This window comes from Canis aureus, chromosome 26, assembly GCF_053574225.1.
Source record: "Canis aureus isolate CA01 chromosome 26, VMU_Caureus_v.1.0, whole genome shotgun sequence".
Taxonomy (NCBI): Eukaryota; Metazoa; Chordata; class Mammalia; order Carnivora; family Canidae; genus Canis; species Canis aureus.
This window is the reverse complement of record NC_135636.1, coordinates 33,970,726-34,042,814: the sequence shown is the minus strand read 5'-3', so window position 1 is coordinate 34,042,814 and position 72,089 is coordinate 33,970,726.

The following is a 72,089-nucleotide window of genomic DNA, read 5'->3' as shown; positions in this document are numbered from 1 at the left end:
TCTTTGTTCTTGAAAACACTAAAGTCTGATATCTTCCACATGGGAGGTATAGACCCAGGACAATAAGAATATGAAAATAGGGAAATCAAGAAAGAACTCTGTGAAGCAGTGAGAAGTGACATATTACTAGGTTGGATACTCCTTCATGATGGGTCAGGTCACTCTGTAGGAAGGACCTCTGCGGATTGGCTAGGGGAGAAATGGAGTCATTCATGGGATGCAGAGAAGGGAATTTATTCACTTGGGTCCCTTCCATTTTTTTTTCCCCATTAGTCAAGATTCATTCCATGGACAGTTAATTCTCCAACTTCTGGATCATGTCCTCTGGCTTCTTTGGTGGTTGCTCAGGTCGCCAGCTACCACCATGTGGGGAAGGGGCAGGGGTGTTCCTTCTAACTCTGGAAGTGGAGGAGGAACCAGAAAGCCTGGGCCTGTGGCTGGGTGGTACAGACATAGCCAAGGCTGAGGACTCAGCATTCCGAGGAAAGTAAATAATCAGAACATCAGAGGGAGTCCAGGAGACAAGAGCCTCCATGGAGGGATGAGGAGGCATTTAAGACTTGTAATGGGTGTTCTCAGAGACGGGAAAGGATTTGTCTTGGTTATTCATGAGTCAGAATATAGAGTAGAATCCAGATTTCTTCATTCTTATCCTAGCCTTTCCTGCCCAGCACCCAGGCTCTTTTCAGGTATTAATGCTTACTCTGATCCTATCAGTTGTCTACACTCTCATAACCTGTGTGAGAAGAGGGGCCTGGTGTGGTTGGGGACAGAGAAAAGGGGACAGCAGGGACCTGAGCCAAGATGGAGGTAGTTCAACCAGAAAGGCATCAGAAACTTCCCTTAACAATGTCTTCTGTGAGATCTTCCATGTTACTCCCTTACCTCTGGTCCTGATTTGGTTTCTCTTGGCCATTCTGTGGGGCTGTGTGAATGCTGATCTTCAGTCCCCTTTCCTGTTCTGGTTGAGATGTTCATTACCCCTCATTTCCCATGTCACAGAGAAAACATTTTAAGTCAAACTATTCCAGACATATCATCTACCTCCCAGATTTTATGACAATGAGATTAGCCACTATTATCTGAATCTATAAAAAATAGGCAGAAGATGAACTTTATAAAATAGAGGACTGATTATTATTTAGTGAAAAAACAAAATATTTCTTCTAACTGCACCTCCCTATGTGACTATCCTTTTTGGTCACAATAATTTATATTTTTTGCAATATTTTTGATTGCAAATGAGGATGTTAATGTGGGCTGGTGCCACTCTTAAAAAATGAAGTTTCTGATGCATTATTACAATCTGTATCAACATTAAGTAAAATTATTCATTTCTTTAGAACATTTCTGCTTATTGATGTCAGTGAGAGAGGCTCCAAAGAGTTGGCCAGGGGATCAGCCTCAGGGATCAAGATTCCTAGATCTGTAATCTTGGACAAATACGATTTATCTTTAGAATCCTATTTCTTTGCTTGAAAAATGGTGCTCAAAGCTTTAAATGATATAAAAAATTAAACTTTTAGTTTACTTTTGATTCCTAGATTCCAATTCTTTCTTTCTTTCTTTCTTTCTTTCTTTCTTTCTTTCTTTCTTTCTTTCTTTCTTTCCTTTGCTCCTTCCTTCCTTCCTTCCTTCCTTCCTTCCTTCCTTCCTTCCTTCCTTCCTTCTTTCCTTCTTCCCTTGAGGTGTGTTGCATTTCTTTTGCCTCTGTATGGAGAAAAAGATCCCCAATTAATTTATGGGGTTATAGCTTTACTCATATATATTCTTGCCTGTTTATGTATTGTCATGCATGCAAGTTGTGTCCATCAGCATACATACCAGGAAGATCCAAGTGGCTAATTAAGAGGTTTACTCACATATTTATGATAAAAACATATGGGAAACAATGTCTATGTCATATATAATTCAGGATTACATGCTAAAAAGTTAATTCAATATAGATATCTATAAACATTAGATCAAAAACATTCTATAAAAAATAGTAAGTTGTTTTAGAATGGTAAGACGATGAGTGATTTATTTAGTTTTCTTCTTGTAAAAATATTTCTAAAGTTCATTTATATGACAAATATTTATTGAGTAACTACTGTGCAGCAAATGAGAAATAAAGCAGTGGAAAAAGAGGACTGCTTTTCATGGACTTCATGGATTAATTATTAATATGTTGGTTTTGGCAATAAATGCAAGGGAGAATGTAATCCAAAATGATAAAAGTTTTTAGTAAGGATTACTCATCCATGAGTTTGACCTTTAATGAAGCGGAAACTCAGTATTTTGAGCCCACTCTGCAGAGAGGAAGATGCTGGCATCAAGGGTGGTGATTTTCTTGCCCTCCAGGCAGAGAGAAGCTGGGTATGCTGAAAGTTCCTTGGCACCAGAAGCCAAGATAAGGAAGGTGACGAAATCATGGCGCGCTCAAGTCATCACCAACAGGGCAGCAGAGATTAGAGGCATTCAATTATAGGGAGCCCCTGACTCATGCTGCTTCCTGGTTCCCTGTCTCAAAGCCAGCTGAGAGATTGGTCTTGGAAGTAGATCTATGAAGATGGTTGATATCCAATTAGCAGAAAACCCAATAACATCTTCCTGAAAGTGCAAATTTTATCATATCATCTTCCAACCACTGACATCACTTCAGTGGCTTCTCATTGCTATCGGGCAGAAGACCAAAATCTGTGAGAGGTCCTACAAAGTCTTACATAATACGGATGTTGCCTTCTTGTCTCATGAGTCTCACTCTCATTTCCCGGGGGATTCAGTTGCATACGCCATAGCTTCAGGCCTCCAAATATATATTTCCTCTACTTGAAATAACCTCTTACCTCCACTTCTGCCTTCACTTCATCTAGTTAATGTCCCTCATCTTTCAGGTTGAAGCTAGGATCACTGCCTTAGACAATCCTTCCTTGATGTCCTGGGCCAAGTCAATTCCCCTTATTATTTCCTTTAATAGTACCAGGTACTACTGCACAGCACATGAACACAATTGTAATGTTATTTATTTGATGAATGTCTGCCTTTCTCATGAGGATAGAGATGGCATCTTTTATTTCCCTCTCATCATTGATTCCTTTAGAGCCTTCCTTTAGAGTAATGGGTCATTGAATCAATGCATAAATAAGAATGGAGAATTTAAGGCTTTCACTTAGGAATGTGTAACAGAACAGGACAGTCTATGCAGAGTTCCATCTGGAACAGGAGAGGAACAGGAGGACTTTGAGAGAGTGGCTGATCTTCTAGACATAGGAAGCAAGACTGAAGAACGGATAGAATAAAGACCTCTCCTGCCTGAATATGCAGAGTATTTGCTCCTCTATCATAAAAGTTAGGGCTGAGTTCCCTGGGTTGTGTTCTGAATGGAGAGAGGGATGTATGTAGTACACAGTTGCATCTCCTAAACATCTTCTAGTACTATCCTAGGTGATAACATGATGCACTCAAATTGTCATCAACAAGGCTAGAAGTATGAGAGCTATAAGCAAGTTGAGTGAGGCCAGGCCTTTGAAAACTAGTAAGAGAGGGCTAAGACCAATGACGAGAGACCATCTCCACTGTGACTTTGCTAGTGACATTGGCGTCATGGTTGTGTGGATCTCTTCCAGGCTGCCACAAGCAGGGAAGCTGGGCTGACAGGTTGAGTGTGTAAAACCTTGGATTTCATGAAGAAGTGGTTGAGGGAAAAGACCCATTGTATCTTATATGGGGAGAGGAGAATCCCCAGGCATATGTAATAATATTAATAATAATTATTATTATAATAATAAAAGTACACTTTACTGAGTATGTTACATGATAGGAAGTTTAAAACTTTACTTTTAATCTTTACAACTGTTCCAGAAGATTAGTTTTATTATTTCTATCTTATAAATAAGGATGTAGAGGTGCAGAGAGGTAGGCAACTTGTCCAGGACTCCACAGAATCAGTCCTGATTGATGGAACCGGGCTCAAAGTCTCCTGTGGTTGGAGCTATGCTCCTTCTTCACTACAGAACTGGTTCTGATGGCTGCCCACGAAGGCAGATGAACTCTTCCATCAGGTCCTTTAGTAGAAATAAACTACATGGACATTGCAACCTTCTCACCAGGTAGCAAAAGCCTGGGGTGCATTCCCAAGGCACTGTACTTTCTTCCTCTTCAATTCCCTTTGAAGTTAGCAGGAAGTCTGTACCTGGGGGCTGCAGAGAATCACAATGGGGCTTTGTGATCATCTGGATTTCATGGCATCCACATTTTTCATTAAAAAAAATCCAGATTCATTCTATCTATCTATCTATCTATCTATCTATCTATCTATCTATCTATCATCTATCTGGTATTTTCTCTCTAATAAGGAACCTTTAGATAATTTTCTAATTCAATAATGGAATTTAAACTTCCTATATGTAAAGTAGGTCAAAAATAGCTGCTTTAATTATTTAAGTAATATCCAAAGAGGCAAACATCAAAAGAAGCTCAAGTTGCAACACAAAGAGAAAAAAAAATCTTTAGGATCAGCAACTTTTCTCAGGCATGCAAGATGGTCTCAGACACATGTGCGAGCTAAACCTAAGGCTTTATTTTTTAAAAATTGCAATTTTATCAATGATAAGATCATTAATAATGCCATTCCTGTCCATGGCATACTCTTATCCACCCAGCATACCTGCCATACCTGCTACTTATTACTTTGGGATTTTGATGATGAAAAACCAATTAATTGAAAGCCTGGAAATTAATATGGGAAATTGAGAGATGGTGGCTCATGAGCTCACTCTCCAGTTACATTTTTTTTTCTCTGAGACAGAAGGAGAGAGAAATGCTTTTGGACATTTGACTTGGTAGGAGAGATTTTGAGAGAGAGGAATTCTATCTAACAGGTGTTTAATGGCAATATTACTCAACAAACTCTTTTTTTACCGGTATGCAATAAGGTAAACACAGAAATTTATAGTAAGAATTTAAATGTTGCTCCAACATCTAAAGTTTCAATGGATTGTCTTCTTGAAGCAAATATAGTCATTGCAGATACTGTCAAACACATGTGGTGAATGGCGTGTAGCATGGGCTATACTCTAGTCATGCAAAGTAAGGCCATGCAAATTGGAAATAAAAATAAACCTAAATTTGCTCTATGTCACAAATGGTTTGAGAAGTACTACTCTACAAGACAGTGATTAAATATACTGGTAATCCCTACCCAAAAGAAATCACTTGGTTACTAATTTGGGGGAAAAAATGAATCCTCTATCCTTATCATACTGATTTATATCTTGCATTATATTCAGCTTCTAAGAAATTCCTCATTAAAGAAACTTCCTTTCTTCTATTTAGGCCGGTATTTCTTCAATTGATTTTGGCATGAAATACTTTTTTTCGCCTGAATGCCTCATGCTGTGGAAAAGGCAGAGAGAAAGAAGTCGCTAACCGTGGGGCACCCTACTGCTCTCAACACCACCAAGAGTAGAAGATCTGGTTTTCCTAGTTGAATTTTGAGGTTGCATCATCCCCTTCAGGCTTCTTCTGCCAGCCACTCCCTTGACCTCCCAGAATCTGGGGTTGGAGAAGGCAGGCAGAGACAATACTTCATCATCAACAAAATTTGCAGGATTAGAAAAGAGAGAGTGCCAAGTTCAACTCAAGAACTCTATGATGAGGCTGGTGGAACTGAAAAGAGGATCAACAAGACATTTTTCCTCTGGGTGCCTGTGTACATATTCCTTTCCTTCCTTCCCTTTCTTCTGTGATAATTATTGAACCCCTAATGTGGGCCAGATACTATAGTGGATATAGTTAAGGATATAGAGTTTAAGAATATAGTTGAAAATAGACTGTATTCCTACCCTTTAGGCATCTATAATCTAGTGGGGGTCAGAGGTAAGTCATCAAGCCATTTGGCTAACATGGGTGAAGTATACGGTGGAGATAAAAAGGGTGACGAGTGTGGCAAGCATCAAAAGGGGAACCTATACAATCTGTGAGGTTGAGGGAAGAGACTACAAGATTTCCTGGAGGAACAGTCAAGCTAGGTGAGTACTGAGGGATGAAGAGGAGTCAGCCAAGGGAAGGGAGGCAGCGATGGGGGGATGTTCTGGGCAGATGCTTGTTTCCTTATGGATTCCTGGAAAACTTTAGTGGCACAGGGATGATTCTGAACCAGGGAGGTCACTCTGGCTCAGGTGGGATCTGATTTCCATTTCTTTCCCAGGTGCTCCATGAAACCCAACTTACTCACCTTTAGTGCCAGGTTCTAAAGTCCTCATAGCTAGTTTCCAATCAGGTCCCTGCTGAGAGAGGCAAGATGGCCTTCTTAATGGGAACATCTTCAACAGCAGGGATCAGAGGCACCCAGAATTTTTCTTGTGAAAAATTAGTTGAGTTCCAAGGTCAGGGCGTGATGAGTGGGGCTCATCAGAACAAATAATTTCTGTTTGAGTAGAAAGACCTATGGGGTACTTTTGGATCTTGCCTAAATTTAGTAATTATGTCTGCCTCAGGCTTTAAGCAAACAAAGCAGTAAAATGAGGGTGTTCAGAGGTAGGGAAAGGGATGAGAAAGCTTCAAATGAACCGGGTTGAGTTTCTGCTTCAGAAGGGCTAGGCTCAAGCTTCTCTGGCTGGATTTCTTGGAGATATGCTATAAACCCATTCTAGGTAGTGTTCACCAGCTCTTATCAAGGCCTCATGCAGAGAAGCATTTAGTAAATGTTTGCTGGCATCATCATAATAATCATAGTGGAAATTGTGTTTACAGCCCTAGTATCTATTTTTAGGAAAACCCCAATTTTTATTCAGATATAAGCACCCCTCCCATGCAAACCTATATGCTTTGTGGGAAGAAGATCAAACACTTGTACATGATTCAGGACTGTTTTAGTTAGTAAAATCCACATTCCCTGGACATGGTGATTGGTTCAGGGCTGGGCTTATGGTCCCACTGGAACCAATGAAATCAGAAGAATAGTTTCTGAGGAGTTTCTGGAATTGCACTTCCTCATTCTTTTCAGAGAGTTCCTACTTGTAATGCCTCCCCTCTCTCTTGATATGGTCCATGAAAGTGTGGTAGTTGTTGGCAGCCACCTTATAACCAAGAAGCACAACCTGTGTGAGCATGAAGCTGGTACTATGGCAAACAGAAGAGAGATAGATGTGATGACATTGTTGAGCTGCTGAATCACACCAATACTTCCTTACATCAAGGCTTTCATTATTCACCCATACATCCTCTTTCTAGTGAAAACCACTGAGTTAAATTTTTTTATTATTCACGACTCAAGGCATCTCAAATTATAGAGATCTTGGTAGCAGAAAGTGGTCATTGTTCATAATACTCTCAAGTATGGAGGTGATTGAGATGGGATGAAAGGCACAGTAGATGATTTCACTTGGTTCATCAGCTGCCTCTTACACCTTGGAAAAGAGATTATCAAGACTGTGGTATTAGTGGGCTTGGTAGAAAAAAATAGAGATATTGGTGCATAGATATGGAGGTCCTGTCAAGAGAAATGTTTAGGTCACAGATGCCCTTTCTGAACACAGAAAGAGAGGAAAATACAACTATGCTATCAAAGCATTTATGGGAAGCAATAACCACCCTATTTAAGCCAATTTGAGTTTGTTTTTATGTTTCTTGCAACAGACACATACTAACCATAGCAATCATCTAAGTGCCTTGTGTATTCCGCCATCAGAGCACTTAGAAAAATAAATATTTGTTCATATTTGTGATGACTATTTGTCTCTTGCAGGCAGGAACCATGAATACCAGCATCCCCAGTACCCAGTATAATGTTTGGTATGTAGTAGATGCATGTATCTATTTGATGAATGAATGGCCTCAAATGGGAGACATTAAAGCATAGGTTAGTAGCTTAAATGTGGAGATGGTTTATTCATTCCATCAACTTAAGTATCTTTCATATGGAGAACTTTGTGGCAGATGATGATTCTCCACAGACCTATCCTTTTGGTGGATGGTTTTCTTCCCTCTCTCCACTTCTTTCTTCTTTTCATTGGTGTCAGACCTGCATTACAGTCTGAAGATTCTCTCCAATCTACTCCCATTCTCTCTTTCTTTTATCTTTATAGGTCTTTTACCCAACCAATCTCTTGTGCATCTACTTCCATTTGGTGCTTGCTTCTCAGAGGTTATAAACCAATGTACACTGCGTTGGCTCTTGAATGGCTGGTGTAACAAGCTGTGGAATGTAAGTGTGATTTTCAGCACACCTTATCCTACACTCAAAGGAACCCAAAGTTGCCCTTCTCAGTGTTTATATCCAGTGGAGGCATTTTCTTGAGCAAATGTGAAAAAGCAAGCAAGGTAGCAGCAAACAGGCATGGAAAGGAAATAACATAGGTTCCTTTCTTTTTAAGTAAGTTATTCAAAGAGTTTACATGCTGTGTTTTTAACGGAGGATGAATATGCTGTGAAAACTTTGATGTAATATAATCTTTTGATTTTCTGGGCTTTGTCTTCAGAATGTTTACCTTATTATTAACTCATTTCTTCTTTTGCCTCCTCTACTCTACTACATACTGTCAAAGCCAGCTATGTAAAGAGTGAAAAGGCCATTAAATGTAGAATAATATTCTCAACTAGCTTTTGCTGGGGGGACCTTTGGCAAATAACTTAACTTCTGAGTCTGTTTTCTTATCCATGAAAGTAGGATGATTGTCTTCACAGTATTGCTAAGAAGGTGAAGTAAGGCAATAGATAGGAAGAGTCTAGTACAATTCTGGGCACAAGGTAGTGCCCAGCGATATTAAATATTGCTCACCAACAAGGAAAGTTTCAGAGTATGGGAGGGGGCTGCAGGGAGTGATGTGAGTGTTATCGCTCTGATACTCAAGAAGAATGATGGGTTACGCATGAAAGACTCTACATCCCTATGGGTTCTGTGGCCACTGGCCATTGATCTCTAGGTTCTTTTGCCAAAATTTAAAATAACTGCATCTACTTTAAATTCTATTCTTTCTTCTTATTTTTGGAGAACTATTATGAATATTTTATTACATATTTGGAATCTAATATAGAATGGGCTGAGGCTTTGGAGCTAAAGATAGTCTGTTGATTTCAGCCTACTCCATAGAGCACCTGCAGATGGAGGATACCAAAACACAGGGTTAGGGTATGGCTTGCCTAAGGCTTTGGTAGAGCTGGGTGGGCTCCCTGGTCTCTTTGTCTTGGGGCAATGAGGTGTTGCCTCAAATGCACCAGCATCATTCAGAATTTGACTACTTATTTTGGAATGAATTCACTTTGGCTGGTTTGAACAGGGACCTTGCTTTCTGGGAGCCTGGTGTCCTCCTCTGGGGTCATTTGTGATTTTCTTAACAGCATGAGATGCTATATCCTATTCCATACTCTCATATACTTTGTATATTTTCCTCTTATAGTCTATGATGTTTGTGTTTTCTCTTTTTAGCCATGGTAGGGGCCACACTCTGCCCCAATGTCTAGTACAGATTAGGGCACTACATGTTCATGTGCTGAATTTATTGAATTCGTAGATTTTATGACAGTGGATGGGTCTTTGGGGAAGCAGCGGGCAGTAGGGCTGAGGTTGGGGGCAAATCACAAGCAGTTCATTTCACTTATTTTGGGAGACTTTTTTGTTGTATACATGCTCCTATGAAAGAATTCAGCCAGGAGGAATGAGACACAGGGGAGCATATTGGTGAAGAACATGGAGCTAATTCACCTGGGCTTAAATTCTAATTCTGTTACATACTAGCTGTGTGATATTGAGTAAGTAATTGAATCTCTGTGATCTGCCCAGGATGAGGATCCAGAACCAATATTCAGGAAACTAGGATGCAGGCAGATGTGTAGGTACAATGTATACGTACATTATAAGTGCAAATATATACATAGGCTTGCACATGTGTATGTAGACTTGCATATACACACACATATACAGAGCTGTGCATTTACATGCAGCCTGGCACCTAGAGTTCTCACACGGTGTCACCTAAAGGTTTCTGGGTGAGATTGTTAACATTGATCATTCATTCAGTGAATAATGTATATTAAGCAATTACAAGTTGGCATACCCCATTAGGAGCTGAGGAGAGAGCCATGAATTAAACACGTTTCCTCACTTAAACATAAGCAGTCTATCACCAGTGAATAACGGATACTGTGTTAAGGGCACGGACAGAGTCCTCAGGAAGCATGGAGGAAAGCATGAGCAATTCTCACGGCAAAGTGGGGAGGCTGAAGCAGGGGAGGGTGTGACAGGCGGGTAGGGTAATACTTAAGTGTGTTGTGAAGATAGAAACTGTGTGTAGGGAGAGAACTGGGCAGGGGGATGCTTCAGGTAGGGAGGAGTGGTGGAACAAAGATAGGGTGATTGAGGCTGCAGATAGTGGAGGTGGTTGGGAACTTCATTTATGTGCATTATTTTCCTCAAATGGCTGCTAAGTTATTAGGACTTAATTACTTATTAAGCTCTTTGGGCCTAACAACTTAATACAGGGAACAGGTTTTTCTTTCGGCCCAGATTTGCCATGCAAATGAAATATTATTGAGATACCCAGTATGTCATGAACTGAGCAAGTGTGCGAAATTCCATCCTAGACACAGCATGAAGACATTTTCCAGTTGTTTTTTTCTTGTACCGATGGGTTGTTCTCAGCTCTCATCACACATGTAGTATCAAGATTGCAACAATTATCTTTGACCAAGAAGGACAATCACAGATGATTGTAAATTCATGTACCTGCTTAAGCCCACAAACCACACGCCCATACACACCCATCACACACGCACACAGACAGGCAGAGTGATTTGGCCATCATGATAACTTTGGAGGGTAATTAACTTTGAGAAATGAAAATAATTAAAAATCAATTAAGATATCATTTCTTAGGGAAATGGGGGGAATCGGGATCAGGAATTTTCAGGGGGGTATGACTTCCTGGGCAATATGGCTTCCCCTTGAGACAAATAGGACTTGAAGCTCTCTTGATCAGCCAGTAACTTGTGCCTGCCAAGTGGGTGATCAGCACAACAGGAACGCCATGGACCCTGTTATCTTCCCAGCATTCCTCACCTCTGCCATCTTATCAGCTTCTCTTATAGATCCACAACATTTTCCCAGAATTAGCCTATATCATCCCAGGTCTGATCACTGCCAGTACACTCAACTGTCTTCCATTCTACAAAACTGCCCTGCAGCTCTTGAAAACTCTGAGCACTTGTCTGTCTTGCTACTTGTGTTTTTTTGTTTTGTTTTTCTTTTTGTGAAATGTCTTTATTATTTTAGTTTTTATTTTAAAAGATTTTATTTATTTATTCATAAGAGACACACAGAAAGAGGCAAAGACATAGGCAGAGGGAGAAGCAGGCTTCCTGTGTCGATGCGGGAATTGATCCCAGGATCCCAGGATCACAACCTGAGTCAAAGGCAGACGTTCAACCACTAAGCCACCCAGGTGACCCTGTGAATTGTCTTTAAAATTGCTGCCATGGTTAGCATCAGAGTCAGATCTGGATCTCTCCTTGTGTGGTCTTCAAAAATTTCACCCAGGGAAAACATGGTTATGGACAACACTCACAAAATCACCTGTTGGGGTATATTTTCCTTTGCTTTTGGAGTAATGCACACTCTACCCTGCTCACCTTGTCTACTCACTCTGTATTTATGAACGTGGGGGCTCAACTCTTTAATGGAAGACTTGATAAAAAAAAATCTACCTCTTATTCTACAGCATTTCTGGTCCTAATCCAGTTGCTGTTCTGACAACAGTTCATCTTTGTTTCCACCTTCATTCTTTGGAGGTAATTACCTACCATTTCTTGAAACGTCACTGTGTTAGCCAGAGTTCTCCAGAGACACAGAATCAATAGGATATATACAAAGAGATTTGTTATGAAGAATTGGTTCACATGATTATGGAGGCTGACAAGTCCCATGACCTGTTGTCAGCAAGCTAGAGACCTAGGAAAGCCAGGGGTGTAATTCAGTCCAAGCTGAAGGCCTGAGAATAATTCAGCTTGTCCAGGCTGAACTACATTTCCCAAAAATCTCTTCTCTTCTGAGTCTAGCCACAGCGAGCCAGAGCCACAAAGAGGGCTCTTGTGAGACCTGGAGGGTGGAAGAAAAGTGGCTGCCATTTTGTAGCGCACATACATCATTAGTGGTCTGTTGGCTCACCTTGTTGGCGTTAAGCAGCACCTGGGCCTGGATTACTTCACCTTCCCCTGGGTCCTCCTTTAGTTTTTTTGACTTCTAAGTCCAGCATACAAGGGGAGGTCCATGATGAAGACACCAGCTTCTGCAGGATTTCCTTGTTTTGAAGGTCAGAAATAAGAAGAATGGACAACGGTTTTAGCCATTCTTATTGGATTCCAGCTCATGCATGTTTTTTTTTTTAACAACTCTACTGAGATATAATTCATTTACCATACATTTCACACATTTAATTGTACAATTCATTGGTTTTTATTATATTCCCAGAGACACACAACCATCACTATGATTAATTGTAGAATATTCATCAACCCCCAAAGAGACTCCATATCCAATAGTCATTCCCTATTTCCATACACCTGCCTCTCACCTCTACCCTACTTTCTGTGTCTGTAGATTTGCTTATTCTGGACATTATATATATATATGGAAACATACAATATGTGTCTTAGTTCTTCCCTGTTAGCATATGTTTTCAAGGTTTATCCATGTTGTAAGATATTTTAGTGCTTGATTCTTTTTTACTGGTCAATAATATTCCGACATATGGATGTTCCACATTTTGTTTATTTTTTCCTTTACATTGGTACCACCTTTTGGCTATCATGGATAATGCTGCTATGAACATCTGTGTTCAAGTTTTTTGTGGACATATGTTTCCATTTCTCTTTGGTACACACTTAAGAGTAGAATCACTGGGTCATATGGTAAGTCATTTGGAGGAACTGCCAAACTAGCCATTTTACATTCCCAGCAGCAATTTACGAGGATTCTTGTTTCTCTACGGCTTTGTCAACACTTATTATTACTTGTCTCTTTGATTGAGCCATCATTGTGTTTGTGAAGTGGGATCTCAATGTGGTCTTGATTTGCATCCCCTAATGGCTACTGCTGTTGAGCATCACTTCATGTGCTTATTGACTATTTACATAACTTATCTGAAGAAATTTCTATGCAGATACTTCACTCATTTTTAAATTGGCTTAGTTATCTTTATATTATTGAGTTGTGAAAATTCCCGCCTGTTCTGGATCTTATCTTCTTAACTGCCTGCCCTGTTAATTTTAAGAAGCAGCTTTAGATGCAAAGATAATAGCCTTACAGAGACTATTTAACTGGCTTCCACAATTGCATGAGAATTTCCCTTTAGTGAATCCATATATATTGTGCTGGCTCTGCTGTTCTGACTGAACACTTGTTGATGGAAAGTCTCAGCCCCATGTTCTAGTCTCATCTTCCCATACTATGTATACACAGCTATGCTCCAGCCAAACTACACCTCCAGGAGAATCTTCTTTTCTTAGTTGTACATCATGCTGTTTCTTTTTTAGCCATTTTGCCTAACTTTTTTTTTTGACTTAAAATTTTATTTGTTCTTCGAAACCATGACATATTCTCTATCATCTGTAGAAACTTTCCTAGTCTTATCATCTTCCTCCTTTGCACCTTATAATATTGCTTATCTCCTTGAAAATCAGTTTCTTTTTCTGTAATCTCCTGGGATGGTTGAAAGGAATAATAAAAGGTACACATAGAAAATATCCTCATAGAGTACCAGGCCTATGGCAGGTGATGAGTGATGGTTTATTCTCTTCATTTTCTACCCCAGAACATTTCAAGAACTTGGTAAATAGTGCTCTAAGTTTTCCAATTTTGTAGATCTGGAAATGAGGCCAGGCGGTTCAGATGATTCATGTTACTATGCATTTTCCTCTTTTTCTGTGGCTTAGGGATCCTTCTGGGACACTTTGCTCTTTGTGCTCTGGGTTTCAATGCTGGACACGCCTTTTTGTAAAAGCATGCATTTGTGAGATGATGGCAGTGATGACTTCCAGCCATAAAATATTTCCTTTTATCCCATCAAATAATTTGAGGGGGCTGTGGATTCAATAAATGGCGATGGATCTAATTAATAGCATGGAATCTCATTTATAGAAATGTCTCATGTTTGCATCATGCTTCAGAGTCTCCAGAGTGGTTTTCTCTTTGGATCCTCACAGACTCCCTTGCTGTGAAATAGGCAGGGCGGTTGAGGACATTCTGCTGGTGATGACACTGAAGCGCAGGTGGCTTAAGCGATACATCTAAAGGTCACAGTGAGTAATTAGAACCCACAGATCCTGACACCCAGGCTTGTGTCCCTCTCTGTACACTCGTCAACAAGCAAAGTGAAAGGGAAGCTTGAGTTTGTTCCAGTGCAAAACGCAGTGGATCAGCATCAGTTGGTTAATCCTCAACCTGTCCCTGCTTGATCTCCTTGGGTAGTTGCTGCTCTGCTATATCCTCCCCCCTCTATCTTCCTACCTCTGTTGGTGCTATTACCTTTCAGAATCTAAGATGCTGATCACACAGGTCCAACAGGAGGAACGGACCATGTTAGCTATTTGTTTTATTTATCTATTCCTATATAACAAACCACCATTAAACTTAGTGACTTAAAACAAGAAGAATTATTTTTTTTCTTATAATTCTGAGTGTCAGCTGGGAGGTTCCTGTGTTGGCTTCAAACCAGGTGTGTACAAATGGCTGCCTTCAGCTGAGGGCTCAGGGGGGATGAGGTATACAAGACAGCCTTGTTCTAAGTCTGGCAGTTAGTGTTGACTATTGTCTAGTATGACCTGGTCGACTTGCATGTGGACTTTCACCTTTAGTAGGCTAGACTGGTGGTCCACATGGTGGTCTCAAGGGCATAAAGACAGACAATGGAAGGTCTAGGGAGGCTTGGGCTGGGCTCCCTCACAGTATCACTTCCATTGACATTCTATCAATCAAAGCTATCACAAGGCCAGCCTGATTCAGGGGTCAGGGAAATAAACTCCACCTCTTGATGGGAGGAAATTCACCTTCATTTTGCAAAGGAGCAAGACTTATCTTTGGAAATAATGGTGCATGGAGTCATGCAGAGCTTCCATGAAGCAGGACTTGTTTTGGACACCTTTTTCGGTATTCCAGTGATGTGGTTAAGTGTGAAACCAATGAGAACTAATCATCTCTAAAAAAGTATCCTCCATCTGACCCAGCATGGGTTAATATGACTCTGGTTTGTGGTTGAAGGCAAAGAAATGTGCTTACCACCTACTGTTACGATCCTGGGCACTCTGTTCTTTAGTGAACCCAAAGGAAGGGATATTTAATTGGTTAAGTATCCAGATACTTGAAGGCTCCCTTGACATAATACCATTGAAGAGCTCATCTATTTCATTAATATTTCTAACATCCTACTTCGGTTTTTAAATTACTCATTTCTTATCTTATATGAATGTAACTACCTTTACAACTCTCTGTAACTGAACTCTCCTGCTTTCAAATCATCAGGACTTCTTGTGATGAAAAATACTTGGACTTGCCAATCAAAGATGTATCATCCGTTTGAAACCTGATGTCTCTGTCGTTAGGTTAATGACTCAGTCATTTTCTTTACCCCTTGCAGTAAGTGTTCTACTATTCACCCTGCACTAGCCCCCACTGCCCCCTCCCCCACCCTGCTCCCTGCACCGGTTGCCTCTGCATCCTTGTGGCATTAGAAGAATGACATCTGGCATTCTGATCTGAATGTTTTAGCTCCTGCCCACTGGGGTTTATCCCTCCTCCAAGTCATGGGGAGGGAGCTGCTAGTCTTTTATTTACCTTGTGCTCTTGAGTTTCTTGTGCCCTCCTCCAGCAAGGGATGGCTGAACCCTTCTGGCACGGAGAACGGAAATACTTCTCTTCACCATTTTATACCTGGTCTGCCCAAGATTTACCACGTGTTATTTCTTCCCAGTTTTTATTCCTAATATGGAAACATCTAGTTTGGGGAAATCTAAGAAAATCCTTTTCTCTTTCTAGAAATGTATCTCTCAAGACTATCTGTCCTGGACTCTGAGATTGAAACCCAGAGCTGAGCAGTGAAAACTGTCTTCCCTTTCTTTTCTTCTTTTTAAACAATTCTGTATATTACTCAATGCTCATCATGGTAAATGTCCTCTTCAATTGCTATCACCTATTTTACCCATCCTCTCACTCACCTCCCCACTGGTAACCATCAGTCTGTTTTCTATAGTTAAGGTTTCTTTATTTGTTTCTCTCTCCCCACTTTCCCCCATTGCTCATTTGTTTTGTTTCTTAAATTTCACATATGAGTGAAATTATATAGTATTTGTCTTTCTCTGCCTTAGTTTACTTAGCATTATACTCTCTAGCTCCATCCATATTGCTGCAAATGGCAAGATTTCATTATTTTTATGGTTGAATAATATTCTATTGTATATATATATACCACATCTTCTTAATACATTCACTTATTGTTGGACGCTTGGGCTGCTTCTGTAATTTGGCTGTTGTCAATAATGCTGCAACAAACCTAGGAAAGCATAGATCCTTTCAAATTAGTGTTTTTGTATTCTTTGGATAAATACCCAGAGTGTGATTACTGGATTGTAAGGTAGCTCTATTTTTAATTTCCTGAGTAACCACACTGTTTTCCATAGTGGCTGCACCAGTTTGCATTCCCACCAACAGTGCATGAGAGTTCCCTTTTCTCCACATCCTCACCAACACCTGTTGTTTCTTGTGGTTTTGATTTTAGCCATTCTGACAGGTGTGAGGTGCTATCTCACTGTAGTTTTGATTCGCATTTCCCTGATAACAAGGGATGTTGAGTATCTTTTCATATATTTGGTGACCACCTTTTGTTTTCTTTGGAGAAATGTCTGTTCATGTCTTCTGCCCATTTTTTAATTTTTAATTGGTTATTTGGTTTTTGGGGTGTTGAGTTATATTAATTCTTTATATATTTTGGCTACTAACCCTTTATCAAATATGTCATTTGAAATATCTATTCAGTGGTTGTCTTTTAATTTTGTTGATTGTTCTGCCTTCCATTTCTGGGACGTTTTAAACCAGCCATGTGGATGAAGGGCTGCAGAGACACAAAATCCCCAAATCAGTTGGTATTTCCCCACTTTTCATAACTATTGGGAATTATCCCATTCAAACAGCATCTCCCTTTTCTGTAAGTCATTGCACATTTACTCTGACAGAGCCAGTTTCCCCCATTCTTTTTGTGTACTTTGTTAGTGACACATTTGTTTGTTTATTTATTTAAAGATTTGTTTATTTTAGAGAGAGCACAATAATGACAGCCAGAGGGAGAAGGAGAGAGAATCGCAAGCCATGCTGAGGGTGGAGCCCAAAGCAGGGCTTGATCTCACAACTCTGAGATCACAACCTCAGTCGAAACCAATGGTTGGGCACTTAACCGACTGCACCACTCAGGTGCCCCAGCGACACTTCCATTTAGTTGTAATTGTTATTTTACATGTGTGCATTCTCATGAAATCTCAAGACTGATAGGAGGAGAAACATACCGACTGCTGCTTCAAACACATTGAAGTCACTCACTTCGTGTTTAAAGAAACCACGGCGGGCTGCTCAAAACTATAGAGCAGTTATGTTTTCTAGTGTCCAGTGCATAACAGATGGCCCACACTTAAATGGTACTGTTCTGTTAGCATTTATCAAGAGATGGATGCACAAATGTCTAAGTCCTGCTTGCCATCAGTGTAATGATCAGGGTTAGCTTGTTTTGTAAAAACATGGACTTTTAAGGGAGTTGATCAGGTAGCCTGACTGTGGTGTGATCAACTCTATCCCTATTCTATTTTGGGCTCTCTCTCTTCCAGGAGACAGCCTGCCTGCCTGCATACTTGCCTGATGGAGTTAGTCTGTCTCACGGCTTCACTCTGGAGCCCGGGGGATTGCTTCCCACTACAGTGGGCTCTCTTTGGGAGACTTCAATTGCTTTTGAATTAGTTATAGGCTCAAAAGTGAACGACTCCCATTATTAGAATGCAGGTTTTAAAATTACTTCATTTCAAGTTGCCAGCTTGGCAGCATTAACCTGTCATCAGAGAATTCAGTATGGTCACGAAGAAGATAGACCTTTGAAAAAATAAAGCAGAAATGAACTGATATGGTCAAGGAGGGAAGGAAATGGACTCTGAAATGCCTTTCACCTATGCCTCATCTGTTTTACCATCTATAAAATGGTGGCAAACTTTGGATCCTCCTTTTAAGAATAAGTTAAAGAGTAGTCAATGAATCTATGTAAAACAATTCACTGAGTATAATACTCCATTGGATTCTCTAGATTTGTGTAGCTGTGTTGAAATATTTCTAGGAAAGCTTGTGTTCTCATGAACACATACTATAGCTTTAAGCCAGATATCAAAGGAATATTTCTGGTATAAATGGCATTATTTTCCACCTTTATTGGGATATGATTGACAAATAACAAGATGGTGTTACACTCTTACATTTTCTTAGAAAATGGAAGTTATTAATTAACTGTTTCGGAGATGGGGAAATTTTTTCTAAATATAAAATAACAGAAAAATCATAAAAGAAGGAGGAAATGCTCAAATCACATTAACATGATCACATATATTGTATCATTTTTTAAAAATCTCATTTCATAGGTTAGAAGCAAATTGCTGCTCTCACTTAACTTACACACAAAAAGAATTAGACAAGTGTATAAATACAAGGGAATGGTGATTATGGGAACCACCTGAAGGTCTGGTCACCAAAATTTTGTGTCATTTAAAAAAAATTGTGTCATTTATGTAAATGTTTCAAAATGCAAAAACACAAAACAATTTGGTTGACTGTCAGGAAATAATGTGTGAAAAAAATCAACCCCCAAAAGTCATGTAAAATATGATCTCATTTATATAGCATTCTTATTATGACAGAATTATAGAAATGCAGAACAGATTAATGGTTGCCAGGGGCTGGGAAAAAGGGAGGCAGAGAGAGGGTGACAGTGGTATGTGTGAATATAAAAGAACAAGAAGGATACAGAGCAGTTCTGTATCTTGACTGCATCAATGTCAGTATCCTGATTGGGATATTAGACTATAGTTTTACAGATGTTACCATTGGGAGAACCTGGAAAGGGTACATGAGATCTCTGTATTATTTCCTAAAACTTCATGTGAACTACAATTATCAAAAATAAAAAAATCCAATTAAACAACAACAACAAACCAGAGAAAATTAAAAAAAAAAAAAAGCCCTCATATAAATCCTGAATAATGGGCAGAAAACCACAAGACAAAAATCAGTGGAAAAAGAAAAGTGACAAGCTGGTTGACACAGGAAGAGACTTTGCAAAAAGATAATTAAAATTATCATTGGAGGGAATAGAGCATAGAACTGCTCTGCAGAAAATCAAGTCACTAACTTGGAGGACAAAGCTGAGAACTCTCAAAATACAGAAGAAAATAAATATTAAGCGACTTGATTAGTTTATACTAATTATTAAGCTTATAATTTATGCAGAAAACCTGTGAATATGGCCTTATATGTATCACATATATGATTTATAAGTATATTCTTTTGTTACTTTCAAAGAACACATGTGAATATTATTCTATGAGGTAATATGCAAAGTTAATGGTGATTTTCTTGAATGGTACCATTATTCATGATTTTAATTTTCTATTTTATGCATTTGGATACACACTTTTCTATCATGAGTATGTATTAATTTTAGATGAAAAAACAATTAAAATCAGTGCAATTTTGTGCATATTGCACATCTGCAATTGTGTGAAAATATATACAACAACAAACTGGAAGGAAATATTGTATACTAAATGTTAACAGTGGTTCTGCCTGAGGGATCAGATTTACTTGTTTTCATTTTCTGCAAGTAACACTGTGTAGTCTCTAGATTTTATACAGAGATCAGATGTTCATTTTATAATCATTTAGATAAATTTTAAATTAGCATATAAAATTTTATAGGTACTATATGATAACAAATATGTAAAAATATACACTGAAAATTGATAGGAAGAAAAACAATAAAAGGTCAGAGTATTAGTATTAGTGATGACTTTTTAAATTCTTTTAACTCATTTATTTTCAAAATTTGTATCATGAGCATATATTGGCTTGGTAATGGCATTGTCCCCAAAGAAAATGGAAGTTATTAATTAACTGTTTCGGAGATGGGGAAATTTTTTCTAAATATAAAATAACAGAAAAATCATAAAAGAAGGAGGAAATGCTCAAATAGCCAATTAAAATCACAGAGGCACAAAAAAAGAATTGCAGAGGGAGAGCCAATGAAAACATAGGAAAATACATTGCTTCCCTAAATGCAATTTCAAAAATTGAAGTTTTTTTAATATGTAAATTTATTTCATTTTTTCTGTTATATTTGTTTTTAGATGATTAAACAATATTCCATTCTCACGTAGAATAATATGCATACCTGACAGATTCTATTTGAGAAAATATGTAATAAGATAGGAAAATATACTACAATCTTCTGTGAAAAGAAGAAAAAAACATTGCATCTACAGTTTGTCTTAAACTTATATATATGTATATATTTAAATTTAAATTCAATTAGCCAACTTAAAGTACGTATTTAGTTTCAGATGTAGCATTCAATGATTTATCAGTTGTGTATAACACCCTGTACTCATCATATCAAGCAACCTCCTTAATGCCCGTCACCAAATTACCCCATCCCCTCTACCTACCTCTATTCCAGCAACCCTCAACTTGTTTCCCATAGTTAAGAGTCTCTCATGGTTTTTCTCCCTCTTTGATGACTTCCCATTCAGCTTTCCCTTCTTCCCCTATAAATCCTCTGCACTGTTTCTTATATTCCATGTGTGTATATATTTTTATGAATGACAAAAGTGAGCCAGATGATCACGATAGTTACATCTTAGGGTTACGATTCCAGAGGACTTTAGTTTCTCTTTTAATGCCTATATTTCCCACATTTTCTAAAATCAAACCCCAAAAATGTTATATGCTATAATGAATGTAATAGAATTATATATCAAGGGCCCACATATATGATTAAAAGGCACCATGCTTGGCTTTGAAATTCCAGTTAACAGAGAGCTCTTGAGAAAGTCTAATAAGACTCATTATTCATTCAACATTTATTTATAGAATGCCTACTCTCCATCGAGGACTATGGCAGATGTTTGGAATCCCCTAGTGAATGAGTCAAAGATCTCGCCACCACCCAGGTTACATTCAAAGATGGAAGTTGGAAAACCATCTACTCTCAGCTTGTTTGAGTTGACCTGACAAAAAAACCCAGACTGGGGGGCTTAGATAACTGAAACTTGTTTTCTCACAGCTCTGGAGGCTAGAAGTCCAAGATCAAAGTGCCAACAGGGTTGATTTTCTCTGAGACCCTTCTCCTTGATGTGCACATGGTGGCCCTCTTGTGAGTTCTTCATTGATCATCTGTTTGCATATGGCCCTGGTGTCTCTCCCTTTTCATGTAAGGATACCAGTGGTATTGGACTAGAACACTACTCTAACATCACTTAATGTAATTACTTCTTTAAAGATTATTCCCAAATATGGTCATGTTCTGAAGGATTGGGGGTTGGCAATTCAACATATGCATAGGAGGAGGACATAATTCAGCCCATAAAACCTCTTTATCCTTTCATTGTCTTTAATGATCTCTCATGTTCGGTCCAGTGTCAGTCTGACTACCTCCAGTGATGGGAACCCACTGCCCCACCTTGTATCAGTGGGTGGAATTCAAATCTGTCTCTGAGTAGAAGGTCACCTGACCCAGACTTCCTGACAAGAGGGCTGGAATACCCAGCATCATAGCTGTTTGATTCTGCAACTCCCTGGCTGGGGACACTCTGTAGTTGAAGAGGGAGGTGTTCCGCTGTGACTTATCTCCCACATCCTGCAGTCAGGAGGTGACACAAAGTCACAGACTTTTCCAGCCAAGCAGGATTGACCTCGTCACCTTCCTATCTTCCTTTACAGGGGGTGGGGATGGGGGTGGGGGAGCCTGTGACATTTTTGGGTTTTATTTGTGTTTTTTAAAAGATTTATTTATTTATTTGAAAGACCAAGAGAGAGCACAAGTAGAGGGTGGGAGGGACAGAGGGAGAGGGAGAAGCAGACTCCCTGTCCAGCAAGGAGCCAAATGCAGGGCTCAATCCCATGATACCAGGATCATGACCTGAGCTGAAGGCAGATGCGTAACGGACTGAACCAACCAGGAGCCCCATTTTTTTGTTTTTAAAAGACATTCCTTATCTCCATCTCACTTTCTCTCTCTCTCTCTTTGATCAGACTGAGAAGTCTCTGGACCTTTCACAGACGGAATTACAAAGGCTGTTTTTCTGAATCTGACCAACTCAAAAGAAACAGCTCGCTCGTTTCTCTGGCAGCCAGCTTTTAAATCCTGGGTCACATGTCACTTCTAATTGTGGGCATGATGTTCGAGTTCCCCTCGGGCCTACATTTCACCCCAGTAAATGCTCTTCTTCAGCAGCTGCAGAAATGTGTCAGGGAGAGTGATCTTCAGACACCGCTTCTACAGGACAGAGCAGCTTAGCCCGGCTTGAACCTTGGGAGGCAGGTGCCTCTAATCAACTTTTTCTGGAGGCTGATGTGGTTTCCCTCAGCCAGACACTAAGGGGCTAACGGTCGAAGACCAAGAGGCTGGGTGCAGGAGGAAGGGAAGCCCTGGATGGGCTTCTTCCTATTTTGAAACAAATGGGCAGTGTTTCCAGGGGAGAAAGTGCACAATGGACAGGGTGATGAAAAATAACCAGAGTAGAATTCTTACCAGTTGTACCCAGTTTGGCCACGTGGTATTTGTGGATCTCATTAGAGAGGCCAGTTCCCCAGAATGCCTCAGGGGTAACTGCTCCTCCTAAGAAAGTTTCTCCAATATCCTGAGAACTTCAGAGTTGTTTTAGTGTGAAGTGCTCGACCATTATGTGAAGGAGAAGTTTCTTTTTATGACAACATCCTATCATGAAAAATTTCAAACATATAGCAAAATTGGCAGAATTTTCTGGTGAACACCTCCACGCTTGCTTCTTGGGTTCTGCCATTAACATTTTCCTTCACCTGCTTCCTTTTCTGTCTTCTGTGTATTCCTCAATCCAGCCATCAGTCCGTTTTGCTTTTTGGATGCCTTCCAAAGCAAATTGCCGCTATGACTATATTCCTCCTAAATGCTTTTGCGTGTAACCAGATTTCAAGATCTGTTTACAGTTATTTCTTCTTCTTATAAGGTAAAAATTTACTTGCAATTAAACACACAAATCTCAAATGTATTTATCGAGATTTGATGAATGTTTTGACAAATGCTTATGCCTGTAGGCAATCTGAATAACTATCAAGTCACAGAACAGTCTCATCACCCAGAAAGTTCTCATGACCCTTCCCAGTTGATCCCTATTCCTTCCACCTCCCAAACTTTGTTCCTGTATTTTCCTGCCCTAAGTGGGTTTTGTCCGTTTAGATCTTCTCAAAAATGGAATCATATATCAGGTAGTCTGTTGTACATTTTCTATCACTCAGCATAATATTTTTGAAGTTTATTCCTATTGTGTGCATTAGGGTTCATTACTTGCTATTGCCAAGTAGGATTCCATGGGGTTAATATACCAGTGGGGACATTGTGGCTTTTTTCAGTTTCTTGGCTGATAGGAATAAAATGCCTATGTATAGTCTCATACAGGGAGAAGAGCTAATACTTTCCTCCCCCAAAACTCAATGGAATATATTCAACTGTATCATCATCCATCCATTCCATCTATCCAACCTCTCTTCCATCCATTCAAACATGTATTATGTGCTTACTGCCCACTAGATAGTATTCAACCCCTGCGAAAATAAAGTTAAAAGATAACATTCCCTGTCCTTTACAGAATCTAGTGAGAGGGATCCCTGGGTGGCGCAGCGGTTTAGCGCCTGCCTTTAGCCCAGGGCGCGATCCTGGAGACCCGGGATCGAATCCCACGTCGGGCTCTCGGTGCATGGAGCCTGCTTCTCCCTCTGCCTATGTCTCTGCCTCTCTCTCTCTCTCTCTGTGTGACTATTATAAATGAATAAAAAAAATTTAAAAAAAAAAAAAAAAAAAAGAATCTAGTGAGAGAAATTTTTGGGTTCCTGAATCCAATTCTGTGTGTGTGTGTGTGTGTGTGTGTGTGTACAGCTTCCCACACCACCAAGCAATTCCTGGACCCCAGCAGAGTGTTCGCAAAATCAACTCAATTTTGACATTATCTACCTGAGATAAAATCAGGTCCCACAGGTTGAGGGCTCGGTCCTACAGGACTGCTACTCCTCCACTTCAGATGCCAGACACTTCTGTCCGACTGGCTATAAATCAGAGGTTCCCTTGACCCCTCCTCAGGTTTGATTAATTTGCTAGAGCAGCTCCCAGAAACTCAGAGGAACATTCCTTACCGGGTTACCAGTTAATTATAAAAGGAGGAGTCAGGAGCAGCCAGATGGAAGAGATGCACATGGCAGGGGAGGGTATGGGGAAGGGGCATCAAGCTTCTGTATCCTCTCCAGGAGCGCCACTGTTCCCAGCACCTCCATGTGTTCATCAGCCCAGAAGCTCTCCAGACCTTGTCCTTTGGGTTTTTGGGGATGCTTCATTATGTAGGCACAGTGCATTAAATCATTGGTCATTAGTGATTGATTCAACCTGCAGCTCCCCTCCCTTCCCCTCCCAGGAGGTCTGGGGGTGGGATTGAACATTACATCCCTCTAGTCACCTCCTTGGTTCTCCTGATGAAGCAGCCCTCATCCTTAAGTGAGGTCCAAAAGTCACCTCATTAACATAAGACACCTTCATCGCTCTCACCATTTAGGAAATTCCAAGAGTCTTAGGAGCTCTGTGCACAAATGGGGATGAAGACCAAATATATATTTATTCATGAGAGACACAAAGGGATAGAGGAGACATAGGCAGAGGGAGAAGCAGGCTCCCTGTGGAGATCCCAAAGCGGGACTCCATCCCAGGAACTTGGGGTCACGACCTGAGTTGAAGGCAGATGCTCAACCACTGAGCCACCCAGGTATCCCCAAATATAGGTCTTTTACTATAAATCACAATATTGCAGAGAACAGCACAGACCATTACAGAAAAGCAAAAATAGGGCTAAAATGGAAACTCCCAGAGAAGGGAGAAGTGTGAGAGAGGTAGGCAAGACTTCTCTTGAGAGATCAGGCCTGAAGATGGGAAGCAGAGTACTGAGGATTCTCAACATTCTGTAGTGGCTTTAGTAATGGGGTCACGATGCCCTTTCCTGCAGCTTCCTTCAATACAACCCAAGGGCTTCACCACAGAACTCCATTCCATGGAGGTGATTTTAGCGAGGGGCCTTATTGACAATGTTAACTGACTCCTTACAACCTACTTCTCTAGAACATCTATTTGCATACCTCCTGCAGGTATCAAGCCTTGATCTCACTTGACCTGAGACTTTCAGAGGGAGTTCATTATCCTAAGAAGTTATTTTGTCCTAAAGTACAGATTTCTTCTGAAAAGCTCTATGGAATTGACTCATAGAATCAGCCAAGCTTTCTCAAGTGCAAGAATTCCAGAATGTACTAACTCTGAGATGCAACACCAGGTTCCCTTTGAGTCATTGGTAGGGTTGCCAGATAAAATACAGGACACTCAATTAAATTTAAATTTCAAGTAAACAACAAAGTTTTTTTTTTATAAGTGTGTCCCAGATATTGCATGGAACATAAGTATGTCCCCGATATTGGAAGCAATTAAATTTATACCAAAAAGTGATTTGTTGTTTATCTGAAATTCAAATGTAACTGCACATCCTGTACTTTTATTTGCTAAATCTGGCAACTCTAGTCATTGGAGAAAGAAGTTTTCTGGCCAAGTGAATTTTACCCATCATGGAAGCCAAACCCATAAAATACCAAAACTTTAAAAAGTAACCATGAAGGAAATGTTAATTGTTTCAGATATCTCTCCATCTTTTGAGTTGGATGCTTTCCAAAACCTTCTTGATAACCTGAAGTCATTGGTATGAATATTAATTATGACACTGTATTGTGCTTTGAAAACTACTGGAGGATATTCAGGGCTGCTGGTCTCTATGCAAAATGCCACCAGAAATCTATGATTTTAGATTTTTAAATCTGAGGGTTTTTTTTTTCATTTTTCCCTCATTTTTGGGCTATCAGTTAAACCTCTTTGTGGCAATTAATATTTAATTTTCCCAGAATCTAAAAACACTAAGCTTTTCCTTTGTCTAACCTGGTATCAGTAAAAACCAAGACACTAAACCTTGCTGGTAATATGTATAAACAAAGATAATAGGCTAGCATGGAAAAAGGTATTGAGTTTGTGATAATCATTTTAACATTTCAGAGATTTTAAAAATGAATTGCCAGCCTTTTAATTTTATTTTCTCAAACATTCATTTACTCATTCATTGAAATAATTAATGTTATTATGTAATAGAGGTTTACGCAGACCCCTATGGCTTCAGCATTTTATAAAATAATATTTGTACTTAGTTTTTAGAAAATCATACCTTTAAAGGGCTGAAGGGTGATTAAAGATTGAATGTTGCCATCTGAATATTATATATCTTCCAAATAGTGTATTCATTCAATTTACATAATTGCATGAATACTGTGAGTGGATTCCCACCTGGTCTCATGTCACTATCCTAGGCAGTGTCATTTAAATGTGGAAATCACAGCTTCCTCTCACCTAGACCTTTCTTTCTTTCTTTTCTTTTTTTGTATATTTTTTTATTGGAGTTCGATTTGCCAACATATAGTATAACACCCAGTGCTCATCCCGTCAAGTGCCCCCCTCAGTGCCCATCACCTAGACCTTTCTTCACATGGTCTCAGGATATATGTTGTGTATTAACCTCTCCTGCACATTTAGTGTAGATCTGAAACTTTTAGCCAAATAGTGAAGGGAAAAGAAATCTTTTAGCTGTATAGTTCAAGAAGGATACTCAGTTTTTAGCAGAAAGTTGACTCTCCTCCTTAGCCATTCACCGTTTCTTCCTCTGGGAATATTTGTCTAAAGATTCTAAGTCCTCATGACATTTGTCAGGGAACAAAGAAGTCACGGCTGGCAGATATTCTATAGAAATTGGGGTTAACATTCCTGCATCAAAATTCTTGAAAATGTGTCCACCAGATTACCCAAAGGATGTAACCTGCCTTAAACATCTGCCATAGCCCATTACCTGCAAAAAGGCTGCTTTTGGTGAAAAAAAAAAGTCCCCCCCTCCCATTTCAGTGGTAACTCTATCTGCCTGTAAGTTAGGTGAGACCCATAATTTCACCAGGGGTTTGTCCAAAATGGTAGCTCCATCAGCCTGGCTCATTGCCTTCTCTTGATATAGGTTACTGTCTTGGGCCAGTCATATGTACTTGCCATGCCTTTTTGGGTAATGCTCTACTAGCAGAATGGGTTTTTTTTTAAACTTAATTAATTAATGATTTTATTTATTTACTCATGAGAGACACAGAAAGGCAGAGACATAGGCAGAGGGAGAAGCACGCTCCCTGTGGAGAGCCCGATTTGGGACTCCATCCCAGGACCCTGGGACCACTCCCTGAGCCAAAGGCAGATGTTCAGTTACTGAGCCACCCAGGCATTCCAGGAGAATGGTTTTAAACTGCAGTGTGCATCCATATCAGCTGGACAGCAGCTGAAAATGCAGGTTCCTGGACCTCACACTATACCATGAAGCCAGGTGCCCTAAGATGTTAAACCATACTCCAATGAACACTCTTCTGCACCTTAAGTTCCATGGGGATGGGGACAGTATTGATCTTGCTCACTGCTTATTCCCTACATTGGCCTAATGCCTGACTCATGATAGGTCCTCAGTAAATATTTGGTCAATCAAGAAATTAAGAAAGGCTGAAGAATGATGGGTGACACAGTGGCTTCAGTGGCTAAGGAGATTTCTTAGGTGAAGGAATTTCTATTACCATGAGGGATGAGTTGAAAACAGTTTCTATGAGTGTGTGTGTGTGTGTGTGTGTGTGTGTGTGTATGTCTTTTGAATTTCAATAAATAGCATTGCTTTTTTTAAAGTATAAAAGCATGACACCAGGATGTATAGTTCCATTATGAGATGGACTATCCTTGATAGTTGTTAGATCGAGTCCTGAGTTGGGTTCTGTGCTTGGTGAGGAGTCTGCTTGAGATTCTTTCCACCCCACCCTCTCCTTCTGCTCCTGCCCCCCTCTCAAGCTCTCTCTCTCAAATAAATAAATAAATATTAAAAGAGAGCGAGAGTGAAGGAAAGAAGGTCTAGGAAAATGTTCATTTTGATGCTCAATTTTTAAGTGGTGAGATTTTAGGTAACTTAAAATTTTTTTGTATTACATGAAATTTTGTGGATTTTGTAATCATTTATCAAGGTAAATTAAAATCGAAACTCATTTTAACTTAAAAAAAACCCCGCGTTCTCTTTGACAAATTATTTGGAAATCAGGGTCAGTTTGCACATCTGGTCTCAAAGCCTGACAAAGATGGGTGAGAAGCCAGTAGTAGAAGGCATTGGCTCTGATTGCCAAAGTCTGCATCTTCTTCCAGAGTTCTCCTGTGCAGGCCCCTGACCTATATCTCAGACTGTACCTCCATTGTTCTTCAAAGTTATCTTCTTTGAACCCAACGTTCCGGACCTACTTGGAAACTATCTATACTTTTGACTCATGGGCTGGCTACTTTAGGCCACAATAGTGTGGGAAGTTTGCCTGGGATTCAGGGCAGGGGTGAAACCCTCGGCACTAGAGGGTGTGCCCTGAGCCCCCTTGAAGGTCTTTGGGTCTCTGGCATTGGGATCTATCTGTATGTATGAAAGGAAAAGGGAGGAAAAAAGGTCATGTTTTTAAATAGGCCAAATCATCCTTGTCGAAGAGCAGACCCCAGTTGGGTATCTCAGTTTGTGTCCCATCTGACCCCAAACCAACTTTTTATTTTATTCTTTTCAACCCATATAATCTCAAGCTCTGCCTTTAATTTTCCTGATTCGTTTCCAAACATACTTTTCTTGAAAAAAAGTTCTGCTTGTGTTCTCATTGAGTGACCACTCACCTGATGCTGCCAGAGCTAGATCCCCACTCCTTTCCCATGAAACATCCCTTCCTTCTCCTACTCTGGCACAGTCAGTACTATGAATTAATTAAACCCATTTCACCACTCCCCTGGGCATACAGGTGAACTAAATTTCCCAGCTTCTTTCGTAGTTAGGTGGAGCCATGACTTTCTGGCTAGTGTAATGTGGATAGCAGTGGTGTAAGGCAATTTTTGACTGGGCCCTAAAGCCTCTTGAGAGGTCTATGTCTTCATTGTACAGAGCTTTTCAAATTCCGTGTCTTCACTGTACAGAGAGAGAGGATCCAGTGAAAATGCAGAAGAAGAGTTCTGAGGTCCTAGGGACCTAGGGAAACCAATTAAATCAGCCTGGGAACCTAGGTCACTCTGTGAAGAAGTAAACTGTGTAGGAAATAAAACTTTTATTATGTTTTCCATTTATATTTAGAGAATTTTTGTTCTTAGAGAAAAATATAGCCAACTCTATCTATTAAAACCCTACCTGTATTTCAAATCCACTTAAAACATTCCCATCTCTGTCTAGATCTCTGCAGTATCACAGATGAAGTTAATCTAGATTGGTGTATTCCTCAGAAATATTTTTATCATAGTTACTATAAAACATTTTCTCACATCCCTTCCTTTCCCACTAGACTGGAAGCATTTTGAGATCAGAGCTTTGTCTTACTCATCTTTGTAAATTTATTGCTGATCATTGTATCTGGAACATTCTAGGATCTCCTGGGAAATTCTGGAACATGCATTGAATTTAGGTCTGTTTGGCCAGATTTTGTGTTCTTGTTTATTCTGCTTCTTAGAGCTAGAGGGGAAAGAACCCAATGTTAGCTGGATATAAAGTGCAGGTCCAAGTCTCAATAGTCCTCATCTGGGTAGTAAGCAAGTCCAAGGTCCTCAGGGAAATATCTATATTTTCTTCCTCCTACAAACTCCCATGCACAGGGCTACAGACAGTTGGCCAAAGATGGCCAAGGATAGGAACTGCCATTAGAAGGCATGGCTCAGCTTCCCAGAGAAGATGGTAAGAACCCGCTGGAAAAGATGATAAGAACCAGCTAGAAAATATGTCTCCAGACATCTGTTTGGTGAAGTGATAGTGATCCCCATTTCTGCCTCAAGACCAGACACCAAACTTCTAATACACAGGTCAGAGAGTCCCTGTCCTGACATTTTCTGTTCAAGAATGAAATGCCATTTTAAGTAGACTTAGAGGAGAAAAAACTTGCCCAACTGAAGAGCTAAGAGAGGGCACATGGCAGTGGCCTGGGAAGACCCCTCTCATGTTGTTGCCTATATGCACTCTTCTGGGAAATGCATTGCATGAGTTTCTTGGGGGTAGAGGGCTTCCAAGCACAAATGTGCACCCACAGCAATTTCTAAGATGTGCTTTTCTCTCTTTTTACTGTAACTCAAGAAAGTCAATGCATTTAGAAACTAGAGTGGTTTTCTTAAGACATTCAAGTTACATTTTTTACTTCCTCAGTTCAGCTCTCATCTTAACTGACCAAGAACTTGTGAAAAAAAATGGAGAAGGATTATCCTGAATCATTTATCTAGAACTCGGATAGGGTGTGAACAAGTCAAAGGCCAATGTAACTTCTAAGAAATCAGAATGATGATGTGGGAGTGCTGGAATGCTGTCTTACATGACCATCAAGTTCACAGATGTGAAGATTGGCTTGATGGGGAATGGAGACTGTGACGGCCAATGAAAATTTGCAATGAATACTGTAAGGCCAGTCCCCAAACTACACTATGTAAATTCATGCAATGTCTTATTTTCTGCTTTAGGAATTGGGTAGACAGTTTGTCTTCTAGTTACTATTCATTCATTTCACAACTGTTTATTGAGTGCTTGCCATAAGCTGGTCACAAAGATTTGGTTCCTACTCATAAGGAGCTCAAATTATCCAATTCAATTCAATTTTCTCCAAAAAATTATTCACTGAGTCTACTTCATGTTTCAAATGGGCATTTAATACACAGAAGTTATCAATATAAATCACTGGAACTTGGACCAAATATTTTTGCCCTGGAAGTGGCCAGAAAGGATGACTTGAAGGTAGAAGAGGGAATGAAGGGTGTTCTTACCAAGAAAGAGGGTTCACTAACAGGTTTAGGTGGGGGCTGAGAATGCCAGGGCATTAGGAAGTAGATGCAATCTGAGTAATCCTCCAGCTACTGTGTTTTCTGAGGAGTGTTCTGCAGAACAGTAGTGAGCAATATGTTTTGGGTAAAAGTGTTCTATGGCTGGACATATTTAGAAAATTTTGAATATCATATCAAGACATTTGTAAGCATCCCCATGTGATATGATAAGGACTCTAGGAAGTTACACAGGAAAGAAAACAAATCACGTTTCTCCCATCTCCAATCCCAGACATCCCAGACTTACTCTACAATATATTATTTTGTCACTTAGTATGTATCTACTTCCAGGAATCTGGCATTTTTCTCATTATCTATTATAAAACACTCATGCAGTTTAACCTGGAATATCACTCTATCCAAAAGGAGCTTTTTATAGTCAAATAAACATTTCACAATTATTTTTATTAATATATATAATTGCTTAGGGCTATAAATCATTCATTGTGGATATACTATGATTACCTCTCAAAGATATTATGTTGTGTTATACTACATTATAAAGCATATCATATGTACTATACTGAGCCATATGATCATATGTGTAATGGGTTGAAAATATTTATTATTTGAACAGCCCACACCAGCACTGTGCTTGGGAAAGGAAGGGGATCGGGAAAAGGATTTTGTGGAGAAGATGAGACCCAAATGAATGAATCATCAGGCATAACAGTCATCAAAGAAAGGAAGAGATCAATAATTTGGTTTGGGAAGAGAGAACAAGGAAAGAAATCTGTCAAGACTAGAAATACTCCTAGCAATAAGGCATAAGGCAGGAGCCTGGAATTTAGGTTTTAGAATTCTAGTAATTTTTAGGAACTTGTCCATTTTAAAATCAATTTCAAGTAGTTTGTGTTGCTATCATGTAAATCCCTGAGTCTTCCCAAAGTTATCAGCAAGGATTTTTTATACACTCACACACTTTCCACTCATGTTTAATTAGATGGGAATTTAAAATAGTTGTGTGGGTCAATGCAGAACAAATGGGGTACAATCCTGGGGGGTTGGGGCTGCCCCAAACTGGAATATTTGGTGGGAATGGGAGCCTAGAGGTCTCTAGGGAAATTGTGGAGGTTTTCACAGAACTCTGGGTGTACAATAGGGGCTTGGTAATTTTTATTTATCTCTTATGGAGCTGGAAATCCACATCTGGTGTGTGTGTGTGTGTGTGTGCCTGCATGTGTGAAGTGATGGTTAGAGAGAGAAAGAAAAAAGAGAGGAATAGAGACAAAGATATGGAGATGGAGGTCTCTACAGGACCTTCAGAATCATAATTTTCAATTATAAATGTTTCATAGCTTGGAAAATTTATAAAAAGTGGTTTTCTCTGATATCCATGCATAGGCCAGCAGTAGATGAGGAGGCAGTAGGCTTTGGGGATCAATGTGTAGAAGCCCAGCAGCTGGCTGCAAGTCTGTGGCCGGAGTGAAAGGGAAAGGAGAGCCAGACTGTCTTCTCTAAACTTGGAATTCCCTCAGGGTTCAGGTATAATCATAGAATCCTATTCTGGGACCAAAAAGACAAATTAATGTTCACTGACAGGTTTGGGGAGAAGTGACTGAAGAGTATAGAGATAGAAGGAGACAAGTGCAAAGAGATTGCAAAGGGTTAAGCAATGATCTTTGGTTGCATAAAACAAGGTCTGCTATCTCGAATGGAGGAGGTGACAGTCCTTTTCTGCATTGGGCTGCCCAGTCTACCTTCTTTCTGGATTTGTGGTTCTTTTGGGGGCTTGGCCACCAGTAGTTTCCAGAGTGACCTTAGCAACGTGATAATCTGATCATGTCAGTCCCTCCTTTAAAACCATTCAACATGGGGGCAACTAACCTCAGTCAGTTAAGTGGCTGACTTCTGCTCAGGTCATGATCCCAGGGTCCTGGGATTGAGTCCCATGTAGGGCTCTCTGCTCAATAGGGAGTCTGTTTCTCCCTCTCCTTCTGCTGCACCCCCTGCTTGCACTCTCTCTGTTAGATAAATAAATAAAATCTTTAAAAAACCTCCATTCAATACACACCCCTATGTTTATTGCAGCAATATTTACAATAGCCAAGATATGGAAGTGACCTAAGTGTCCATTGATAGACAAATGAATAAAGAAGATGTGGTACATACACACACAAATACACACAGGAATATTACAGTCGTAAAAAGGATAAATCTTGCCATTTGTGACAACATGGATGGACAGAGAGAGTATTACACTAAGTAAAGTAAGTCAGACTGAGAAAGACAAATACCCTAGGATTTCACTTATATGTGGAATCTAAGAACCAAAGCAAAGGAATAAACAAACAAACAAAAAGTCAGACCTATAAATCCAGAGAATGAATTTGTGGTTGCCAGAGGGGAAAGAGGCAGAGGCATGAGCAAAATGAGTGCAGAGGAGTGGGAAATACAGGCTTCCAGATATGGAATGCACGAGTCATGAGAGTAAAAGGCACAGCATAGGGAATAGGGTCAATGGTATTGTACTAGGGTTGTATGGTGACATATGGTGGCTGCCCTTGTGGTGAGCAGAGTATATTACACAGAATTGTTGAATCACTACATTTTATGCCTGAAACTAGTGTAACACTGTGTGTTAGCTATACTTACATTTGAAAAAATTAAAAAAAAAAAAAAACCATTTGATAACTTCCCATTGCCCTTAGAATAAAATATGCTCTCTTCCTCCTAGCTTGCAAGACCCCTCATGATCTTTCCTTCTTCAGTTCATTTCCATGTATTGGTCTGCCTAAAATGCTCTCCCTCTCTCACTTCCTGTCATGGCCCAGTTGACTTCTGTTCATCTGCTGTATCTCAGATCAGATGTCACTTTTTCAGCTAAGCTTTCTCTGACCTCCGAGACCAAGTTATACAATCCATTCTTCTTTCCACCTGCCCAGTCCCTTCCTGGTATTTAATTCCCAACAGAGGACTCCTCTATGCACTTGTGTGTGGTCTGAAGAATCCTGGAGGGAAGCCCTTCATCCTGAGGAAAGGCAGGGGGGTTTGAGGAACACCCACACAGATGGCTTTTTTCTCCGTATTGGAAGGTCAGCAGGTTGAAATGAAACCAAGGATGTTATCAGCTTCCAAAGTTGAGTGGATTGTTATCTGATCCTCAAAGCCAATAGTCTTTAAGCTGAAATATATATACCTCTAAAGATTTATAAATATTTTTCTGAAAGACATATAAATTTCTTTTTGGATCATCAACCACCATAAGAATTCTAATATTTGTCTAACTGAGAAGGCTCCTTGAATTTTTCCTTTTTATGTCATAATCTCCTGTTTCCAATGAAAAATAAACAACAACAACAACAACATACCTTTTACCCATTGGGAATCTTATTGTGGTGCATTGCGCTCATATGAAAGACTACCAGGGCACCAAATAAAGGGATAATTCAAACCATTAAAAATATTTTATTATGCTAGATAATTGTGTGATTTTTGGTACATAACTCAGTTGTAATAATACCTTGAGTAACAATGGTTGAAAAAGAAGTCTTCATTTCTACACGCTAGTTTTTGTGAACAAATTTGCTAAGCATTTAAAGTCTATAAAGACAGATAAAGAAACAAACAAAAGGAAAAGGATCAATACCGAATCCTCTTTCTTTCATGTAATTAGTCATAATCATCACCAGAAACATAAACAGTTCATGGATCCCTCTCATTAAAAGTTACATTTCCAATACAATTTTATTATTTCTGCTTAATAAATATTTATCAAAATTTGTAATGTATCCATCTTGTTCTAATGCATGGCTTAGTAATAATAAAAATGATATCTCCATACAGAAGAAATACTTTTTTAATACTTAGAACTGAATAGCCCTAGGAATTACAAACAAAATTTAAAAGTCAATTTATGTACATATATTTGTAGTGGATAAATATGATCAATAAAGGATTTTCAAGCATCAAAGTATATTACATGAGCTTAAAGTTCTGTGGGGGAAGTAAAATGAAACTATTAGTTCTTGGAGAAAAAGAAAATGTAAACTAACTGTTACACAAGAGCTTGTTCATTTTTTTAAATAGATGAAGGTGGTTATGAAATTGCTATGATTTCTTTAGAGTCTATGGGCTACATTTTACAGTTTTGTCTAAAAAATGTCAATATTCACAACATAGCAGAAATGGTACCCTTTGCAAGAAAGGACCAAATTTTTCAAATCTCTTTTGGTGAGTAAGCAAGCAGAAAGTTGGAATATCACAGCTCTAAGGCACTGCTCCGGGGGCGGTCAGCCCAGCTCTGCCTGTTGACATGGGCTCTGCTGATAATTTATGCGGATTGGAGCATCATCATGTAGGTTTAAGTCTGAGGTCCCTCCTTATGGAATATTTCGCTGCCCAGCTTGGCCAGATCTGGTGAGGTTCTCCCGATAAACACCCTCAGTGACCCCACACCGCTTTCTCAGATCATTTCTTATGATTCATAATTATGCATTAAAAAAGACCTGACCAAAATTCAGATGTGCCACTGATGGTAAGCTCTGTGAGGATAGGGCCTGCCTGCTTATGCTCATCCTTTTTTTTTTTGTCTAGAGAGATGCTAGTTGGGGACTTAGAGTTTCATAGAACCTTAGTAATTATCTGTTGAATGAGTGAATGAGCTAAACAAAGGGAAAGCCTTTAAAAAGCAAAGCCTCCAGGAATAGCAATGCTTCCAGTTTATTGGTATGTATGCATTATGCAATTATTCTTTGTTTCATTATATGCAAGATTAAATGTGCACTTCTTATGTGCCTGTTGTGTTTGGCTATGTAACTTGTACATGGAGGAGGGCAGTAAAGATTTTACTCAGTGGGATTGGGAGCAATAAAGGTGCCTGGTGGCAGGACTTTTGATGTCACTTTAGCTACCCCAGAGTTATCCTGTTTAAGTCTAAGAGAACACCTCTGGAAAAGAAGATGTTGGGGTGCTGGGGGTCTGGGGTGAAGGATCTTTCTGGGTACACCCTCCTAGGAAAATCTCTCCTTCCATATCTAGGAGTCTGTCAAAGATTCCTTTCATGATCACAGGCATCGGGGCTGTTCCAAATTGTGCAAGCACAAAATACAGAAACTACAAAAAATGCAAATAATAAAATGAGACAAAAACACATGGAAAGATAGAAGCTTCTCCGTTGCAGCAGCTAGCATGTCTGCTTTTTAGGGTGGCACCCTCTGTCTCAGACTTTAGGGGAACCAAATGAACAAGAGGGCTCTTTTGAGCACTGACTCACAGCAAGTTGGTTTGGGGCGCTCCAGAAAAACTGCTTTAAGACAAAGCTACTCAAAAGAAGGCGAAACATTAGTGGCCAGAAGAAAGACGTCCGACCATGATTTAGTGAAACCCATCCCTGAACCCTGACTTTGCAATTTATAGCTCTGTAACTTTGGCAAATGACTTAACTTCTCTGAGTTTCAGCTTCCTCATTAGTAAATGGGATTTTGCAATACTCCTTAAATAAGAGAATGGATATGAAAGCATTCACTTCATAAGAGGCTGTCCAGTAAGTGTCAAAACTGTTGAAAAATGGGATTTCTAGAATAAGACTGGTACCTGGACATGAATAAGCAGAGTTTAGAGAGTTGGCTTTGGGATGCCTGGGTGGCTCAGTGGTTGACTGTCTGCCTTTGGCTCAGGTCGTGATCCTGGGGTTTGGGATTGAGTCCTACATCAGGCTCCCCAGAGGAAGTCTGCTTCTTCCTCTGCCTATGTCTCTGCCTCTCTCTCTCTGTATCTCTCATGAATAAATAAATAAAATCTTAAAAAAAAAGAGAGCTGGCTAAATAAGATAATCCTTGGGTCCAACCATATCTTGGACATGTGTGTGTACTTATAACCATACATAAGTCTCTGAGTCCAGGACAAGGTTCTCAGCCTTGGCACTTATTGGCATTTTGCGCTGGAAATCTCTGTTGTGAGTGGTGGGATAGGGTGCATTGTAGAGTATTGAGGAGCATACCTGGTCTCTACTCACTAGACGCCAGTAGCACCACCATGCAAAGGTGAGACAACCCAAAATGCCTCCTGACATTGCCAAATATCTCCTGGGTTAGGGGGTAAAATTGCCCCTCGTTGGGATCCACAAGTCTAAAAGATGAACTCACATGGCAGGAAACTGTGTGTGTGTGTATGTACGTGTGTATGTGAGTGTGTGTGTGTGTGTGTGTGTGTGTGTGTGTGTGTAGAGAGGAACTAAGGGGGGTGTGTGACTAAATAGTCAATGTGCCAGTATCACAGTAATCAAAATCTGAGCTTTTTCTTTTTAGAGGCAACCCAAATAATTTGTTGTTCAAAAACCAAACTTTAGGAGCCTGCTGTCAGTTATATAAAACATACAGCATATAGTCACTTCACAACATTTCTTCACACTGTACTATCATTGTCTATTTCTTAGGCCATTTCTGCATTGACTATTAGCTTCTTGGGGCTAGAAGCCACTTATTTTTTTCTATACTTTAGGACATGGCAGAGAACCTGGTCCATAGTTGTTGAATAAAGGAAATATTTATTGAATAAATGGAAGAAGTCAGAAACTTTAGTGTGGCTTAAAAACCATATAATGGCTCTTACAGATCTATTGAATAAGAACAATGGTATATAATGTGTGAAAAGATGCTTATTTTCATGCTTAATAAGTGGACTAACTCACCTGAATAGTTATGGAAATTCAGAGATTCAACTTCAGCCCTGAGAACAGAGGCCAATTCTTTCTGACTGAATAAATAAATGAATGGATGGATGGATGATGGATGGATGATGGATGGATGCATGGGTAAGTGGGAAGATGGAGAAGGATATGAGATAAAGATATACATAAACAACTCTTAAACACAAAGAGTATGGAAAGAGGGTAACGTTGACAATAACAGAAACTAACATTCATCGAAGGCTTCTCAGTTTTGAGCACTGTATTGGTGTTTTACATATGTTATCCTACTTAATCCTCATAATGATGAAGGTATTATTATCCCCATGTTAAAACCAAAGCTGAGTGAGATTAAGCAACCCACTCAAGATGGCAGGATAGGCCTGTGAGCCCAGCCCTAAGTGTCTCAAATATCCAAGACAGTCTTCAGTGACACTGTTTTATAGAAGTCTTCCCCACCCCAAATGGAGAGCAGAGACCCGTGAGGAACTGTGTCTTGTTCTTCCAGTCCCCTTTCTCCTTGCCCAGCCTGGTGGACGCAGCCTGGCTCCAGCTACTGGCCTGGTACTTCCTCAGCGGGTCTTTTATTGTTAAAGATATTATTTACTTATTTGAGAGAGAAAGAGAGAGACAGAGATAGAGAGTGCACAAGCAGTGTGTTGGGAGGCGCAGAGGGAGAGGGAGAAGCAAACTCCCCGCTGAGCATGGAGCCAGATGTGGGGCTCAATCCCAGGACCTCAAGATCATGACCTGAGCCGAAGCAGATACGTAGCCAACTGAACCACCCAGGCGCCTCCCACAGCAGGTCTTTTTGCTGCCTGAACCTGTTGGCGGTGTTGACAGATCACAACACACATGGCTTTGGCTGGGTGCCCACCCCACACAGGGTCTCCACACTGTCAGGAATCCAGGACTGGTGGGTTCTAGGGTGATTACCTCTCACAATGATTGCAAGCTGCCTGTGGCTGTCTTCATCACCAGGGAAAAAAAATGCCTTTTTCATTCAAAGCCCATCACTCACCAGTCAAGCCAGAGACAAAACACAGATGGTTAAACTATCTTAATTCTCTCCTATCCCATTCACCGTGTGTGCATTTTAACCCATATTTTTGCCTAAGTCCCACAACCATTGTGGGGGAAGTATTCTCAGGGATACACAAACTTCAGAATAAGGTGTCAGCTCCATCTGGCATTCCCAGATGTAAGTGAGGCTTTCATTCATTCATTCATTCATTCGTTCTTTTCATAAATCAACCATATTTACTGAGCTTCTGCTGCATGTCAGCCATGGTGTTACGAGTGAGAAAGTGACAATCAAGGGCATGGAACTTGCATCTGGTGGGAGGGGACAGAAAACAGAGGAATAATTAGTCAAGTCCTAGGGCATAATAAGGGTGTGGCTAGGGAAGTAACTGTGGGTGGGAGGAGCTGCAGAAATGCAGGCGATCAGGGAAGACTGTTCTGGGATGAAGATGAAGGGCCCTGATGGAGGGCCTTGGGGAGGGGGATTGGGGCACACATTGGTTCAGGCCATTGAAAACCTCCTATGTTCGAAACTAGGTCTGTGGCTGTCTTGCTGCATGTATATCAAGTTATAGGATTAAAAAAATAAAATGGGACAGAAAAGTGGGGGGGGATGAGAAGGAAAAATCCAATCTGTTGCAAACCACAGCAAATTTGAAGAAGATAAGGTCCAAGATGAGAACTTTGGCTGCTGTGGTAAAGGAATAACATGGTCGGAAGAAAAGGAGCAGAAGAAAAGGAGCTACTCTTTATCAGCAGACACTGTGCCAAATACCTGACATATATTGCTTTATTGAATTCTTCTCAAAAGCAAATGAATTAAACCCTGTAATATAGCATGATGCCTATTTCATAGATGGGGAGACCTAGACTCAGGGAGTTTAAATACATTTTTGTTGGTCATCTTGCTGTAGAGGATGGGGTTCAAATCTTCAAATCTAGCATTTAATGTCTCTAAAAGGCATACCCTGACCCCGATGAAAGCCTATACCCTTCTGAAGATGAGCAGCTGAGTATCTTGTCTGGGGTGGAATACAGGTAAATTTTCCCAGAGTTCATAAGGGAGAAGGGGGTATAGGTGTGAATTCTTCCTAGGGCTAAACATTTGGTGTGGGAGGGGGAGGAGGCAGGCAGAGAGTAGCTTGCACAAGCAGGTTCCAGAACACAGATTTAATTCATTGAGTGTATTAACAACAAATACAGTTAGTGGACAACTGACTATGTGAGTAGATACTGAGATATAATATCCACATCCATTCAGAATGTGCCAGTTGGGTTACTGATCGCTGTCCCTTCCATCTGGATGTATGGACCTGTCATTCCCCAGACTTGAGACCCCACCAGTATCAATGAGACCATTTTAAACTTTAAGTGTGAACGTGAGGGCTCCCAACCCTTGTTACTTTAGAGGATCTCCCGTACCTTCCAAAGCCCCATTTACTCATGAATTAAACACACAGTCACTATTGGGGAAAAGGCCTTCGTTTCTTTCTTGGTATGTTTCCTATTGTGCTGTCACAAGTGCTCACAAACTTAGTGACTTAAAATGGCACAATTTATTATTTTATAGTCTGGACATCAGAAACCCAAAATGAGTTGGCAGCGCTGCATTCCTTCTGGAAGCTCTGGTGGGGAATCTGTTTCCTCGCCTTTTTTGACTTCCAGAAACCACCTGCACTCCTTGGCTTCTGACCGCCTTCCTCCATTTTCAAAGCCAGGAGAAAAGCACTTTCAAATCTGTCTCTTAGATTCTGATTCTCCTTTCTCTCTGTTTCCCACTTAAGGGTGTTTATAATTAGATTGGGCCAAACTGGATAATCTAGCATTAATCTCCTTGTCTCAAGATCCTTAAGGGTCCTTGAATTCCTTTTTTGCCTTATAAAGTAACCAATCCACAGGCTCTGGGGATTAAGATGTGGACACGATTGGGGGCCATTATTCAGCCCCTCCATGCCATTGAAAATGGAAATATATATGTCCAAGTGAAAAAAAAGAAAAACCCGGTATCTCTGAAATAAGTTATGGTTCATCCAGTTCTCTCCATCCATTGACTCCATATGGTTGTGCCCCTGTTATTTTTGCCTCAGATCATTGCAGTCTTCTCAGTTGGTTCCTGGCACCTGGATTACTCTTCCTGTCAATTCTCCACTCTGCAGCCAGGTGGCCTTTCTAAACATACAACTGGCTCATACCATTTCTCTAAAACATCTCAGTGAGTCCCCATTGGGCTCAATATGATGTAAAACCTGCTCTGCAGACTTAACAAGACATCTCCTAATGACATCCTGTGTCCACCTTGAATGTCTTCTAGCTCCTCGGGTACCTTACCAACCCCCAATCTTTCAGACCTCATTGTAGGTGTTTGTCCTCTCCGGGAAGCCTGCCCTGACTCTCCACACCTAGGCTAGATTGGATCCTGCCTCTCTGGTCCAAAGGCAGTGCTGTATCATCTATGACACCCTCACCAGGCTGAATGGATCCATCTTGCTCACCTGGCATGTTTCATAAATATTTATTGCCTTAATGGATGCATGAACACATGAGTAAGTGAATTAGAGTCTCTCTGTAGATGTAGAAACAGACTATCTGGTCTCCACCCCACCCTGATATTTATCATAAACCTTGAGTCTCCTAGTGCAAAGCCTCATTGGGAAGATAGGACCCGTAGGGCTGCAGGTAGCAGCTCGTCATCAGAAGAGTAGCCATGTGTAGGTACCTGGGTGCATTTTCTTTTCTTTTCTTTTCTTTTTTGGATGGTGGTTGGGGAGATGCATCAGACAGACTTTCAGCCAAGCTTCTAGAGTTGGGGTCTTGCCTTCCTCTCTAGCTCTAGAGAGACTGATTGTGCAGAGCAGGACACCATCAGCGGCTAGAAATAGTTCAACCAGAAGCACTTGCTGGTGTAGACTTGCCTGCGGACATACTGTGCACTCACTAGGTTTTAAGGGGAAGCACCTGGAAAGAGTTCTCTGCCCCAACACGCACCCTATTTTCCTCAACCTTCCCCTTCCACAGGATGTTTCTGGTCTTCCTGAAGGCCAGGTACCAGGTTCAGTGAGCTGGAGTTCCCTGGAGAAGGGAGGAGACTTGGGCGGGGGACGCTGGCAGGGGGGCACGTTCTTCCTGCTCCCGGACATGCCAGGCAAGGCAGCGCGCCACGCTCGCAGCTTGTTTTGCTGGAAGCAGCAGCCCGGCGAAAGGCAGGACGTGGCAACATCTTTCCGGGAGGGTTGCAGCTGACAAGATTCCGCTCTTCTGATGCCAACCTGGCAGCCAAGATGGCGAGGCGGGCTTTACTTCCAGGAGAAATCTCTGCTCCTCACAGGAGGTGGATTACAGGAAGGATGTGGATTTCCACAGTGCATATCAGGGATTCTTCAGCGGGGGACAGCAGAGGAGGTTGTTGATCAGCAGGACTTGCCAAATGAACAGGGCACATTCGACACAGCCAAATGGTCTCCCGAGCCCAAGGTGGCACTGTTTCCTCTCTCTCCCCCACCTGCCTTCTCTGGGTCTGGTGTGTTCCCCTCTCTACCTGGTCATGACAGCTGAGTAGGAAGAGTTGACTTGCCATTTCCCTGGGGAGGGCACGACTGTGACTCCTGGGCCTGAGAGATGGCATCTTCCAAGACCCAGTCTTTCCACAGTAACTGTTCCATTCTTGCTCTTGTCCCCAAAGTACGTGTTCTGGCCGCACCCGGACAAGGACTTCAAAAGGCTATTATTTCCAAAGAGAGGCAAAGTAGACTTAACGTACTTCTTGTCTGGTGGTGGATCTTCCTAAGCAGATCCTGGCCCAAGGCTGGAGGGTCTTATGGCTAATGGACATGGCAGTCATCTGGTGTGTTTGTGATGCTCCAGCTTTCTGGATTTTTCTCCAGACCTCGTGAATCAGAACCTCTGGATGTAGGTCTTAGGAATCTGCATGATGCGGGGCTTAGGAGCAGGGGTGGAGGCTAGTTTTTAGCAAATTTGCCGGCACGCTTAGGATCACGGCAGAGGGCGAGAATGAATTGGTTTTGGCTTCCAATGAATGACTCTAGATATGAATCTTGGCTGTGCTGCCAAGTGTGTGACCTTGGGAAAGGCACCTCTCCTCCCTCAGTCTCAGCTTTCTCAGCTGTAAAATGGGAACAGTAACAGCATTCCCTGTCAAGGCTGCTGGGAGCATGAAATGAGGCTGTGTAGGCGCAGTGCCCGACACACAGTGCGTGCTCCGCAAATGGCAGCTGGCCCTGATGGTGTGGTTTGGGGTAATTATGTTTGGGTGTGGAAAGGATCTCCCATCTTCTCTGGGCCAACTGCCCAGTTTTGCTCTAGGAAGGGGAGGGAGTCTGAAGTCTAGTGAAACGTGCCTCCTGCAAGAGCTGAGATATATGACCAGGAGGTAGGTTTGAATCTTGCCTCCAACTATGGAATATTGGGCAAAATGTTCTATTTTTCTCAGCCTCCTTGATCTGAACCATATAAATAATTTGTTTGGAAAAATTTTTAGGCATATCAAGTCAAACATCTATAAATTTCAGCCTCTTCATTATTTCTGACCCACTCTGGTTCCAAATGATATCCTTCTTTGCTCATGGATTACACATGACTTAACACCAACATTCAGTAAAAGTGAGTAATTTGATAGCATTAAAATTTTTATTTATTGAAAACATGTACATTGACCATGGGAACTCTGAGGAACCATTGCTGGTCTTTGGGGAGACAGATATTGTTCATTTACAATGTGGAGCATAGGCCACAGAAAAGTAGAACAGAAAGGTAGCTTTAAAAAATACTGATATTGTTAACATAGTAACATTTATATTAAAAATAAAAGTCAGGTTGGGCTAGCACACAAAGGATGTGAGTAAGGAGGGAGTTACCTCTGGTTCACATTCCAGTAGTTAGAAGCTGTGTGACCCTGGCTAAGATACTAAGTCTCTCCGGGGCTGAGTTTTGGCATCTGTAAGAATAGAAGGTTGTACCCATACTGCTGGTTTGCAGTAAGGATTAAAATGATATATCATGCTACAAAGGCACACAATGGCATTCAAATATATTTATATTAAGTCACGTCTCTTTCTACTCTTCTTAAATATCAATTCTTTAGCCCAGTCTCTTGGATTTTTCTATATACTAGCTTCATCTGCAAATAGTGATAATTTTGCTCATTCTTTACCAATAGTTAAACCTGTTTTTTTTTTCCTCTTATGTTTTAGTGGGGATGAAGGCGTTCAGAAGGATGCTAAATGACATGGTGGCAGCCTCTCTTTCTTGTCATTGTATCAGTGGGGATGATTCTGATATTTTCTCATTACGTATGATTTTGTTGTAAAACTCTAGTAGTGTCCTCGTATTCAACGTTTCCTCCTATGTTCACTTTAATAGGATTTGTTTGTTTTTCCTACAAGAAATTGACTCTTATAACTTTGTCTGTTTTTCTTTTTTCAGCAGTTTTCAAAGTAAATCCAATGGTCTTTTCTTTTCTTTTGCTTTAACCTACTAATCTGCATGATTGATGCTCTGATAATAGTCAACCATCCTTGCATTCCTGGAACCAATCCTACCTGGTCCACTTGGTACCAACGAAACCTTTGTCTCTTCCTCTCCCATCCTCTGGTCCCGTGGTCATCCATTATCTTCTCTCTCTGATGTCTGCTTCCCCTGTGCCCTGGCATAGTCCCTTTGAGAGAGGATGAAGAGGGGGGCCTATCTGCAAGTGCACCCAGGAGGGGACTGTCGCAAGACCAGCTGGACACATGGAGGGAGAAACCCATGAGTTACTGGTTCCTATCAGTTGAAGGTTTGGAGGCCTTCAGAGCTTGCTTTCTGGTGCCAACCCATCTCTTGCAAACTGTCTCTACAGCAGCCTCTGACCAACTGCCAGGCACCTGACCTCATGATCCTCTCTGACCACAGAGGACCAAGGCCATGTCTGCCCAAGGCCGTTTCCATAGAAATGCAAATACATAGCGAGAGTGCTTCCTCTTCAGGCCACCTTGGCCCTTTCTTCCCTTTTCTTCCAGATCTTTGACAGTAGCTCAGATTTCACAACAGAGATGTGTCACTCAGTCACGCGGTTCCCTATGAAGAAATACATTTCTACTCTCAATTCTTTTTTGAAATCACAGAAAATACGACAGATAAACTCTGGGTCTTTATGAGGAGGTCATGCTCACATCTCTTACAGGGGATAGGGAGAGAAAAAGGAGCTCAGCCCGGCAAGGTCTCTGCAGAGCAACCTCACTTCAGGTTTGCTGGACAGAAGGGACACTTTCCCAGGAGATGGGTGGTGGCACATCAGCCCTCGCTGGCAGTTCAGACCCAACTCTCCTGACCCTGAAGGTGGAGATTAGGACTTCTGCCTTCTTGGAAAAGGCCCATGCCCTCCCACTCTCCAGCTTGTCTCCCTCTGTGACAAGGATTGTCAACTCAAAAATCATGTGGTCCCCAGGGAGTGTAGGAAGAGCCCACTTTGAAGCTTCAAGTTGTGTTGATTAGGAGTTGACAAACCCCTTTTTGTATATTCAACTTCCCAGAAGACCAAGCTCTGAAGGGGACATGGGCAGGGCACAAGCAATGAAAAACTGATGAAGGCAGGAAGTATGTCTTAAATCCAAAGCCCAGGGGACCCTGAGATGAGGATTCATGTGTAGGTGACTTTCATGAAGGGAAATAGGTAAAGGAGGGGAAGTCAGATAGGAGAGGGTAGGGAACCGAGTGAGGATGTGTTCTCAGACTAAGTCTTGCCGGGGTTGACTTCAGCTTGAGGCCACAACCACACTGGAGCATAAGTTAAGCTCTAGCGGTGTCCTGACTTGGAAGAAGGGAGTTGGGGTTTCACACAACTTCTCACGACAGTCTTGTTTCCCAGGGAGATAATACTCCTAGGAAATACGTTTCCTGCATATGTGGGAAGAGGGGGCTCATGCAGCACAAGAGTGGTCCCCTGAGAAAAGAACCACAGAAGCTAAGGGGGGTCTGATGAGGATCTGCCTGCACTTCCCAAGTTGTCCTTCTAGGAAGGGAAGAGCCGTGTCACGGACCCAGGGTTAACCTGTAGGCTCCTTGCTCTCAAACGGACAGAGGTGCTGGTATTTCTGGGAGTGGAGTCCAGATACCTGCAAATCTTTCTGCTCTTTGTGGGATCCTAAGGCCTTCTGTTGGTGGCCAGCCACTCTAAGTGTTACAACGGGTGGAGGGTGAACTCCCTGCAAGAAGCAGTTTGCAGTGCAAGTCAGCAGTAAGCTCATCTCTTTAAAAAGGAAGAAAGGGCAGCACAGGGGACAGGACATGAGGCAGGCTTTGCAGCCAAACTCACCTGAATTCCTCTGCTGGCCCCAGGACTCTGTGACTTGGAGAAACCCACCTCCCCTCAGTTTTTTGGCCTCTAGGAATCACAGTATTTGATTCATGGGGCTCTGATGAGTTGCTCATTTCTTTATTCATTGAAGAAATATGTGTTGAGGGCTCTGCATTTCACCAGCTCCTCTCCTAGGTGGCTGGGGAGCAGGCAGTGGGCATTGGAGTGGACACGACACACAGGATTCTTGCCCCATGGAGCTTGCGGCTGGGTGATCACATCTCGACCCTGGGAGGTGGAATCCTGGCTTTCTTCCTGGGCTTTCCTGAAGTCCTCCTGGGTCTCCACTTGTTGCTGCCCCATATTTCTGATTTTCTGCAGTTCTGCAAGGCGAAGGGCATTTGCAGGGGACTAGAGGTGTTCTAGGAAGTTTGGGGGCAGAGGCTGCCATACAAAGTCCACCGGTATAGAAAGGTATGGAAATCAAAACAGGATGAGACAGAAAGAACTGTCCTTCTGAGCAAAGCAGAGCCTGGAGGGCCTGGTTACCTGCAGGAAGTTAATGTGCTAGAAAGCCTGAGATTGGGGGGAAAGATAACATTTCCCCAGATTTATCAGGAGATATCCACGTTACAGTGAAAAGGACCGTGAACAAAAAGTCATTCTTTCATTTTTTCCGTTTTGATTTCTGTACCCAGATGTCAGCCAACCCCATGGGACTGGGATAAGAGGGTCTCAAATCCCATTTCCATGACCCTCTCCAAGGCCTCCCCCAATTCTCATAGTCGCTCTGACTCACGGCCTCCTGCTCTAAAATCTGCAATCGTTGTCCTGAACCATACTGACTTCGACGTCAGATAAGGCTCTTCCCTTCTTTTTACTGAACACAACACTGACACACAAACCCTAACAACCACAACAAACACTCAGCCATGTGCTTGGGTCAAACTGAAGAGGAAGTGTTTCCATCCCAGGAACATAAACAAGTTGAAAGGGATAAGTCCCATTCTGCAAATGCTTTGAGATCCTTTGAGCTGCCCCTTCCCTCCTCCTCCCCGCACACTCTGCCTTCTCCCGTTACCCTCCTCCCCTCCTCCGTGCTGTAAGGAAAGTCCATACATTCCCCCCTTGCTTCATGCACAAGAACCTCCACACCTTGGGGTTGTCCAAGCCTACTAGGAACTTACCAAGGATTTTCTCACACAAGGATAGTTACCTCCCTCTAAGGAATTCCCACTTCCACTGGTTGAGTAGCAATGATTTCTACTTCATTACAACCCTTTCAATACAATAGATGCTAATGGATTTCCTTGGTTCTGGTTTCCATTACCCTCCCCCCATAACTAATTCTGAATTTACTTTATTTCTTGGGGCTACAAGTTTTCTCAAGTAGAAATCTTGCCCACTTCTCCAGCTTCTTTGGAGCATTAAGTGAAGTCATGGGTGTGGAGAGTTTCTGGATACCCCCAAGCATAAACAGCTGTTTATCAGTTCTTCCAACCTGGGTCCATTTATCACGATTCATTTCTATAAGGATGACATGCTGCTCCTAGCAAGACTTCTTCTCTCTAAGTTTACTTCACTCCTCACTCATTTCATAGTAAGGTTTATTACTCCTTTCTCGGGGCTTCTAGAGTAAGAGTATACACTTCAGAGTATTATATCCCTGCTGGGTTATTGTTTTTAGTGTGGCTGGAAAGTTTCCTGAGATACTCACCTTGGTTTTATTATTGTAGGAAATCAGCGAGAATGGCCAGGTAATTTTCACCTCTTTCCCTCTGGAAGAATGACTGTGCCCGTGAACCTCAAAGACGAAAATTCCCCTTGATCCCAGGGAGAATCAGGACCTTTGGCTTAAGACTGAGCTTTATTGAGTCCACCTTGGCTGAGAGTAACTTGGTCTGGGGGCAAGTTTCTGGAGGTGTGTGTTCCTGTGTCTACGGAACATGGAAGATGGTATTAACCTCTATTGGGGATACTAAGGGGCTACCTTCTCAGTCGGCAGCTGCTCCTTCAGCCTGTTTGGCATCCATTTCCCCTGCTTCTGGTAATAGGACCACAACATCCACTGGGGAACCACTCTTCCCCTTATACTCAGTCAATGAGTTTCCCAGGGGTTGACTTTGTTGTCATTTCCAAGGATGGACATGTGACCATGTGGCCAATCAGAATGTCTCCCATACTCTCAGCTTCAGGTTCAAGGATGGATCAGGGTCTAAACCCAGCTGAGGAGGCTCAATTTCTGGTGCTGGGTACTACTTATCTTTCAAGATCAGGAACTAGGAGTTATTCCCCACTCTCTAATTCCACAGAGTTCTATGCTGCCCCCTCCTAGAACCCATCACACTGTTCTCCTTTCTTTTCCACCTTCCTTAGGGCTCTGGACTGCAGGGACAAAGATAAGTTTGTTTGTTTGTTTGTTTGTTTGTTTGTTTTGACAGAGATAAGTTTTAACTTGACACCTGTACATGATGGGTGAATGAGCTCATAGTAACTACTCAGTCAATTTTGATGAAACAGTGGTTGGGGAGGTGTTTGAAGAAGGGATGTTCAATCTTGGTGATGGGGAGGGTCAGGCTAAGCAAGGATGGGCCAGCAGCAGCTCCAGGTTTTATACAGACCACACTTCTGATCTGATCTCCAAAAAGCCTTATTAAGAAAGCAGCAAAACTGAGAATTGCAGCGATGTCTCCGGCAGACCTCCCAGTTCCCATTAATGACTCCTATAATAGCTTTTCATTGCCTTCTCTTTCCTTAAGAAAGTCTCACATTGTCATCCAGGCCTGTTAAACGTTCTGTGGGCCCATTATCAAAATAGCATTTTCAGCTTCACTGAACACATGTAGGAAATGTTGTCGTGTTTAAAAAAAAAACACACACACACACACACAACTATGAGAATAAGCACAGATTGTATTGGGGTAATTATCTCCTCTCCCAACAGCCTTTTGGAAAAGAGAGGATATTTCTAATTTTTGGAAAGACGTACATCTCAGAGGGCAAGTTGTCACTGATTAGATTAGTAGCTCAGCAATGGAAACCTGACATCAAGTTAATTTCTCCTCCCTCTCTGCCCTTCGCCTGTCAGGCCAACCCTTCTGTCCCTGTAATAAAGAGGGAAGTCACACAGGCTTCTGATGGAGGAGGCTGCCCATGAGGGTCATCTCTGACTGTGTTTCTGGGGGCGTATGAAGCCAGCTTGTAACTCCGCATGGTAGATGGATCCCACATTTGTGATGATGATGTTGGGGATCGAGCATCACCCCGGGATCAAGCCTGGCTCAGAGCCATGATGTGCTGCAGGCAAAGGTGGGTCCTTGGAGACTGAACATGCCCAGCAGAAGAAACAAGGTCTTTGGTCCATTATCAGCCATTTTATGACACCATCTCCAGCTCTGAGTGATGTCCTCACTGTCTTTGAAGGTCGCTCTGCTACTTTATAAGCAGTGCAGTCTCTGCATTCTGCTTTTGCAAACTCCAGTGTCCTCATCTGTAAAATCTGAGGGACAGTGCCTACCTCAGGTTTAGAAAGAAGGATCAAAGCCATCAAAAATGCAAATATACATAGGGGCTGCTCAGAAAGGCCACATCTGTTCAGGTCACTGTCTTGACATCTTCCTATGCTCCTGTCTGATTGGAAGGGGAACCTGCCTGGGTAGCTCCAGAACTCCAGGCCCCATGAGGAATTTAGGCACATCATGCAATGATAAGCAAATTGCTATTAAATATCCAGAGGAAGGCAGGGGCTTGGCTTTGTGGAGCTAGATAGTCTTCCTAGAGGAGGTGGCAAGGGAGCTGCACCTGGGAGGAAGGACAGGCATTCCCTAGATGACTGAGGGGGACGGGCCCCTGGGCACAGGACTTCATGGGGCAGATGAGGATGGAGAATCAGGTTGGACCCAGCTTCCACAGGCATCAGGCTGCATCACATGATGAGCTTGTGGCTTAGTGGTCGCAGGCTCCAGGGGCTTGCAGATTGCTGGTGAGCTTGTTAAAATTATAGCATCCTGGGGTGGGGCTCAGGAATCTACCTTTTCGGCCAGCTCCTGGATGACATCATGCAGGTGGTCAGAGGCAGCCCTAGAGAACAGAGCTCCAGGTGATGGAGACTGAATGCCAGGCTTGGGTTCAGGTGGCTCCCTTCCCTCAGATGCAGGAGTGGGATCTGGGGTCTCAGGATCCCAAGCGTGAGCTACACTAGCATTAGAGCACTAATAATAATAATAATAATAATCTGAGAAACAGTGAGTCAGGGAAGCCTCAGAATAAGAACCCCAGACAGGTGATCACACCTCTGTTGGGAACCACCAGTGCTGGGCAGGGAAGGCAGAAGCAGTTTTGGTGATTTCAGTTGTGAGTCATGAGCTGGAGCCAAGGGGAAGGATGGAAGGGAGGTGTGAGGAGCAATCATCAGGAGCAATTTCTGCGGTGATGGGAGTATAGTAGCAGCCCCTGAGGCTTTAGGAAGGGAGATGAAAAAATAGCATATACTAAGTACCTGACATTATTCTAAGGACTTATTAACCCATTTAATTCCCATAACCGCTCTAATTAAAAAAAAAAAAGGATAGAGAAAGAGTTATTCTCAATTAATAGACAAAGAAACTGAGTCCCAGAAAGTAATTTGCTCAATGAGTGAGTGGTAGAGAGACCCAAATGCAGACCCCGTGCGTCCAGTGCGCAGGGCGCACCCACCACCCAGTGATGCAGCTGTGCCTCGATCCGTGCACAAGCTCCCAGCTCTGCACGGAGGGGGACTGGCTGGCCTGGACAGGGCCAGGCTGGAGGCCGGGAGGCCAGGGAGGGCTGGGACCCTAGCCCAGCTCAAAGACTGCAGACTGGAGCAGGCGCCAGGCCAAGTCATGGGCAGAGTCAAACTGGAAACACCTCGCAGGTGGAGTGGATAGCCTGTGGTTATGGCTTTTGGAGGCGCCTCTGCGGAATGGACCCCAGAAATGGTCTCTCAGGGAATCATTCAGACCCCAGGATAGCCTGGGAGGTCTTTGGTGAGAAAGAGAGGACCCCACACGCGACTCTTGGGACATAGAAGCAGGAGCTGTGAACCATCCGAGGGGAAGCAGAGTGGCCAGGAGAAGAGGTCGAGCCCGCGCTCTCTCACGCAGCAGCCGGGCTGGGAGGCAACCCCGCAGTCTGTGGACACTGCGCCCCGAAGCTCTCGGAGGGCAGGGCTCACTCTCCCAGCACCCCGTCTCCAGCCAGACCCTCGAAAGCACAACCACCTGACCTTCCAAGGCTGACACCCGTTCAAAGCGCAGGTCTTTGCTTCTGGACCCTATGAGTGAGCTGCTTTACCTCTCGGAGCCTTAGTTTCCCGAGCTGCGAAGTGGGCATGATAATGGACTGCGGATCAGCGTGGCTGTCTTGCGGGGCTGGTGGAGGGGAAGGGGAAAGCATTTTCCACACAGGTGAAATGGGGTGGGGGACAAGTTGCATTTGGGGCCCGGGCCGCGAGCGTCCCTTCATCAGAAGGTGGGCCCTTCGGTCAGCCAGCCAGGCAGTGATGTCTGTACGGGGGAACTATCCTAATTGGGAGCACCCACTGGGAATTTCTGGCGACTTGCAGTATGAACAACGTCGAAGAAGCTTAAAAGCTGAAAGAGTGTTCGGGTGTGTGTCTGTGCTGGTGTTCCGTGTGTGAAGTCACAGTGAATAATAATTGGTCGCTTCGTGTTTTCCACCCTGGGTGACAAGCAAGGAGGTGGGGACAGCCAGTCAATATGGGAGACAGCCCACAAACTTCTGCCGTGGTCTCTGAGCGAGCACAAGCCCACCCCAGCCCTGCCACAGACCCCCGGCAGCCGGCCCAGGATGGTCGTTGGAGTTCAGGGAGGGAGGGAGGGTGGGCCGGGCAGGGGGCTGCAGGCGGCCTCAGGGGCCTGGCTAAGGGCTTGGGTCTTTATTCTAAGCCCGAGGGGGAACTCCCTGCAGAGCTTTCAGCTAGGGGGCTGTAGGATCAGTTTGTGTTTCAGAAAGCTCCTTTAGGCTGCCACAGGGGGAATGGATTAAGTGAAGTTCTCCATGTCAGGGACTTTGGTCAGGACCCAGACTATAGTAAATGCTCAGGAAACATTATTCAGTTGCTGTTATTAACCTGCTAGCCGCCAGGTAGGCATGGATGGCAGCTCAGCCAATGAGCCTGAAGTGCTAACAAAGGGATGGGGTGGTTCTAGGCTTCTTGGGCAAGCCGGCTTAGCCTGGCAGCTTTCCACATCTAGCTATGGACACTCAAGAAAGAGGCCCAGCCAGGCCTGAGGTAGGAATGAGGAAAAGCTTCCAACATGGAAAGCGGGTCAGACATTGCTCCTGAGCAATTCCGAGAAGCTCCAGCAGTGACGGTATGGGGGGGAGTCAGGGGAAGGAGCGCAGTCTTGCCTTGTTAGCCTGGGGCCAGGATCCCCAGTTCACAGTCCTCCTGCTGGTCTGGGCCACTTGACTGCCCACATAGCTGGATTCCCTGTGTGTGTGTGGGGGGGGGCGGGGTGCAGGCAGAAGGGAATTCTTCTGGCTTCCTATAGGGGAAGAAGGAGAGGTCCACAGGGGTAAACCATGCCCTCCCAGGGGAGGAGGTCAGCCAGGGTTACGGACCTCTTGGGCTGATTTAGAAAGTCCATTGGGGAAATGGGCAGTCCTGCAACCTGCTATCTGGGTGGGGGGTGAGGAGGAGGGTGGTCTTTCTGATCCTCCCCCAGGAATTTGACTAGCAGGCAGCTTCCATTTGATGGCAGCCACCTACTTAACTCAAGGCCACCAGTAGCAGGGTCCCTGAGGCCAGAGCTCCCAAGTGCTGATCCCAAGTGCAGATCCCAAGTGCTGCAGGATCCGAGAATTGGTCAGTGTTTAGGATTTAAATACTGACCAATACTCTGTCCAATCTACTTACAGATTCTCTGTTCCACACGCAGCCACCAGGCACATGTGCTTTTTGAGCACTTGAAAGGTGGCTCATTCATCTGGAGATGTGCTGTGAATATACAGTATATATTGAATTTCAAAAACTACGAAATAAGTGACGTCAACGATCTCACTATTAATTTCCCGTATTGGTTACATGTTGGGCTGACATATATTTTGGCTATATTGGATTAAATAAAATATATTATTAAAATTGACTTTACCTGTTTCCTATCTGATGTCTTTTCAATGTAGCCACTCCAAATTTTAAACCTGCCTATCTCACTGGCGTTGTGTTTCTATCAGATAGAGCTGATATAGGGTTTAAAAGGTGAAAATGGTCCAATAAAACAAAGACAAACAAAAATTCTTTGAGCTTTCTCTAGGGCATAAATAGATGAGGAGGGCAAAATGAATCCCCCTGACTGGTGTCATGTTCATTGGGGTCTCCAGAGCCTTGAGATGGGGGGTGAGGAAAGTACCAGCATTGGAGAAAGAACATGATGAATTTGTAGCTGCTTTTCAGAAGCAGGTCAGGCTCCTCTGGGTGTAGTGAATGTGGGGATGTACATCTAGTAATGCTGCCAGGAGGAGACTAAGCGAGGGAATGTGTGTAAGTCTCCCCGTGGAGTGCTTGGCACTCAGAAGCATCAACACTCTTTTCTTCCCCCAAAAAAGGAAATGTCAGAACTAGGAGGATCTTTCTAAAACCAGGGCTGAGCATCCTTCTGGCTCTTTGGATTCATTCATTCATTCAACTACCATTCTCTGAGCTGGCTAGAGTGGTAAACGAGGTAGACAGGGTCCCTGCCATCACGGAGAAGAGTTACCATCATAACCTCAAGCAGGGCATGTGTATATTGGAGACTTGGGGAAGTGTGCTTTCCTAGAAAATGACAGAAGCTCTTCCTGCCTTCCTGGCATATCTCTCAGCTCCACTTCCATCTCATCAGGTTGGCCGTGCCCAATGGAAGCAGCTGAAATCTTCCCGAACCCATGCTCTTGTAACCAGCACCCTTATTAACATCCATGAGGCTCAGCACTGCAATTTCTATAAAGCCAGACTCAAGGCAGCCAGTTAGTGAGAGCTGGTTCCCATCATACTTCATTCTGTCTCCAGCTCTTGAGGCCTACGGAATGCCTTGCCTGTACTCCTCTGGGATTTTCTCCCCAATTCCTGCTGAACCCCAAGCAATGAGGGCCTCCTGTCTGCCCGTTCACCTTCCTGCCCAGGAAGTCCAAGCATCCTGGGAAGACAAAGAGAAGAGAAAGCAGACAATTGGGATCTGTGAATGGGCAAATGGCATCTCCATATGGGGATTCTCTGAGCACAGGCAGTAATGTGGCCAGGTGACAATGTTAGCACGAGGGGCCGTGAAGCCCACCACCATCCTTGAGACGACACGTGTTGCTACTCTGGAGGGGGCTGGATGCATTGCATGTATTATTTACTTGAATCCTAAAACCCTTTAGGGTATTTTACATCCAATGTCACACAGGTTTCACCAGATTCACTCAAGGTCTCACAGATAAGCAGTGACAGAGCCTGGTTTTAAACCCAAGTTTCTCTTCCTAAGAACCCTGCGCCAGATCCCCCACATGCTGCATGCAGGGGCAGATGGTTGCCAAGAATATTCTCTGCCATTATCTATTTTGTTTGTCAAAGACACAGGGGACAATGTCTGACTCTTTTTGTGCCCGCCCAGCCCACACTGCTGTGCCTTCCCTTCTTCTCTGCTCTTTGCCCAGACTGGGTGGATCCACATGGTCAGTCTCCAGGACACAGAGCTATTTATGTTGCTTTCCAGCTTCAAACTTTTTAGGAGGAAAAGATGACTTAGAGAGTTCGTTCTTATTCCATTCAGTTGTCAAGGAGGCTGTTGAGAGAATTGAATGTGAACGATGTTTGAACCTGGCTCAAACCAGGGCACAAATTCATGAATGGTGCGATCATTTGTAAAGAGATGATGTGTGTGGATGCTTCCCACAGAAGGCTGGGCCTATAGAAGGGGCTCAGTAGATTCCCTTTTGGAGAGATAAGCTCTTATCAATGAGTGTCACTTTGGCAAGGATGGGATTCATGGTTCCTAATCTTGGATGTGCAGTGGGTCATTTGGGGGATCTTGTGAAAATGTCAACCTCTGTGGTCTCCTCCCTGCTCCTGTGATTCAGTAACTCAAGGCTGGAGTCCCTGATGCTGCATTTTTAATAAGCTCCTCAAGAGATTCTGATGTGGGTGTTCCATATGGTTACCCTTTCACTAAACTGGGATGGTGGATTGTAAGGCAATGAAGCCAGAGAGCTGGGAATCCAGGCTAATTCATGCTGGGAGAGGTGACCAGGGACCAGAGGTGTGAGCCTGGATGGAGGCATAGAAGGAATTCTAAGAAACGGGGTGGGGTGAGGGGCAGGATGGTCTTGGAAGTGAGGAGAAGGTACTCTAAGGGGAACAGGTGGTGATAGAATAGACACACTTCTGGGGATTCCACGCTTTTATGCTTGGGAGTCCCCAGGCCTTTCATGTACTCTCCCTGGTCTGCTGAAATAAATTTAAGATCTGGTTCAGCTATGACCTCCTCTAAGAATCCTGCCTTCATCCCCTAAGATAATTTAGTTACTTGCCATATCTAGCACAAGATGATCTCTTTCATTTCTGTATCCCCAGTGACCAAAGCAGGGCTGGCATGTAAGAGCTTAATCAATCAATGATTGAATGGCTTGTCTGTTTTCCCTGTTAGCTAGCAGGGACATTGAGGGGTTAAGCTTTACCAACATTACTCATCTTGTGCAAGACTGCTGAGTGCATGCTATCAGCAATGGGATAAGATTCTCCCAATCTTGTAGGTTTAGGACGGGAGGTCAACATGTACTCTGGGGGAAGGGCTGAAATATTCCTGTTCAAGTGGAAATTGTGTGGGGATGGGTCATCGGGGAAAGGATGGGGGGAACTAGTCAGTGTTAAGAAAATATAAAGAGAAAAAGAAAGAAAGGGGGAGGGAGGAAGTGGGAAGGGGGAGAGGGAGAGATTTCATACCACTGTCATTCTGTGTCTTAAATGACATTATGTGCATTATTATCATAGAACATTCAGAGAAGCTCCCGTTTATAAAAATCAAGAATCAAGACTTGGAATGTCAGCCAAGTTGTCCAAAGCCATACCATCTGTGAAGGGACAAAGTCAGGATTTGAATCAACAACTTTGACTCCAAGGCTGGTACTCTGTCTTCCACATCACACAGCAAGCAAAATGAATAGCACGTTTGCTTTGTTGCTAACTTCCCATTTCTGTAGCCATATTGGACATTGCCAGTTAATTATTTTAATTTTATTAAAATATTTAATAAAATATAAAATGTATTTTATATTATTTTTATTATACTTATTTTATTTATAATTTATTTTAATTTTTATATTCTTGGCCTTTTTTTTTTTTTTTTTTTTTTTTTGCCATTCAGCCCAATAAGATCCCTGAATATTTCTTAATACTATCTTCCTGGAACATATCACCTTCCTATAAGATTTAGCATTTGAGATCAGACTTGCTTGTTACTTTATTCAAGATTGAACCTATTCCAGAACTCGAAGGAACTGATTTCCAGTGGCCATTCCATTGGAAAACTCTGGAGACATACATATGTCATATGTATATATATATATATATATATATATATATATATATATATATATGATATAGATAATATAATCACTATGTTGTATATCTTAAATTACATGATGATATATGTCAATTATACCTCAGTAAGGCTGCAAGAAATAGTATCTGTCTCTAGCCAAATTAAAATAAATAAATACAAAATAAAAAATTTAAAAAAAAAGAAAGGAAAAAAGAAAACTCTAAGATTCTGAGTATATTTACTGGAGGAAAGAAGGGAAAAAGAAAACTGAAAAAAAAAAAAAAAAAGAAAACTGTAGTTTCAAGGAGTTTAATTCTCCAAACCCAGAATGTAAAAATGACAGGAGTTACGGGGAAAAGGTATTAACTGTATCAGCAAGGATGGCAGCCAATGATAATAATGCAGCAAAAATGAGATCAGTTGCTATTATTATGGAGTGCTCACCCGAACCAGGATTTAAGTAAGAACAGCATGTAGGTTGCTTCATGTACCCTTTATGACAACTTTATGAAGTTTACAGGTGAGAAAACCGAGCACAGACAGGCTGATTACTTTGCCCTAAGTCTTGCACCTGCACAGTTAGAGCCAGGATTCCACGCCAGGTTGCAGAGCTGAGGTCTTAACCAGGAAACCAGGACATGTGCAAGTTTAGAAGGGATGGGCATGTTCTTATACCCTCCTTAGACATGGTGGTTGCCCTCTGCCCCCACTCAGAAAAGGTCAGGGATTTATGAGATGGGGGTGGAGATCCTAATCCCGGCATCCCCATGGTTTATTCAGAAGTTAGTCATGATTTTGCTTCAGCCCTGGCCACTCCCAGCTCTGTTGTCATGGGTGAGGAGCCTTGCAACTGGGTGCTGTGGAGAGGAAGTTAACACACTCAGGAAATGACTGCACAGCGGATTTCTGGGGACCCCAGGAACAATGATGTGGGCTCCTGCCCTTCCCTTCTTTCTGCCTCCACGGTGGCCTGGGGGGAGAACAGTCATTCAATGTCCCCTTTGTGTGAGGTCCACACAGGGCAGTTTAACTAATCTTGCTTCTCTCTTCACCTCCGTGACATGGACCCTACAGATAGCCCTAGTTTTTAAACATTAATTAATTAATTTTTAATTAATTAATTAATTAATTAATTAATACATTAGAGAGAGAGAGAAAATGAGAGCAGGCACACATGTTAACAGGGGGATAAGCAGAGGAAGAGGGAGAGAGAATCCTAAGCAGACTCCATGCTGAGCACGGAGCCAGATGTGGGGCTCTATCATGACCTGAGCAGAAATCAAGAATCCGATGAAACCAGACTGAAACCCAGGTGCCCCCAAATATCCCCAGTTTTAATGTGAGTCAGTTGAGTTTTGGGGAGAGCAGGAAGGCAAATTTGTTTCTGTCTGATTCTACATTGGGTAGAAGGGCCAACATGTTCCAGTGAGATAATTTCAGCATTGAGAGCCTGCTTTGGATTCAGCCTCCCTGGGTCTCAGTTTCTTTACTTTTCTCTGGTGGGTTAAATGCAACTGCACATCCACAAACCTCAACATGAAACCTTTCTTTTACTTTTTGTCAAAATCAAGTTCCCTGGGCCTCAGTTTTTTTACCTTTTTCTAGTGGGTTAAATGCAACTGCACGTCCACAAACCTTAACATGAAACCTTTCTTCTACTTCTGGCCAAAATCAAGTTCAGTGTGCAAATACAAAACCTTTATTTCTCCTTGAACAGTAGGATTATATAAAGATATAGGTAGATCGATAGATACCATGGCAGGCACTTGGTTGGCATGGGTGCCAGTTTAGGAGAACAGAAACATATCACAAACTACCTGGTATTCAAGATGAAGGGAGCTTTAGAGAATGCCATGGGGGGTGGGGAGTGCATTTTCATTTTTCTTGGATAATTTCCTGCATTGACTAAGGGGGATCAGCATGACAATTGGGCTCCTCCTGACTTGAACACACATGCTTTAGGGTGAGCAATTATAAAAAGGATCATCTCTTTCCCAGGGGCTTATATAGATCCACTCTAAGGTGTGGTCAGGGAGCAATTTCATCTTCATCCAGGACCTTGTTAGGAACGCAGACTCTCAGGCCCCAGCCCAGACCTACTAAACCAGAATCTGCATTTTAACAAGATCCCCAGGTGATCTGTATGCACATTACAGATTGAGACATGCTGATGCAGATGGCTTTCTCTTTTTTCAGTCCCTTAGCTTTGAGTGGACGTTTCCATTTAAAATTAGGTTATAGGCCTTTCAGGGAGCTAGATACCTGCTTATAACATTGCAGAGGTTAGGTGCCCAGCACACTGTTTGCCAAAGGTTTGCAGGAGCAGAGGAACTTCCAACCTTCACTGCTATGCTTCTCAATCTGTTTCTCTTTGCTGCATTAGAAATTGTTGAACATCCATGTCTTGGATAGAAAGATGCCTTCCCTAAGATGTCTTCACTCCAGGAAGATGGATCAGTCTGTGTTTATTACTATTTTTATTGCTATGACTTAAGAAAATGCTGGAGCCCTTCTTACTTTTGATGGAGGGGAGCCTGTTTGGGCTCATGTTTGGAGTATCATCTGGCTTTTCCATGGACCACCAAAGGCCACAAAAGGCAAAGAAGAGAACTGGCCTTTGCCGTGGGTAAGAGGCAGATAGGGTAGAGAGGATGGGAAAGTAGAGGGAAGAGTCTGAATGCCAGAAGATTCATAGTTGGCAAGGGGTAGAGAGCGATATGTCTGTCTGGGAGATGCTGAGAAAAAGGGCTGAGAAAAGGAAAGACACTCTGAGAAAAGGATGATTTGGTTGCTTAGCACGTGTGTTGGGTTGGAGTTCTAGTCCTGTATGGCTCTGGTCTTCACTAGGAGTGACCACTTGAGATTACCCACACCCACAGCCTTCACACAAGTGGGAACATGCCTTCCTTCTCCAAGTGTTCTCCCTAGCCAGTGTGGATAATTCCTAATCCATCTTGTGGGTTTTTCCTACCATAGGGTCTTTCCATAGGATCTCAATTTACAGATCTATTGAAGGTAGATTTGTGTCTTCTCCAAAAGATATGTTCAAGTCCTAGTCACTGGCACCTGTGAACGTGACTTTATATTAGGAAATAGGGTCTTCGCAGATCTCATCAAGTTTATATGGGATTATATTGGATTAAGGTGGATACTGACCCAATGACTGGTACTCTTGTAAAAAGAGGCACAGAGACCCACGTGAGAATAACAGGTAACAATGAAAGCAGAGATTGGATGCAGCTATGAGCCAAGGAATACCAAGCTAACCACCACCAGAAGCTAGGAAGAGAGAAGGACAATCCCCACTTAGAGTCCTGACGAAAAGCATGGCCCTGCCTGCCCTGTGAGGTTAGACTTCATCCTTCAGAACTGTGAACAAATGGATTTCTGCTGTTTTAAGCCTCCTGGTTTGGGGTGGTTTGTTATGGCAGCCCTAAGAAACTAAAACAACCTCCTAAGAACACAATGGGGGATCCCTACATACTTAGCAGGTGGTCCCCATGTCTCTGGAGGAGGCAGGTGTTGAATAGAAGTCTCTTCAGCGCTTGGAGAGGTGCTACCTTTCTAAGGACACTGGCCACAGCACAGATGTCTGATGTATCTGATTCCTGTGTGCAATCTACCTCAGCATGAGAACACCCAGCTTTCTACATGTCTGATCTTGCATGAATCTCGCAAAGCTTGCTGCTATTGATCGAGAGAGAGAAAAAAAAGTCTTAGTTTCTAACTTCCTCTAAGGCTTTGGTCATCTGTAACTGGCCAGAGGAATGGCCTCCAGGAGCCAGAAGTTAGTTATGATTTTCAAGCAATTTCCCCTATTCACGATTTTGCAATTGCAGGGTGCAGTCTGCCTCGTATTTGCATAAGCCACTCTACCCTTTTTCTTTAGGGCTCTGTAAGCCACCCGGCACCCCCCACACATGAGTCACACCGCAGCGGCCCCCAGGGTGGGGGTGCCCCCTCCCTCCCCAGCAGGCCTCCCTTCCCTCTCCCGAGCTGTGCCTCATTTGCTGCTGGGCAAAACTCAGTCTTGCTGCAAATTTCGGCGCCTGCCTGCGTGTGTGTAATTGGGTTGGATTTACATTAAGAGGGTTCCCTGTGGTGAAAACCACACTGCTATTTTCATTCTGAAGCTGCATAAAACATTCAATTTTCTAAGTATCCGTCAGCTGTTAGCACTGTGAAAAACGTAGTCTGCCCGGATGGATGGGGGGCTCCCACTCAGTCCCATAAACCCCCGATTATCTGTGCTACCAGAGGGGATAATATTATATGGTTGTGGATAATGAAGCATTATTTGTCTAAGTATCCACTCATTCATTCAACAAGCACATTTGAGAATCTAGTCTGCACTAGGTACTCTTCTGAGTGTCTGATCAGACACCCCCCCCCACCCCGCTCCTGTCAGTTAAAAACCCTTCAAACCAGCATCTTTCTCTATAATCTAAACCTGGGGCCTGCCAGCTTTTTCTGTAAAGGGCCAAAGAGTGTATATTTTCAGCTTTGTGGGCTATGAGTTGTCTGTCCCAATGGCTCAACTCTGCTGTTGTAGCTTGAAAGCAGCCATAGACAATACATGTATTCTATATGGGTTAGGTATGTTGTAATAAAACTTTATTTATAAAAACAGACAACAGGCCAGTCTTGGTGCATGGGCCACAGTTTGCTGACCTCTAACCAAAAGCTTCCTGCCTCCCTCATTGTGTTTACTATACACAGTTCTCTCTGCCATCTGCCATTCATTCCACTCCAGTAGAATAACTTCCCTTTATTCCAAGAACCACCAAGCTCTTTCCTGCTTCAGGACCTTTGCATATCCTATTGCCTCTGCCTAAAGAAATTCTCGTCTCCTGCCATTTGGCACAGACAGTTCTTCATTATTTAATGTCATATGAGAGCACTTCAGATGCCATCCTTAGTGGCTTATGGGACATCCTCAATGAATGGAGCCTCTTTTGAAAGTTTTTCCCGCCAAAAGCATCTTTCAGTTTCTCTTTCTTCGATCTTTTGGTTTCTGTCCTTGAAAGGACACATTGCAGATATTCATTACCTTACTGCTAATTCGTATTTTGTTTTGGTTTCTGTTTCCTCCCCACCTTAAATTTATGCCTGAGCAGCCAGGTTCCCTGTCTGTCTCATTCTCTGCTCTCTTATTCCTTGGCATGGTGCTTGGTACATAGCAGTCTCTTGATTCTAAAGGCAAACATTTAAGACCCCTTAACAAATCATTATTTAATTGGTAAGAACTTCCAATCTCAAGGAGCTCACTATCTAGTAGGGGACAGACTGGCTCCCAACCACAACATAGGACGTGACAGGTGTGTGTCTGAAGAATAGGCAGCTGATGGGATTACTGAGCAAGAAGAAGGCTGCCAGAATCAAGGTGGCCTCAGAATGTGCGAAAAATAAGGCAAGTTTCAAAGGGGCAGATACACAGTGAGAAGTAAGAGTGTGGAGCAAGGCAGGTGGGCAAACAGCTTGTCAGTGCATAGACAGAAATAAGGGAAGAAGGTAATTGATATTTATGGAGCATGCACTAGGTGCAGACTTTCTGCACAATAGCCTTTCAACACAAATATTACTATTAATTACAATAGGGATAGAAACTGAGGATCAGAGAGGGTAAGTGACCAGGGCATGGTCACACAGCTGGTTAAGTCCATCTTGGTCTCTATCATGTGACCTGCCTGAGATGTGGGGTGGTGGCAAGGTCTGTATTAATCCACCCGCAGTTTTCTTTTCTTCAGGGAGATGTTTCCAGAAGGATCTAGATTTTACCACTTCTTCATCTCTTTGCTAGGCTGCAGAAACCTTTGAGGTAGTGGATGCCTCCTCCAGAAGCCCCTTTCTCAGGCCCAGCCTGCAGGATGGACAGAGGAGAGGGCAAGGAGGCTCCTTTCAAGAGCATCTTCTCAGCGTGATCACACACAATCCTCTCTGGTCCTCACAACAGCCATATCGGGGTGGCACCGGATGTCCCGTTTCATAGGGGAGCTAACTGCGGCTGGAGAGGGGTGATGGTCTGTGGTGTCCAGAATAAAGAGCAGCCCTGGGCCCCCGGAGGTGAGACAAGGGCTCGGACAGGGTGCCCTGGGGACCAGCTTCCACTGGCTGCTCTGGGTGGTGACAGCCCTTCCTAAGCAGGGGAATCCGAGAGGGGAAAAGTGTGAGCACACCTGTCTAAGCAGGGACATCAAATTGCCCGAGGAGAAGCTATTATATATATGAGTAAATTCTTAGGCGATTCTGCTGGGGGAAAAAAAAAGTGCTTACCACTTCCCCCCACCCCCCGAGTGTTCATATAAACCTTCTGGGCGCTGGAGACGGGAGGATGCGGTGTCTGCAAGGCAGCTGGTCCTTCTCCCTAGGGGCATCGGGAGTGATTTGATTCTGGCAGCTAACGTTGTTCGAGGCCCACTTCATCTCCCCCAGAACTCATCAGAGCTGCTAATAGGCCCTTCAGAGCTCATAAAGAGATGACCAAATCTGGGGCTGGGGGACTCCAGCTCATTTATCTTCCGCGGGCTCGATCAGATCTGATTTTGTGCGCTGACGGCTGGATGCTCAAGTGTGGTCTGGCCCGCATCTCAGACACCTGCTCGGCGGGCCCAGCCTTGGGGCCCTCAGGAGGGGCTGAGGCCCCCTGACCCGCGAGGGTCTCAAGGTTCTGACGCTGCAGACAGACACTTACCTGCCAGCTCTATTGATCTGAGCACAAGAAAATAGAAGCATTTAGGCTTGGAAGGGAAACTGAAGTCCACTAATGGGAGTGTCAGTTATCACTCTGGACACCCCACCAGCCGCAGTGGCTCCTGTGCGTGCCTGTGTCCATCCCTATGGCCCCTCTGCCTCTGCTTACCTCTGTGCTCACCAGTCTGTATGCTTTTGCCTGGGGAGAATGTGAAACAAATGTGAAATCCCAGATTCACACCAATACTAACCCCACTCCTACCATAAATACATTGACCGAATCTGTATTAGCACCTTTGAAGGGACGAATAATGCAACCTTGCAGACAAATTATTTTTAGCTGAGAGTCAGGCTTATCTTTTCCATGAATAGCTCACATTTCTCTAATTAGAAGAGACGGTTTGCACAAAAAAATAATTGGGGGAGCTTCATCAAATATATGTAACCAGTGTGTGCTCCAATTAAGAGGAACAGTGTAGGTGACAATGATAATCGTCATCATCATCATAATGGCATTTGAGTCTCACAGTGTGCCAGGTGCATAGCAATCATTCGCTTCTCATTAAACTCAACAAGGCAGCCACCATTCATGGCACCATTTTACAGATGTGTCAAGTGAGGCTTAGGGAATATTCTGATTGGCTATTGCTACAAAGCAAACTATCCCATAACCTAACAGCATAAAACAATATTCATTTTTAGTAAGCTCACAGATTTTGTGAATCAGGAAATTGGAAAGGGCCCAGTGGGGCAGTTTCCCTTGTTCTCTGATGTTTGGGGTTTCCTGGAGGTGCTGGGGTACTCTGAACAGCTGGAGTTGGGAACAGTGGAACGGGAGGATCCCCTTCCAGGGGGGCTCCTTCACTTCCATGCCTGCTGCTTGGGCTGGGTTAGTCAAAGGCTGGGCTCAGCCGCAAAGGTAGACGAGAACACCTACCATGGCCACTCCACGTGGTGGTCTCAGGATAGTCGGCCTTCGTACCTGGAGGCCCAGGACGCCCAGAGTGGGTGTTCCTTAGAGAGGCAGGCAGAGATGGCGTGGCCTTTTATGATCTATCTTTGGAAGTCCAAGTCCACCCAGACGTGAGGCAAAGTCTCCAGCTCTCAGTGGGAAAGGGGTTGTAGAACTGGGTACCATGTTCTAAACACTGCCTCAGAGAGGTTAACTAACCTGTCCAGGGTTTCTGAGGGAAGACAAAGTAGCACAGGGATTTGAAACCAGGTATCTGACTCCAGAGGCTTCTCTCTTAGGGACCCTTTGATGCTTCAAGCACTGCTAGACAGGCAACAGATGCTATGTTTATGGAAATAAGCTATGACCCAGTTTAATTTATGTTATCAGTTTGGAGGGCTGGCAAAAAAAATGGACAAGAAGCATTCTCCAGGTTGGATGAAAGATTGATAAGAATCTGGAGTTAGGCTGTGAAGGAGGAGCATGTGCTGTTGGGAATGTTTTCACATTCAGGATGAAAACCGAGGTGGCCTGCACACCATAGAGGAACTGAAGTTTTTCTTTACCTAAATCTTTGCATTTAGCTGTGGACAAGTCCTTGCCTTTGTAGTTGAAAATACTCATGGTGGCCAGGAACCAGCCAGTTGGCCCCAAGAGTTTGTGGCTGTTTTTGAGATCACTGGGAGAATCCATAAGACCTGAGGCTGGAGTTTGCCAAGAACCTATATGATTCTGCAGAGCCTGTGTGTGCTTGTGCTCAGCCCAGAACCAGCCTTAGGGCTTGTCAGAGGAATAAAGAGTGTGCATCCAGGATGGCTGGGCTGGGCTCAGAGCTAGCAGAGTTTGTAGCCTGCCTCTGAAATTATAGGGTCTCTGGTGGTGATACCTCTTACAATTCTCTTTATAGGAAACAGTTATAGGAACTTCTGAGGATGCAAAATGGACAAGAGGCAAAGAGTGATGTACAGACACATTCACAGGAGTCATTTGCACCCTGCTGAGGCCCTTAATGCAAGTGTTGGACAAAGTGCCGTGGCATTGCCTTTGATTGGCTTCTGGACCAAAGGAGCAACAACTGGCCAGACCTGTTCTGGCCAGCCAGGGCAGGGCAGGGAAGCTTCTTGCCTCACCTGAAGAGACAGGTCTATTCACAGGCCTGTAGTCAGCTTCCCTGGAGGCTGGAGGGTTGTGCCAGGGAGGAGCACCTTGGTGGTCTCCCTGAGCAGGATCTAAGCTCACAGCATGTGGAGGGAGCCTGGCTGGTGATCCATGCAGTCAGGAGTGAATTGCTGGCAGGCCCAGGCTGATTATTCACTCCGATGAGCAGTGTGTCCTCTCTCTGTTGGTGTTTGGATGGCATGGAGTGACGTCTCTCCCACTGAGGTGAGGTGTCATCTTCTGTAACAAGAGTAGCTGAGCCGTTTAATACCGAGGGCTTACAAAAAGCCTGGCACTGGGCTGAGAATTCGGTCTTGGCATGGGTTCTTCCAGAAGCAGGTCCCAAGACCAAGATTCCAGTACAAGTAGTTTATTTGAGAAGCCAAACACAGGCAAGGAGCTGCGGGAATGACGCAAGGAAACGAAGGCAACAATATGTGTGGGATGGTGCCAGCTGTCGGAGTGGGTGGCTGGAGCTTCCTCCCACAGCAAAGCTCTAGGACAGTGTAATACATGTGCTCCCCTGTCATCCCACCTGAGGAGTCAGGGAGCTGGGGTATTTACACACCAGGTGCCAAGGCTGCTGGTTGAAGCCTGCTCCTGGAGGTGCACTTCCTTAGCATTTCTGGACTTCCATGTGTCTGTATGTGTGAGCATGTGTGCGCATGCACGTGTGCACACACGTGATGAAACTTTCTGCTATTTTGGCCAAATTGTAAAAACAAACTGACCCTCAAACATGTAGATGCAGGTTGTGGGAGCTGGAAATCCACTTGAACTCAGGAAAGCTCCAAGGGGCTGGGTGGAGCACCATTGGCATTACCTCACTTAATCCTTACAGCAACCCAACAAGGAAGGGACTCTTTGGACCCATTTCATAGATGCGAGGGTGAGGTTTGGGGAGGAGATGTCACTTTGGTTGAAGTTGCACTTGAGGGGAGTTCCTGGGGTTTGAGTTAAGAGTGTGACCCCACGGGTCAAGAGCCCATGGTTTCATTTTTATTATCATTTTTTTAAAAGAATTTATTTATTTATTTATTTATTTATTTATTTATTTATTTATTTTTAAGATCTTATTTATTTATTCATGAGAGACAGAGAGACAGAGGGGTGGGGGCAGAGACACAGGCAGAGGAAGAAGCAGGCTCCATGCATGGAGCCTGATGTGTGACCCGATCCTGGGACTCCAGAATCACGCCCTGGGTCAAAGGCGGGTGCCAAACCGCTGAGCCACCCTGGGATCCCAAGAGTCCATGGTTTTAACCAGTGAGCCATACCCGCCTCCCTAAGTATAAAGTTATGAAAATTCATAAGAATAGGCTTCCAGATTCTTCCCTTCAGAGCTGATCAGAACTGACTAGATTTTGGGGCACAGGATGAAGACATCTTGACCCCAAGGGTCAGAGTCTGGGTTACAGAACCTTCCCACCTTGAGGGAGAACCAAAGGTGGGAGCCTGTTAGGCTGGGGCTGAGGGAGCCTGGGACCTCATACAAACATGCTCATCAGTGTTCACAATGGGGTGTGTGATTGTTAGGGGAAAGGTAGGCAGAGTTGGGAACTTGAGCCTGATGCTGATGGGAGTGGGCAGGGAGGAAGTAAGGAGAAAAAGGAGGACAGCTTCATGGGTCCCATTGGGAGGCATGTGGTTTGTCAGGCAGGGGAGAAGACAAGGTGGCCTTCTGTCCCATCCATCCCTGTGCCATCTGAGGCGAGCCCTAGGTGAATATCAGATCATCACCACTCCCACACCGCCCCCCCCCCCCCCCCCCCGCTCTTGTTCTTCTAAAGCTACTCTGAGGCTTATCAAACAATGTCCCCTGGAGACCTCCTGGATTTCCCTTTTCAAACTTTAGTGTGCTACACAAGGTCTGAAGCCCTCCTTCCTACTTCAGTTCCCCTTCCCCGAGACCCCTGAGCTACAGAAGTTGCTTTTAATTAAACCTAAGTACACCAAGCCCCTGGGGATCAGGTGGTGTGGATCACAGGCACAATCTCTACCAGATAGCCTCAACTGTTCTCAGCACTCCTCCTTGGCTCTCACTGACTCACATCCCTATAAGCCACCATGGCCATCTCTGCATAGCTGAGGACACAGCATACTGAGGCAGCGACTAGTTCTATGCATAAGGATGGAGTGTGAAGTTGTTTCAAAGGCATTCATTCATTCATTCATTCATCTAGTGTTCTCTCCATCCAACCATTTAGCCCTACCATTTGGCAGATTTGTGTCAGGAACTGGGCATGTGTCTGTGAAGAAGAAGATCATTGTGTCCTCATGGAGCTTAGAGTCTAGTTGGGAAAGCAAACAAAAAATACACAAACATAAAATACAATCTAAAAATAACTATTATGACAAATGACTAAAACTCGATAATGGAAAAATTAATGTGATGAAGAAAGTAATCCACCAAGAAAGGATGGTGAGTAAAGATCTATCTGAGGAAGAGATACTTGTAAGCTGAGGCCTACCTATGCGATGGCAAGGAGCTAATGGTGTGAAGAGAGGAAAATGCCTTCCAGAAAATTGAATAATGTGGGTGTGGACCTTGAAGTGAGACATCCTTGGGTAAGCTCAGGAGCAGAATTTAGTGCCTCCCAGTTAGACCCTAGAGAGTGAGGGAGAAGGTGGCATCAGATGGGGTTGTAGAAGTCGCAAGATGGTTCATGTAAGGCTTTTTATGAGCCAGACTGAGGAACTTGGATTATACTTCAGGCAAATAAGAAAGCATTGGAGAATTCTCAGGGTGGCACTGACATAATTTTATTCAAAAAATAAGCACTTGAGAGACTCCGAAAATTCGGTTACATCCAAGGAGACCTGCTTGAAATCCATTGTGTTTGTTCTGGTGGGAGATGGTGATGGCAGCTTGGCTAGGGTTAGGCGATGGGGATGGAGACACATGTCAAGTTTGAGGTGTGTTTTCAAAGTGGAAACACCTGGGTTTCCTGAAGGACTACCTACAAAAGAGCTTGATTGTTTGCCAAGGACCAGGAGCCAACTTCATAAACCTGTGCACTTGTGTACTTACAAAAATTTTGGTGTACATTTTCAGGTGAGTCCTGAATTCCTAAAGCTCCTCTGTGGACCCTCACCCCCAACTATATGGACTAGGAGCATCATAGGTCTTGAACTCAAGATCTAAAAATCTATGAACTAGAGATTTACACTGACTCTCCATATTCTGGAAATCTGTATCTTGAAGAGTGGACTATGGACAGTCCTCTTTCAGGCAGGTTTATACATAATCAAGATCTCCAGGGACAGGAGTTCCAGGCATCTCCTTCAGGGGGCCCTGCAGTTTCTGCCATGATTAAAATGCAGTCTGATCTGGTTTCCATTTGTTCAGTCCCCAGAGAGGGGAATGGGCCAGTCAAGGTAAAGCCTTGAAGGAACATGGGAATATGAACGCGTGGTTATTAGAGTGGTGGTATTCTGGGCCATTCTTTTCTAATTTTGAATTTTCTGTTTTGCTGGCATAACATTGCTTGAGCAATACATTTTAGAAAGAATCCAAAAGAAGATTGGAGTTCAGGAATTAGCTCTATTTTCATCTTGAACAAACAAACAAACAAACAAAACAAAATGTCCAAAAATGATTAGTAAATCTTTCTTTCAGCAGATTATTTTTTTCTATGTCTACAATTTATTTTTTATTTTTTATTTTTTTACTGTGTCTCTTTCCCACATGTCATTTAACCGCAAAAGGTAAGACTTTCTGATACATACAAGAAGTACTCGCCTTATGCTTCTATCACCAGGACTGGGTTTTCTCAAGATTGGTGAAGGTTTTTCTTGATTCCATGCCTTGCATATGCTGTTCCCACTGACTAGCATGCCCTCCCAACTATGTCTTCCTGGGAAAGTCGGACTTTTTTTAGGTCCAATGGAGAGGTTGTCTCCTCAGCCTTCATGAGTCCATAGATACAGGTGCTCCTTCTGTATTCTCTGCTCTATCATCCTTTTGTCTGTGCCTCTCCCGTTTTACTGATCATATTTTACTTTAAATTATTTGAATGCATGTCTGTCTCTCCCTTGATCCTTGAAAGCAGGGATGGGGACTTGTTTATTTCTTAATTGTAGAACCCATCCAAAAGCTGGCACATAGTCTAAGCCCAATAAGTGCATTGAGGATGTATGGAGTGCCTTTTTGTTTTTTTTTTTGTTTTGTTTTTATTTTTGTTTTGTTTTGTTTTTGTTTTTTGGAGTGCCTTTTTGGAAGGGGTCTGTGGCACTGATGCAGATGGGTGGGTGACATCCTGGCCTCGGCACATCAGACCCTTTCTAACAATTCTAGGGTCATGCTGCTGTTAGGAAGGAAAGTTCAGACTTGTGGAGTGGAGCCCATTCTCCCCCTCAGGCCACCTCTCCCCAGCGATTGCTCTCAAAGGCTATTTCTATTCTATTCTATTCTATTCTATTCTATTCTATTCTATTCTTCTATTTTAATGATTTTGATGTTTAAGGCCGCCTCTTATGGACCATTGGTCTCAAGCCCTAACCTTGTGTCTGTTCCTTACATCTCCACAGTATAAAAACAAAAAGAAAGGCCTTTGGGCCCAATTTTAATGCTATATAGTTAGGTATATTTGTTGAGTGCTTATACACTATCGGGCACTGTGCTAACTACCTTCATCAGTTAGCTCATTTTATTTATATAAGAGATCTATCCATTTATTTGCTCGCATGGGTATATATTTCAGAAATACTAGTTGAGCATCTATTATAGGTTGACACCATGCTGAATACTGGGCGCAACTATGGATAAAAGACACAAAGGGCCCTGCCTTCTTAGATCTTGGAGTCTCACATGGAAAATAGGAAATGATCTGGTAACCATAACTTTTGAAGTTAATTTCAGATGGTACAAATGTTACAAATGATGCAGAGGCAGTGCCATGGTAAAGATGCAAAAAATGGTGTGGTCAGGATCAAAGGAGGCTGGAGGATGGTACAGGACAAGAAGCCTGGAAAGTCCATTTCCTGGGTGAGCCAGAAGAGGTATAGGAGAAAGGATTTAGTAAACGTAATTCATAGCATCACTTTTGACATTTGAGCTGAGACTGTAAATATGAGATGGAAGAGTTTTCTCAAGATAGAAAGAAACCCATATGGAAAGGCTATAAGCTGGGGAAAGCAGCTTGGCCTATTTGATGACTAAAAGGATGCCATTATGTCTGGCGCCTAACAAGCAAGGGGGAGAACACCATGAGATGAATTACGACAGGTCGGCAGGAGCCAGGTCGTTCAGATTGGATTCTGAGAGCAGTGAGCAGCCACCAAAAGGTTTTCCGCCAGAGAATGTCATGATCATTTTTAGAAGCCCTCCTTAAGTGCAGGGTGGGGAAGGAATGGTCTGTGGGGGAATAGCAGGAGCAGATAGGCCACTCATTAAATTGTTCTAGAATGTTAGGGAAGAGATGACAGTGGCTTAGAAGAGGTGGTAGGGTAAGAGATTGTATTCACATTCAGTAGACCGGGAAAGTAACAAAGTGGATGTTGTAAGCTGAAATCTTCCCCTAAATTAAAATACTCATTTCTCTCCTGCTCAATCGATTGCATGTTTATTGGGTAGGTCTTTATAGAATACCATATTAGTTTGGGTCTGTTTTCCAAATGCTGGCATTAGTTATCAGGCTTCAAAATGAGGGACATGAAATGTAAGTGCTAAGGAGGTGAGAAGGGGAAGGGGCACTGATCTAGTAGAAGCCCAGATGAACTTCACCAAGAGTGCAGACCCCCTGGTTGTGGCCATGGGAACCATGGAAAGATGGGGACTCTAGAGATAGTGCTCTGGTTTCCTGTATGGGTGGTAGCCTCATACGAGCTATTTTAAACTATTTGGGCTTTGCAAGAGGGTTTTGAAACTAAGAGTACAGACTTTTTAGGTTTTTTTTAAAGATTTTATTTATTTATTCATGAGAGACACAGAGGGAGAGAGAGGCAGAGACATAGGCAGAGGGAGAAGCAGGCTCCATGCAGGGAGCCCAAGGTGGCACTCGATCCCAGGACTCTAGGATCATGCCCTGGGCAGCAGGCAGATGCTCAACCACTGAGCCACCCAGGTGTCCCAAGAGTACAGAATTTTTTTTTAAATTTTTTATTTATTTATGATAGTCACACACACACACACACACACACACACACACACACACACAGAGGCAGAGACATAGGCAGAGGGAGAAGCAGGCTCCATGCACCGGGAGCCCGACATGGGATTCGATCCCGGGTCTCCAGGATCACACCCTGGGCCAAAGGCAGGCGCTAAACCGCTGCGCCACCCAGGGATCCCCAAGAGTACAGAATTTTAAATCCAATTGAAATGGGTCTAAATGTAGGACTCACCCCTAGGAGTTGTATGAGCTGGGGAGAAATGTGTCTCCCAGCTTCAGTTCCTCATTTACAAAATACCACTGTATCCGCCAGCTAAGATGCAGTAACAAACATCTCTGAGAGCTCACTGACTTACAACAAATTTTACTTGTCGCTCAGCTGTGGATAGTGGCTCTGCTATGGCTCTGCTCCATGTGCTTTCTCATCCCAGAACCCAGGCTGG